Source organism: Dermacentor albipictus, chromosome 1, assembly GCF_038994185.2.
Source record: "Dermacentor albipictus isolate Rhodes 1998 colony chromosome 1, USDA_Dalb.pri_finalv2, whole genome shotgun sequence".
NCBI classification, from domain to species: Eukaryota; Metazoa; Arthropoda; class Arachnida; order Ixodida; family Ixodidae; genus Dermacentor; species Dermacentor albipictus.
The window spans coordinates 58,807,306-58,877,291 of NC_091821.1; the positions used below are offsets into that span (position 1 = coordinate 58,807,306).

At 44.8% G+C, this 69,986-nt stretch overlaps 1 protein-coding gene across 1 annotated transcript; it reads left to right on the forward strand.

Annotated features, from left to right (window-relative positions):
• Positions 1 to 19,055: 19,055 nt before the first annotated feature.
• On the forward strand, positions 19,056 to 37,411 carry LOC135899316 (uncharacterized). The gene is made up of 2 exons (XM_065428553.1): positions 19,056 to 19,489; positions 35,769 to 37,411. The coding sequence occupies exons 1-2, from the start codon at positions 19,223 to 19,225 to the stop codon at positions 37,173 to 37,175; spliced, it is 1,674 nt and encodes a 557-aa protein (XP_065284625.1). The 5' UTR covers positions 19,056 to 19,222; the 3' UTR covers positions 37,176 to 37,411.
• Positions 37,412 to 69,986: the final 32,575 nt, after the last annotated feature.

A 69,986-nucleotide genomic window follows, 5' to 3' on the forward strand; every position in this document is an offset into this window, starting at 1 on the left:
TCAAATTTTGACCACTTCGTACACACGATTGCACCCAGAAAACTTGAACAACGTAGAACACACGCCGGCCATTCTTCAGACCTGTTACTCAACTCTCCGCCCGCTCACTTCGTTTACTTATAGACAACCACAACCGTCGGGCTGCGCCGGCCATCTTTAAAGAGTATAAATCACGACTTCCACGACGGGCTTTCTGGCAATCAGACCTACCCTACAGGTACCCAAAATAAAAACGCATTTTGAAGGTATTGAAAGAAAAGATGATGGTTCGACATTATCGGGCAAACATCAGGCATTACATCAGTGGCTCTGTCAACACAGAAGGTGCGACAGCAGCTTACGTGATACCAGATTTACAAGTGAAGTACGCTTGTACGCTGAGACACACATCGTCGTCGACAGTGACATATTCATCCACATACACGAGAGACCAAGAAAGTTAAAAATCTGCACAGACTCCTCATCGGACTTGGAATGTGGATGGCTTGAGTCATCCACATGCACGAATAATGTACGCGATTCTAAAGGGTTTAACTCTGGCTGCTCAACAAAAACAAGAAACAATGTGTTTCGGGGCAAGCTGGCATGTATCAGACAATGAATTAGTGGACTCACTCACAAAATAGGCCTATAAAGATGCGGAGTCTCACAATATACCAATATCACTAAAAAGTACTAAACAGAAACAATTCCGTAAGTCCATCTGATCATCAAAAATGCTAAGGAATCGATCCCTAACGGAGGGGACCCTCTTCACAAATAACAGTTGGGTCCTTTCGAGAAGCACTGAGACACTAATTCATCGACTGCGCCTCGAAACAGCGCACGCACACCATTTCCCCATACTGCATACGATAGGCGTAATCTCCAGCTCTCTCCTGTGGCAACGACGGTGAGGACGTTCACCATGCAATTCTCGATTGCCTAAGACGTGATAGCCATAGACGACAACTATAGAAAAATAACTGCGTGCCACTGACCCTCACCGACCTTTCACACTAGTAAAATTGCTCGGCACCCGCTTTGATTGCTTAGTGGCTATGGTGTGGGCTGCTAAGCACGAGCTCGTGGGATCGAATCCCGGCCACGGCGTCCGCATTTCGATTGGGGCGAAATGCGAAAACACCTGTGTACTTAGACTTAGGTGCACGTTAAAGAACCCCAGGTGGTCCAAATTTCCGGAGTCTCCCACTATGGCGTGCCTCATAATCAGATCGTGGTTGTGGCACGTAAAACCGCATAATTTATTTTTTACAATTGCTCGGCCTTTGGCCATCGGAAACAGCACAGGGAAAATCCTTGAACGCACCTACACATTTCTTTGAAGCAACAGGAATCTTAAATGTGTAATATAGATATAGAGGCCACATTGGTTACAGTTAGGTACACGCAACCCACTTCCATCATGTGTATTTATGCGCGCTAGTGGTCGGACATGTATATCATACTCATATTTGGGCGCCTCGTGTGGCGAAGCTCGGCTTTGACTGTTTTATCTCTTTGCGTGTGTATTACTTCATCTGTACTGTGTTCTGTGCTTCATTCCTTGAGATTTGTGATGTTACTCATTCTTTCCTCTTTCGTTACCTGTTTTCTTCCCTTCTTCCTATATCTTGTATTTCTATGTTTCTGTCTCCTCCCCCTTTCTGAAGAGTAGGCCGGAGATGGGGCCCTTGCGGTGAGAGTTGCCAGCCTGCTCCTCACTTTCCCTTTTCTCTATAGTTCAAATAATAATAATAATAATAATAATAATAATAATAATAATAATAATAATAATAATAATAATAATAATAATAATAATAATAATAATAATAATAATAATAATAATAATCTTTATGTCTATATCTGTATACCTCTAACAGCATTGCTGCCTTGTATACACGTTCGGAGCTCATTATAAGCGTATGATGTGTATAAACTGTGTGGTGCACCTTGTCCTAACTTTTTTCCCTGTATGTTACAGTGTGCCTAGGGCTATATATATGAGGACTTCATTTCTCGTTTGAGCTAACTGAACTTTAAATTTTCCGTTTGACGTTACTTCTCATTTTACACTATTTTCATTATTATTCACACCTACAAAAATGCTCAAAAAGTTTTTTTTTCATTGGTTTTCCTAAGAACTAAAAAGGGCAATAAAACTGAAAGGAGGACAAGAGGAAATATAGACGGAAAGACAGGAAGGATAGCAAGTTCTCAGACCTTCTGGTTACCCTGTGCTGGGGAAAGGAGGTAAGGGGAATAAAAGAATAGAAAAGAAATATTACAAAAGCAATGAAATAAGGAAGGAAGAGCAAAAATATAAGAGAAAAAGGAAAGGAGGATACGGCACTGCTTAAAGTCTCTTTCTAAGACCAGTCCTCCGCAAGACGCACAATAACGCTTTCAAAGCCTTCTGTGCTGAGGATGGTCTCGGCCAGTGTCCCAAGACCTTTTCCTCCGACAAAGGGCGTTTGCAAAGACTATCTAGCACTCTTGAAATTTCTTTCCTGGGCGCACTGAAGCGGGGACACTCGCAGAGAAGGTGGGCGATTGTTTCCTCAAAGCTACAGTTATCGCACGTAGGACTGTTGGCTATTCTGATCCGAAATGAGCCCGTATTCGCGAAGGCCATGCCAAGCCACAAGCAGCACAGAAGCGTCTCCTCAGCTCTAGGTAGTCGTGACGGAAGACGGAGCTGTAGATTCGGATCCAAGTTGTCGAGACGAGCATTGGTAAATTCTCGTCGGGTTCCACTGTACAAGAGCCAGTTCACGTGAGAGCGAATAAAGCCATCTAGCTGCGTCTGTTCTCGATGACGGTATAGCTACACAGTGGGGATCATCATGAACAGATCGGGCGGCTTCATCTGCACGGTTGTTTCCGTAGATACCGCAAATGGCCTGGTACCCACTGATATTCTATGTTGTGTTTTTTCTCTATTGCATGGTTGGGAAGAAGTCTTATGTCAGTGCCTAATTGCTCATTCGTTTCATGACGAAATGGCGACATAATGCACTGGAGAGCGGCTTTGGAGTCGGAGAAGATTGACAATGCTTGTGGCGGTTCTTCAATTACGGACTCTAGATCAGTAGGGAGGGTGGCGAGTTATGCGGCTGTCGGTGATTTAAAATGTGATGTCTTGAAATTTATGGTGACGGACTTCGCGGGAATAACCACTGCTCCTGCTGAGCTTGCAGAAGAGACTGAATCATCCGCGTATATGTGAAGCTGTCCGCTGTGTTTCTCCTGCAGGAGCAGTAGTGCGGCCTGTTGTAGGACTAAAAATGATGACTGTGTTTTCTTTTGGATTCCACTTATAGTCAGGAGGGCTTCGAGGTGATGTAGGCACCACAACAGTAATGGTGGTCTTGCTGCAGGCGTGAAGTTCGAGGAAAGCACTGCAAGATGCGAAGCAATAATAGCATTGAATGCAGAGTGTGGCGTAGAAGCAGGAAACGAGGCGAGGTGATGTGATGTAATCCGGGCGAAATGCCTGATGTCCATTCTTAAGGCACCGATGCGAATATATGTAGCGATTTGATGATCACGCGCGATGACCACAGTGGTTGCGGAAGGTGCACATATCGGAAGGCCAAGGCATATTCTCAGTGCTTGAGCTTGAACCGACTGGAGGACATGTACAGTCGAGCGCGATTTGAAGGTTATCGCGCGAGCGTCAACCAGCCTAGCACTCCAGGCACCTGGCGGCCTGTTTCGGGACAGGAAAAATCATGATTTCGCACTCTTCTCTCCCTCGTTCGCTGTTTCATACAACAACCATCACCTCCGCGACAAACTCACCGCCCTTTCTCTCTATTCTAAGCTTTCCATTTGCTGCGATAAAGTGTGGACTTGGTTACCTCGTATCTTCGCGGGCGATAACAAAATTGGTGGGAAAGATCTGGTAAAGGCAGTGCTTGGAACTTCTTGATTTTAACGACTTTGAAGTTGGAAAAATATATTAACGCAGCATCGCCTCGTCATATCGCCTTTGTTAACCAATAAATTTCCGCAAAACATTTTTTTCATAAGGGTATATAACGGCTGCAATGATCGATGCGATCCTAGACCACATGTCACAAGAAAAATGCCACCACGACTTACGGCAGAGGAGCGCCAAGAAATTGTTTCATTGGGAAAGTTTATGTCCCAGCGAGAGATATCCCGGCAGGTGAACCGTCCTCAGAAGACAGTAAACCGCATTCTTCGAGCGTTTCACCGGGAGAACCGCTTGGAAGATGCCCCGCATCAAAGGAGGCCTAGAGGAACAACTGAGGAGGAAGACGCTCTGATAATAGCTGCCGCCGTCAACGATCCATTCATGACAGCGAAGAAAATCAAAGAAGAACTTGGCCTTCGCCTAAGTCTTTCGTCCATCCGAAAGAGACTTAACGCTGCGGGTCTTAAAAGCACGTGGCTGCGAGAAAGCCACTTTTGACCAGCGAACATCGCAGGAAGCGTCTGGAATTTGCGCATCGGCACGACACATGGAGCGCTGAGGACTGGCAACACGTCATGTTTAGTGACGAATCGACATTCACTACCTGCTGGAACCAGCGACTCCGTGTTTGGAGAGTCGATGGCTGCCGGTGAGATTTACTTTTCTTGCATATCATTTCACACCTAACTTTCCACCTAACTTTCTGCTGCCCCCTGCTACGCTTTCCTTCTCTTAAGATCCAGCGCGTCACCCATCCCTTAATGACCATTGGTTGTCTTGCCTTCTCATTACCTGCCTTGCTTATGCCCATTTTTTCTTGATTTCGACTGAAATGTCCTTAACTCGTGTTTGTTGCAGAATAAAGGAGATTTTGGAAAGTTGGTACGGTGTCGTTTTTGAATTTACCAGAGTGAAAGACAGGGACATGAAGTTTATTAAAGTAACCGCACAAGCATGCACCAAGCGTGGCTTTAGGACCGGCATACCATAGCGGAGTTTCAGTCGAAGTGCGAGTATGTGTGCACACCTAAAATCTGCGGTCTCTAGCTGGAAAATATGCACGTCGCTCTGAAATTCTTCACCTCAGTGTATCACGAGCTGCAAATACCTTAGCAGCTTTCGCTCAGTTTCTCAGTATATAGTGGTAACTGCCCTGTGAGTGTTTTGGTTACTAAATTCGATGCACCAATTTTATTGCAGCTATGATGATGAAAACGTCCGTGATGTCGCAGCAAGCGGGCGTGTCTCGGTGAACGTCTGGGGTGCTATAACCTACGCCTGTCTGGGTCCGCTCTTCCGCATCCCAGGGAGGCTCACGGCCGAAGTCTACAACGAGATCGTCGGCACTGTTCTCCTTCCTTTCGCCGTGAGTGGACCTTTCCCTGACGGATGTTTTTATCTCCAACACGACGGTTGCCCTGTTCACACTGCATTCTCAGTGCAGGAACATCTGAACAAGTCTGGAATTGCGCAGCTCCTCTGGCCGCCAAAGAGCCCCGACCTGAACATAATTGAAAATGTTTGGGGTTTAATGTAGGCACGGTTGGCTCGCTCCACCTTGACGAACACTGACGCAGACACTCTGTGGGCAGCCGTTGAGAGGGACTGGAATGTCCTCCGACAGGACCCAGAACTGGCAGAATCACTGTTCGCTTCTATCCCGAAAAGGATAAAGGACGTGAAAGAAAGAATGGGCGCCGCATTGAAGTATTAGGACCGAGGTCAAAGGGTTAAGCCTGGGATAATGCATAAGAAGCATTAGTCTCTTTTGGAAGCCAATTAATAAAGAACGATTGAAATGAATTTGCGCCTAATGAACATTAATGGGTAGGCATCGATGACACGGCCATTTTCAGAGGTAGTTCGTTGCTTAGCCCTCTCCCTATACGATGCCACTGACGTCGAAAATGAAATAATTCTTTACACAACCATCACTAAAATTCGCAGCACCATTTAGAGACCATAGCAGCCTGAACAGATATTGAAACGATTAGCGTTTGTCAAATTCAAACGCCTTAGTGACTCTGTCGTTCCTCGTTTGTCTCTTATTTGTGACCCGCTGCTCCGGCTTGGCGGCAGCACACATTCTAATCCCGACCGCATTGTCTGTTCTCGGCCTCAAGGACCAGCTTGCACATGTGGATGCTTTCATCGGTGATGATTTTCCTATGCTTCGCACGTGTGTAACTACAGAGCCTGGATGGGAACATCATAATTAGATCTATTTTTCTTATTATTGCAAAAAATCTATCCATATTTAGTGCAGTTATTCAAATTATTATACTGCCTCCTACACACACGCGCGCACACGCACACACACACACACACACACACACACACACACACACACACACGCACACACACACACACACACACACACACACACACACACACACACACACACACACACACGCACATATGCACGCACATGTATACATGGAGAATTTTAGGACTTTATAGAACTCTTCAATGTATTCGGATGCATTCGCGAAAAGCAAAATCATTGCGCTGTCGCTGATTCCGAACTTCCGAAGACGTGTTACAGCAACTGCAGGAAAAGTTGAAATTGAGAATATCAACCGTAAGGCTCATTCCCACGATGCTGTTTGTCGCTTTTAACCAACGGGAGCGCTCATCCTGTGGTCCCTCCTTGCAACAGTGATAATAAGATGGGTCGTGCTGTAGTCATAAACACAAGAAAATCGTGATGCGCCGGGACAATCAGACAGCTCTCGACGACCGCACATAAAACGTTCATTTTTTAAATGTTTAGAACATACCTGGTTACAATATTTCGTCATAGTACAATTGGCGGCGCGAAAGCTAGAAAAAATAATAGAGATATCGAGCATATTATCCAGACTGGCGTTTTTACTTTCCGCGTCCTTCGTCGTTTTCCTTGGTTGGAGCCTTCGAAAATAAAATAAAAAAACAGTGGAGGGAGGCCGCACATAACGGACACATCGCGGGCTTAAGCTAATGTGCTTGGTCACCCATTCTTCTTGGCTCAGCAGCAATGACGTAACATAGGCTAGATACAGCTTCGCAACGTCCAATTTCAGATAATATACCGAAGAATACGTCGTGCGCACTACGATCACTGCCTGTTCGCAGAACCAAAAAAAAAAAGAAACTGATAGCCCAGCAGGGAGTGACGGCTGCTGAAGGAACAGCAAAAAGAGTGAAGGAAGCAGGCCTGATACCTCCCCTCGCCTCGGCAGAGAATTCTGGGCCATGGCGCTGTTCGCGTTCCCGGTCGACGCTCGCGCGATAACCTTCAAATCGCGCTCGACTGTACATTTGTTCTTCGGGTCCTGCCCATCACAGGTAAGCTGTAGCGCATGAACCCGAAGAAGAGTACTGTATAAAGTTCAAGCATCGTTCGTACAGATGCACCCCACGATTTTCCCATAAGAAATCTCAGCACATGGGTGATCATGGTGAGTTACCTATTCATGTAGGCAATATGAGGGCTCCAGAACAGGTCGCAATCTATTATTACTTGCAGAAAGCGGTGGGTCTTCTCCTAGCTAATAGTCTGTCCATTGATTTTAATAACGTATGGGTCCATCGCCTTGCGCGTGAAGGCAACCAGGGAGCTCTTCTCAGATGTCAGCTCTAGTCCCCGCCCTTGAAGGTAGTTTGACGTGAGTATAGCCGCTCTTTGAAGCCTGGAGCGCATGTGTGGACGCGTAACCCCTGATGCCCAGATGGAGATGTCTGCGTACATTGACAGATGCACAGACAGTGGAAGTACACCAACAAGGCCGATGAACGCTAGGTTAAAGAGAGTGGGGCTCAGGACACCACCTTGAGGCACACCGAGACAAGCACAGTGGTGCGTTGTTGTACCGTCTTCTGTCTGTACAGAGAAGGTTCTGCCCTTCAATTAACTGTAAATCAATTGGTAGACACGGCCCCCCAATCCCATGTTCCCCAAGGCCATCCAGAATAGCTTCATGCGATACATTATCGTATGCACCTTTCACGTCCAAGAACATCGCCGCAGATATTCTCTTTAGACTTTTTTTGTTGCTGTACAGACGAGACACGGTCAATCACATTATCTATAGAAGTCCATCCACGCCGAAACCGGTCATATCATCAGGGTATATCTCGTTATGCTTCCTGTACCACTCTAGGCGAGTCAGTACCATGCTCTCCATCACCTTTCCAAAACAGCTGGCTAGTGCGATGGGACGATATGAGGCCAGGTTCAGGGGAGATTTGCCTGATTTGAGTAGAGGAACGAGGCGGCTGGACTTCCACGAAGGAGGAACCATCCGTTGCACCACGAGTCGTTGTATACGGTCAGAAGGACACGCCGTGCAGTTTGACCGAGGTTACACAGGGCCATGTAGGTGACACCACCAAGTCCACGTGATGAGGGACACCGGCATGCTGCCAAAGCTGCTTGAAGCTCCTCTACAGAGAACAGATTGTCCGTTCGAGAATCTCGCAACATTGGTGCGTTTCCTAGATTACTCGCGGTGAACGCGGACCCCTTACCGGCAACCCTCGCGCAGAAGTCTTCTGCTACTTCATTTTTGTGGTGACCTTGGTGGAGAGCAAGGTACTTGAAGGGGCGATGCTGCTGTGGCAATGTTCGTAGGCCGTAGACAATTCTCCACATTCGAGATAGAGGCTTGTGTCGATCAGGCGACTCGCATAAAGTTTCAATCTCAGAGACTGAAGTACATTGATTCGGCGCTGAATCTTTTTCTGCAGCCGTCTCGCCTCCCTCAAATCGTACATGGATTTTGTGCGTCTATACCGTCGTTAGGCACGACGACGGATTGCCTCGGAGTCGCTCCAATTCCGCTTCATACTCGCAAAAATCTGATAAAGGTGTAAAATTAGAGGCAGCGTTTTGAGTAGCAGTTTTGATTATGCCTTCTAGGTTTTATTTATTTAAAGATACCTTATAGGTCCAAATTATGGGGTTATACGTACCAAAACCACTTTCTGATTATGAGGAGCGCCGTAGTGGGGGACTCCGGAATGATTTCGACCACCTGGGGATCCTTAACTTACACCTAAATCTAAGTACACGGGTGTTTTCGCATTTCGCTTCCATCGAAATGCGGCCGCCACGGCCGGGATTCGATCCCACGACCTCGTGCTCAGCAGCCCAACACCATAGCCACTGAGCAACCACGGCGGGTCCCTTACAGGCCCCTAGAGGCATTGTGTAAGGGGGGAGAGTACACTCAAAGATTATAACGTACAATAACTAGAATACATATGTGAATACATATATAAAAATAGAGTACAAGAAATGAATTAACACACAGTAATGTGGTGTTACAATTGTACAATGGAGAAACCGAATGCTTTTGAACGCGAGAAGTCACTGAACAATAAACTTTCACACAGCAAAATGTAATCAATAAAATTACAGAGCGAGCGGGGCGTATTTGCCTATAACAAAACAGTATTTAACGGATAGTAGCACAATAATAACGGGAAAGGCAAGAAAAACTAAGACGTTAGGTTATGTAGAGTTGGAAAAATGCGTTGTTAAAAGACGCTGGAAATTTTCTTGGTCCCTCTCATAAGCAATGGCGTTATAAGGTCGTTCCAAAGGCAAATGGCTCTTGGAAGAGCGGAGTAGTTAAATCAATTAGTCTTCCCGTAGATGCGCATGGAATTGAACCAATTGTACAACCGTTCTGACCTGTAATGAGGAGTTTCAAGAGGCAGAACTGATGGCGCTGTATTCTGGACGTATTTATGAAATAATTATAGCAGGGCTATATCACGACGATCACGCAAGGGCTGTAGTGAGAGGTTGAGTTTAATTTGTATTATGCTATTGTTATAGTCATAACAGCGTGAAATAAAACAAGCAGCCCTTTCCTGAATAGATTGGAGTTTTTCGATCAAGTATTTCTGATGGGGAGACCAGACGGATGCGGCGTATTCAAGCTGAGGTCGAACAAATGTTAGATAATCTAGCTTACGAATGTCTTTAGTAGAATTATGCAACTTGTGTCTTATATACCCTAATGATCTCGCAGCATTGGCGCATATGTATGCAACGTGCGTTGACCGCGAAAAAGTTGAATTTAGATTAACATCAAGATATTTATGTTGAGTATCATGCAAAATAGTGATGTTATTTATGTGATAAAGAAACGTAGAATTAGTATGCTTGTGGCTGAAAGTAATAGTTTTACATTTAGAAACGTTAAGCTTCATTAGCCAAGTCTTACATCAAAGAGAAATAAGTTCTAGATCTCTGTGGAGGAATGTATGATATCGGCACACTTGATGGGCCGATAGAGAAAGCAGTCGTCCGCAAGAATGCGCACGTGTGAGTAAATGTTAGAGAACCTTCTTCGTTTTCCTGACACCGCAAACAGGCTTATATAAGGGGGCACTTGAATTGAGGCGTTATCGTTGACATTGCAAATTTTATTATAACAATATCACTAATACCACATTGAACGTGTTGAAACGAGCATGACACGTAATCCAAAATATTTTGCGAGCCACGTGTGCTCTCACTCGTTCAAAAGTGGGCTGATGATTTATATCTTGTTGAAGAAAATGGCGGTGTTGTCTCGAACACTGCTGATGCCTTTGCAGAACATTTATAGTCTATGTTTGGTGTAAAAGGTGCTTCTACTTCGAGTAACCTTCCTTCTCACTATGGTACGGTGTGTGCGCTATCAATCAATGAAGACCTTCTTTTTAAGTGTATAAAGCGCCGCAAACCTTCCCTTTCTTGTGGCGCTGATGTTATCCCTCCCGCACTGCTTAAGGTGTAGGGAAGCATACTTGTGCCTGTTTTCACAAGCCTCTTCAACAATTACCTAAAATCTAGTCCGTTTCCTAGCGCTTGGAAGGTAGCACGGGCTGTGGCCGTACACAAATCGGGTGCCAGAAGTGCAGTTGCTAACTACCGGCACGCACACGCACACACACACACACACACACACACACACACACACACACACACACACACACACACACACACACACACACATATATATATATATATATATATATATATATATATATATATATATATATATATATATATCCTGCGCGATAAGTCAAACGTGTTGGAATCTGTATTGCATTTCTTTTTTTCTGTCAGTGCTAAGAACATTTTGATAGATTAACAGCCTGACTTTTATTGGGGCGCTTCACAACAACCAACTTGGTCACATTTACGGTCCATGCTTCCAGCGTGGCATATAGTATAGGGGTGAATTAGAGGAGGAGGAGGAGAAACATTTATGAAAAAAAGAAAGGACAAGCAGGTGTCTTCCTGCTTGTGCGGGAGGCGTCCTTAGTCCAGGTCTCCTGCGGCTCTTGCTGTCTCCCGGGCCCGCCGCACCAGTTGCTGCTGGTTACGGGGGTGCGAACTAGTCAGCACGGCCTCCCACTGCTCGGGTGTGGGGTTGGGTATTTGTGGGGCCGCCTTCACGTTGGGGCACGCCCATGTGGTGTGATATAGGGAGGCGTAATCATTACAAAGGGGACATTCATATGAATATAGTGTAGGGTGGATTGCGTGTAGTATGCTTAAATGTTGGTATGTATTGGCTTGAAGTTGTCTCCATGTTACGGCGTCTTCACGTGAGAGGGTCTTGTGTGGAGGTGGGTATTGTCGTCTGTTCAATCTGTGGTGTTGTAGTATGGCGTTGTATTGTAAAGGTACGGGCTCCATGGATGCGTCCGTATCCCTCTCTTGTGGCGCCCGGGAGGCATGAGCTCGGGCTACAGCGTGTGCACGCTGATTTCCACGGAGGGACTCGTGTCCTGGAGTCCACAGTATTTCAACGTCCAGGGATTCGGAGGCTTGTTTGAGGAGCCGGTGGGCGATCGAAGATATTCGACCTCTCGCGTAGCTACGGCAAGCTGCCTGGGAGTCGGTAATATTGTGATGTACTCGTTGGTCAGACTAGAGGCGATGGCCAAGGCGATTGTTGTCTCCTCCGCTACGAGGGCGCTGGCAGTGCGGACCGTCATCGAGACCACCTCTTGTAGGTTATAGTCGACAACGCTGGCCGTCATGGCTGCTTTTTGGGGGTACTGCGCGGCATCTGTGTATAGTGTGGTGGGGAGACTGCCATATCTTGTCTGTAGAGTTTTTGCGCGAGCTTGGCGACGATCGGCATGATGTTGCGGGTGCATGCTTCTGGGGATAGGGGCTACCTTGATGTGCTCCCGGAAGTTGGGGGCCAGCAGAATTGCTTGTTCGTGGCCTTTGCTGTGTGTGGGGTAGCCTAGGCGCGCTAGGACTGTTCTTCCTGTTGGTGTGAGGGCTAGTCGTTCTCGTTGGCTTGTGAGGTGGGCGTCTATAATTTCTCTTATAGTATTATGGACTCCTAGGGCTTCAAGCTTGAGTGTCGCTGTTCCCGGGGGTAGGCCGAGCGCTTGCTTGTAGGCTTTCCGAAGAAGTACGTCTAATTGATCTATCTCCTTGGAAGTGAGGGCCAAGTACGGGGCTGCGTAGGCAATGCGGCTGATTATCAAGGCCTGGATGAGCTGTATTATGTCGTCTTCTTTCAGTCCGTATTGTTTGGTGGTGATACGGCTGACCATTCGCATGATCTGGAAGGTGGTCTGCTTGAGACGTTGGATGGTGTATGCGCCTCCGCCGTCCTGTTGTATGTGGAGTCCGAGAATGCGGACGCGGTTTACTGTGGGTATTTCTTTGTCGTCGAGGGTGAGTGTGATGTTTGGTAGTTCATTGAGTTTTCTTCGGGATTTCTGTCGAACGACTAATAGTTCTGACTTCTCGGGGGAGCACCGGAGACCACTTGTTTTTGCATATTGCTGGACGACGTCGGTCGCTTGTTGAAGGGCGTCTTGTCTCTCTCCTTCGGAACCAGCGATGGTCCAGATAGTGATGTCATCGACGTATATTGCATGCCTGATTCCTGGTATTGCGTTGAGTTTGTCAGGTAATTTCATCATAGCAATATTGAAAAGGGTGGGTGATAAAACAGCACCTTGTGGGGTTTCTGTGTTGCGGGTAGGTAACGTCGGGGTTCTGAGTGAGCCAATGCCTATTGTGGCCGTGCGGTTGCTTAGAAAGGCGCGTATATAATTGTAAGTATTACGACCACGGTTCGCGAGGCTTAGGTTTGTAAGGATGGTATGGTGAGCCACATTGTCGAAAGCGCCTTTGAGATCGAGTGCTAAAATCGTTCCGGTGTTGTGCGGTGAGATGTGTTCAAGGACTTGTTTCGTCAGCTTAAGAAGGATGTCGTGGGTAGAAAGGTGGGGCCAGAATCCGAACATTGTTTCGGGAAAGAGGTCACTGGATTTTAGATAAGGTTGAAGCTGGTTCAGAATGACATATTCCAGAAGCTTGCCTAGGCATTAAGTCAGTGAGATTGGTCTCCTATTTTCTAAGCTGGAGAGTTTGCCTGGCTTCGGAATGAGTATGATGTCCGCGTGCTTCCAGTCTGCTGGTAGTGTACCTGCTTCCCAGTGATGATTAAACAGGTCAGTAAGAGATTGCATGGTGCCATCATCCAGATTGCTCAGGAGCTTGTTATTTATTTTGTCCTTGCCTGGGGTGGTGTTTCGTGTGAGTGCATGGAGTGCTTGTTGCACCTCAGTGATAGTGATCGGCTCGTCGAGGTCGTAATTGTCGCTCCCGCTGTAGGTTGGAGGCAGTCCTTGTGCGGGTTCGAAATCGCCTATGTACCGCGTCCGCAACTCCTCCAGGATTTCGTCATCAGAACCCGGATGGTTGTGGAGGATACGTTGGATTGTTTGCTGGCTAATTCCTTGCTTTGTGTGGGGTCAAGAAGATGGCGTAGCAGCGACCATGTTTTGGCCGTGCTAAGATTACCCTGCAACTTGTTGCATAGTGGTCGCCAGTTGTGACGGGTGAGCTCCCCAACATACAGTTCCGCGGTTGCCGTGAGTTTTGTTATACGTAGTTTCAGTTGACGATTATGTTTTTGAAGCTCCGTCTCCTAACAAGGCCTCGACGTGCTTCCCAGAGGTGAAGAAGGTGCGGGTCTACGGCTGGTATGTCTGTGGTGAGTGATCTGTTTTGAATGTCTGGCTACTCCTTGATGGAGCTCTCGTACCCACTGCTCGAGATCCGTAATACCCGTTGAGGAGTCATCCGCTCGCTCTTTGCGAAAAGCTGTCCAAACTGTGAGTGTTTTCTTTTTTATCGGGTGGCGTGCATGCGTAACGTTCAATGTGGTGGCAAGTATGTAGTGGCCACTGCCCAGAGTTTCCTCCGTGTTGTGCCAGGCAGCTTGCTGTATCCCTTTAGTGAGGGTGAGGTCAGGGCATGTATGTCGGGCGACGCTGTTTCCTAGACGTGTGGGGTATGCGGGGTCTGTGAGGATGGTGAGACGGTGCTGCTGTATCGTGCACTGGAGTGCAGTGCCTTTTTATGTGGCTGTCGTGTAGCCCCATGCCTGGTGAGCAGCGTTGAAGTCACCTACAATCAGCAGGCTATTATTTTTGGCTATGCCAATCGCTTTAGTGATCAAGTAGTCGAACTTGGCCTGCTTCTGCTTGGGTGGGTTGTATATATTCAGTATGAAAAGGCTCTTTCGGCCTCGTTGGAGCGGCAGGATCTCAATTAGGTTATGATCGACGTCACTTCCGTCTATTGTGTGTTGTGTGGTTGTGAGCGTTTTAGCTGTAAGTGTGGCCACGCGGCTTTCAGGCGTGGTGGTATGTGTGTTGTAGCCAGCTTGAGTTGCGTGTGTGGCTGTTTCCTGTAGTGCGATTACGCTTGGTGTCGTTTCGGAGTTACTTATGTACTGTCTCAGTGATCCTTGCTTGCGTTTGTAGCTGCGGCAATTCCATTGCCAGATTATGAGTGGGTTTTCGTTCCTGTGGTTGGTTTTGCTATTCGTCCTGGCTGCCGGGTGGATCGGCAGGGTGTCCCTGCTCAACTTCCTGTTGTACTAGTGTTCTGACTTTTTTGCGTCGCTGATCTTTTGCGAGCCGTGTTTCTTTAATAACACTTGCCAGTTGCTGGATGCTTTGTTGCATTGCTAAAAGCTGCCGTTGCAGTACATGGACTTTCTCCTTGACTTGTGCGATTTCTGTCGGTTTTGCTGATTCCGCGAGAATCATGGGTTCAGAATGTTCTGAAGATGATGGCATTGAGGGTGCGGTTATTGGTGTGGAATGCTGAGTGGCAGTACGAGTCGCGTATAGTTCTGCAATCTGCGTGCGAAGTTTGTTGTTTTCTTCATGAAGGCGTTTGTTTTCTTCTCTGATGGCCTAGAATTTGCAGTTGAACATCAGTATTGTGTATGGGTGAAGAATTATGTGGGGTGGGTGCTGACGTGCGTAGACGTGATGAGAGGGCCGTGCTGACCAGCTCACCGCTTGTGATCCCTGTACAGGAGGTCCGCTGAGGTTCCGGGTCGCTCCTTGTTGGTTCCGCGAGCAGGAGCGAGACCTGGAGCGGGAACGCTTCCGTTGCTGGTCTGTACGTGACCGAGACTTCGACCGTGAGTAGTTCCGGCGGCTGGTCCTTTGGGATGCTGAGGATGCCTTCTTCAGTCGATCAGGACACTCCTTGGAAGCCGTAGCATGATGCCCGTGGCATAAGGCGCACCGGGGGTGACAGGGGTGGTCCTGCGTGGGGTTCTGTGTACCACACTGGGGGCATACGTTTGTTTCTGGAGTTGGGCATACATCGGTCCGGTGGCCGACTTGGTGGCAGATGCGGCAGAAATGCGTGGTTGGTCGGTATGGTTTGCACCGTACTTCACCGCTGTAGCATCGCACGTAGAAGGGTACAGCCTTGCCAGTGAATGTGATCACTGCCGCAGTGGTTTATCTGAGCATACGGGCATGTAAGATTTCTCGGCCAGGTGCATAGAGCCCGTTAAGGAGGACTTCTGTGGGAGTTCCTGCGGGAATGCCGTGAATGACCCCTTTGACGGACCTGTCGGGTGCCGCCACGTATGCCGTGACTGCAAATTCTCGACCACCCAGGTGAATTATAGTGATGTGGCGGATGCTCATAGCTAGCTCTTCGTTTGGTGTGCTAGCAATAGCGATGTTTTGTACTGGGTCAATTCTTACAGTAAGGGTCCGTACGTGCTCAGTAGTGGGGTGCTGACATGCCAGCTTGATGCCTTCAGCAACCTGTGGCGTGGTCCAGGTGGCAAGGTTGAGTCCCTCTCGGGGACGGATGATTACCTTGAGGTCGTTTCGAGAAAGCGGTGGGAGTCGGGGTTGTCGGGGAACCGATGGGTGTCGGGGTTGGAGGGGTGGATTTGTGGGAGTCGATGTTTTCTTCCGACCGTACTTAACAGTGAGCCAGTCTCCTGCGGCAGGTTCATCAGGAAGTGGGATTTGTGCGTGCTCGAGATTCATCTCGGTGCCATCACTCGTGGCCATTGGTGCGCCGAACTGGGTCAAGGTCTTCGGCTAGACCGTACCCGTCGTTAGGCTTAGCTGGGCGGGCGCGTCTTGCGAAGTTCAGAGTCCGGTAATTCGTGGATCTTTTCTTTGACCCAAAGTAAAGCATTTTATGTAGTTTGCCGTGAGCGTTCCGTTACAAAGCTCACACCGATGGACATACGTTCTTCTATCCCTTCCCTGGTATCTAATTACCTGAGCAATAGATCGTGCTTCGTTGACATCAATGGACAAAGCTCTGTTAGCTATGGGGTCAAAAGCGGAGTTCCTCAAGGATTCGTTCTTGTCCCTCTTCTGCTCCTACTATTCATAAATGACATGTTGTCAACCATTAAACACCCTTCATTGGTTCTATATGTAGGCAACCTAAAGCTATTTGAGACTGCCAACAGTGTTCACAACTGCATTGACCTCCAAAAAGTAATTTTTTCGCTCTTAAACGAGTGCAGAGACAAGAAGCTATTCTTAAATGCTTCAAAAACTATGGTATTAAATTATACGCGGAAAACACACTACGTGGAGCTTTTATACACCTTTAGGGACGCTCCATTGCCCAGTGTCGATGAAACGGAAGATCTTGGTATGTACTTCGACAAAGTATTGCTCTTCTCTTAACATGATAAACATGCGAAACAACGTGCTCTTCGCGATCTTGGAATTGTATGTCCCATGACTTCTACTACACTGTTGCCTTTCTGGAATAGTGTTGTACAGTGCGCCTTCGACTACTAGAGTAGGCTTCTATAGTCTCTGGTATAAAGGGCAAATATAATTCTGACCTCATTGAACGCGTCAAAAATAAATTGAAATCTATTTTAAAGCACTGGTTTTACCATTACGGCGACCATTGTCCAGCCCTCTCAAATATACTGTAGCAAGGTAGATATTTGGGTGAATTGGTAAGGTTCCATGGTGAAGTAGGCGTGCGCAAATGACATAGGCAAAGCCGAAGAAATATACCTCAAATCACACTTCGAAGCTCAAGACGTTTTAAATCAGGTCTTCTGTTCTTGTGTAAGGTTATTCATGGCATTACATATTGTGCAAAGCTTCTTGATAATGTACGATTTTCCGTGCCGCAAAAGTATACCACGCAGCATTTCGCATTTTCTGCGCGGCCTTGTTGTATTAGAGACTGTCCTATGGCTCGAATGCAAAATACATGTAACAGGTATACTACCTGTATTGACAGACTTAAAAATTCATTTCCTGTGTTTTTTATATATGCCGATAATCATGTTGTATGATTAGCTCTACGTTACCTCCGTCTCCTCGTATTTTGTTTTCCTATTTGTTTCCCCGTCTCACATTGTCGTGTCTACCACATTTGTCTTCTCTGTACATTTTGTCCCGCGTATTACTTTTTACGTGCACCAATACGAAGGCTCCGTAGCTGTTCCTAGGCACTTTAATAAACATTTGATTGGTTGGTTGATTGATTGAGTGATTGATTGGTTGGGTGAAAAGAAGTAGCCGTCACCGATATAGGTGAGAGAATCTCGCCCTTGCATTTTTATTATAAAGTTGACTTTAACATGGGCTGGCCGAAGATCCGAATACGAATGGAATACTGCACGCTAACTAGTCGTATTCATATTCGAAAAATAACTATTCGGTATTTTCAAATAATAAAGACTACTTAAATATATCGCAACAACGGAATGGTAATGTTATAGCCTTCGCCTGCTAAATAAAGTATCGCAATTTAGCAGAAGTGAGTGAACAACAAAGTTTTCGAACCAATGCAGAAACAAAATAGGTAATGCAAGCTTTGTTTTCGGTTTTTCAACGTAAGCCTACGTGACAACTCGCGATTTTCGCTTGTAGTTTGTCGTTCAGTGTGCCCGTCTGGTCACTGCAATTGGCCGTTTCACAAGTGTCAACGGCGTGAAAATCCTTCAGCAGCTCCCCCCCCCCCCCAGAACTTCTAGCTTCTTCAGCAACCTATCATTTAATGTTTTTTAGAAAGCTAACCATGGAGCAGCCATTCTTTTTTGGTAATCTTGTTTGCAACCAAGCTCTAAACTTGTGGAGAGGCTATTTGTGCGTTTTTTTTTACATGACAATTAGTGATCTTGTGTTTAAAACTGTTCCTTTGTCCCTGATAGTAAGCTTTCTCTTTTACACTATGTCAGTACAGGCTCAATATACCTAAATATAGCAAAATAAGTGTTACTGCTCTAAAAAATATGCGCCTGCCGTTTGACTTTTCTATATTTGAAAAGTTAGTATTCGCCCACCTCTAATTTTAACGTACTGATTTCATTGCCAAGTTTGTCGAACTTATTTGTTGGCGCTTACTGGATTCTGTTATCTTGAGTTGCCCGTTTGGATCTGGTGACGCGTACGAGGGTGGAATAACCCTTGCCATTCTCGATAACATCAAGCTGCAACGGCCGCGGATTGAATCATGGACAGTCGGACCTGAATGAGTCACTAGCGTCCTTCGCAATATTATTGTGATAAAAGATAAAGCCGGATAACAGTAGAAATAAACTAATTGGGAGACTCGTCCAATGGGATAAGTATAATATACAACAAAACCAGAGGTGACCGTCTGTGATGGTCTGGGGATATGATATATTGTAAATGAAGCAAGTACAATATTCGCGGCGTTGAAATGAACCTAGAAACAATAAGCGTCCGCCCTGTCAACTGTAGGCAAACACGACAAGTGATAACACTCCCCGGAGAAGGGCACACATAGCACTATATGAAGCGCGCAAATTTGGCCTCGTCCCTTTCCAACGGCGTAGTCGGACCTAACGTCCCGAAAGTGGGTTATCGAAGCGACGATTTCAATAGCGAATATATGTTTCGCCTTTTTGCGGTCGGCCGGACCGTTCACACAAACGGCTAGTGAGCTCACAGGCTTACATATACGCTTCGTGAGAAGGTGCGTTAGTTTCGGCCGCAAGCAGTATGGCGGCCAGAAACGTCTACACGGTGTGCGGGTTCTGCCCTGAGCTGGACTGGAAGCCAACGGCTTTCGTGGGGCCCATCCCGCCCTGCAAGGTGTGCGCCTGGTGCGGAGTGGTTCCCATGAGCGGCTGGCTACTTCCATGCGGCGAGCTGGTGTGTCCGCCCTGTCGCGAGAAGAGAGGAAGCTGTCCTGTGCACGGAACCAAGTTTGCGCAAGACGAGCTCGTAATGACGACGTTCTTGCACCGGCACATGATGCAGCGAAAGGCAAGTGCACAGAATCACCTTTAAACTGGATTTTTTTTTTTCACACTTTATCGCTGAAATGTGGGCGTCTGATCAACGAGAAAAGTTACGTTGACTCTTTGAGTCATTGAAGGTCAACCTTGACTGTAAATGACTGAAAGGCCAACCTTGGCGCTTTGAAGGTCATGAAGTGGCATTTATGAAAAAACAGCTTTAGCGGCTGTATGAGGCACCAGTGCGGGATTCAAACAGTGAAAAAAAAATTACAATTGCGCGCCTGAGGTTGGAAATTGTGGACCATGGTAACGGCAGAAAAACAAATTCCTAGCGCACTGTGGATCTATTTTAGATTTTCTGACAGCATTTCGATGTTCACGCTCTTTAGTGAACGTTGCTCGTAGCTCCTCCAGGCTGCAGCAAAAAAGCTCAATTTTGGCCCCCGGCGACATTGTATTGAGTAAATATTAGTATTTAGGAAAAGTGACTATTTCATTCGAGGACTGAATCGAATGGGACAGTATTGTGTTCCTTTAGAAGGAAGGGTTCAAGTTGCACAATGAAAGAAATAAAGTGGCACAAATTTGGCATGCGTTTCTATAAAAAAAGAAGAAAGAAGAGAAAAAAAAAGACGGCGCGTCTTGCCGTCGAGGCAGTCGTGTGTTTCTATAAACGTCTTCCTTTATGTATGCGTGTTCTGGCAAAAAAAAAAGCATCAAGCTTTCTCAGTTGACTGTTTACAGTCGGCATTGATGTTACTATTTGTGGTAAGCGAGGGAGAGAGAGAGAGAAAGCAAGGACAGGAAAGGCAGGGAGGTCAACCAGAAGAACATCCGGTTTGCTATGCTACACTGGGGGTGGGGGAAAGGGGAATAGAAAGAGCAAAAGGGAGAGAGTGAGTACTGAGTGCGTGTGGGAGGAACATTATGCACAGGGACACTATAAACGGTCTCTTAAGCCGGTGCACTTCAAGTATTGCACTAGTGCACGATTCGCTTTTCGTGACAGTGACGGGTGTGGCCACGGTCCGAGTATCTGACTCGGTGAACAGTCTTAAGTCCAGTCGGTGTAAAGTTTCCCGCAGAGAGAGGCGTTGTACATCGTAGCGGGGGCAGGTACACAATAGGTGCTCGATTGTCTCCTCGCACCCACAGGAATCGCACATCGGGCTCTCAGCCGTTCCCAAACGATAGGAGTATGAGTTCGTGAACGCTACTCCCAGCCACAAGCGTTACATGTTCAATTCAATAGGCGGATCAGTTTACAATGTTTTACGCGACGACTATTATTGCTATATTTAGCTGTACATTTTTTGTACCACTGTTTTCATTGGACCTGTTTGCACATTTTCTTTGTTATACTTTTCTTATAACGTTTCTCTCGGTGCCTTCAAATGAGCCGCTTCTGATCCCGGCTTTTGCACACGTTCTGCTTTTCTTTCCCTTTTATTATTTACGATACGACTTAAGCACCTTTGCTTGCAATCTCCCTTTTTTATTTTGACATTTCTTGTGCAATCACCTCGCACGACAACCTACGGTGTTCATTCCCGTGCACCTGCATTGCATCATATCAGATATATGCGATACATGGCTTGGCACGATAATAACTAAGCACGTGTCTTCGGGCCCCCTGTCATACCTGTTTAACTTATGAAGGGAGGTATTTTCGTAAGCCATGCATTTCCCGACTAAAGCCAGGCCCCAGCCACAAGGTCAAAATAAATGACGTTTGCTTCATAGCCTGTTGGCTTTACATACAGGTTGTCCCACATAATATGAGCCAACGTTTTAAAAATGAAAGGCACTCCGGACGCGAGTTGCACCGAACGCGTAATGTTGGCACTGGCCTAGAGGTACTCAGGCTATTTTTTATTTTCCCCTTAGCTAACGGATTAGTTATGTTTAATGAATTAACTTTTTAAGTATTGGCTACTGACTCCAAGTGTGGTACGCAAATATGTAGAGCACCTTGAGAAACCTCGCAATAAATTGTTTACAACACGATATATCTCACCTGGTCCTTTTTTCCGCGTCCAAAAAAAAAAGCCCGCGAAATATGAAAAAAAAATACCACGTGACGGAGCACTTGCGCACTGTTATTATGCTACTCTCAAGGGTGCGATGGATGAACAAGGTCGGCTGCAGCGACACGTACTGGCCTGCGACAGGGCGTATATGCCCGGTGTAGATATTAGGGGCATGCGGCTCTTATCGCACGACGGTGCGTATGCGTGCGGCTGGCCGAGCGTTGCCGACATTGTTCATCCATCGCACGCTTGAGAGCAGCGCAGTAATAGTGCGCAAGCGCCCCGTCGCCTGGTATATTTTCATATTTCGCGGGGCTTTGGAACGCGGAAAAAAGAACCACGTGAGATATATCGTGTTGGGAACAATTTATTGAGAGGTTTCCCAAGGCGCTCTACAGCTTGGCGGATCACACTTGGGGTCTGCAGCCAATACTTAAAAAGTTGATTCATCAAACATAACTAATCCATTAGTTAAGGGGAAAATAAAAAAAAAATTGCCCGAGTAACTCTAGGCCAGTGCCAACATTATGCATTCGGCTCAACTCGCGTCCGGAGTGCCTTTCAATTTTAAAACTTTGGCTCAAGTTATGTGGGACAACCTGTATATTGTTACGCTGCGCGGCGGAGCCGTGGCAGACCGCTGTATCTCTTCGACGACATCCGCGTGAACGTGTATCCCGGCGCGAGTCTCCAGCTTCCGACAGCAGTCTTCCTCCACCTCCGATCGGCTATCGCCGCTCGCCATCGCCCTACCGTCTCTCACTTTCACCACCATCCCAGCTGGGAAACTAGCTGGTGCGACCGATGGAGGCGAGGTCGTGGGTCGGTCACGTAGTTCTCCGCCTGTCGCCATCCTCAAAAACAAAGTGTGCGTTCGTGTTGATACTTTAAATAGTGATGCCTTAGTGGATGCCGGTGCTGCAGTTTCAGTAATTAGTTTTTTGTTTAAAAGTCGCCTTGGACACAAAGTTATGTTCGCGTGGGACCAAAAGAGTACTTTTCGTGGAGTTGGCGGCGAACCCCGGCGGCCCGTTGGTGTTTGCTCTGCTATAGTGGGTGCTGGTGGACAAGGCTTTCGAAACAAAATTTGTTGTTTTGGAACACACCACTCACAATATTATCCTTGGGATTGACTTTCTTGGTGAATGTGGTGAGATTTTAGATTGTGGGGCTGGTGAAATTTCTCTTCGAAGTCACGTGATGACCCCCATACTAGCAGTATCTGACGGGGACAGGCAGGGAGTATTTTCTCTGTCCCATGATGTCCTTTTACTGGCACAGACTTGCCCTCCGCATCGCTGTCATGGTTTATTCAGCAGCACTCCCTAACATGTTGAAGAAAAATATACTGCTTCATCGATACAATATAGAATGTGTAGATGGTCATGCTTACGTGTGGGCGGTGAACACGTCTTTGGAGCAAGTTTTACTGCCGACAGGGCTCAAGCTGGTCACCTTTGACTCAGAAGCGACTGTCAGTATTGATGCCCTTGACGCTTCTACCGACGCGAGGGCAGCAAATCGCGACTACTTCAAGGAATTCTGCCGCATGACGAACAAGTCGCTATCCTCTTCAGAGCAGAAAGAATTGCAAAAGGTGCTTGTCCGCTATGCGCCACTATTCGATTTCATGCAAGACGGGCATCCAATTTCGCTTCCTGACTCGCGCTCGTAACACGGCATAAACACGGGCCAAGCAATGCCTCTTCGACAGAAGACGTACCACGTGTCTCATGCAGAACGAAAAGTAATCGATAAGGAAGTTCAAGAGATGCTGCGGAAAGGCGTTGTCCAGGAGTCTTGCAGTCTCTGAGCAGCTTCAGCGATACTAGTTACGAAAAGGACAATCCTTGGAGATTCTGTGTTGATTATCGAAGACTTAACGCAGCCACAAAGAACGACGTATACCCTCTGCCACGCATCGACGACGCTATCAATTGTTTTCATGCAGCGTCCGATTTTTTCTACGTTGGCTTACGATCGGAATATTGGCATATACCGATGTACCCAACAGATAAGGAGAAAACTGCCTTTATGACCCCAAATTGACTCTTCGAGTTCAATGTCATGCCTTTCGGTTTATGCAGCGCACGAGCAACCTTTGAAAGGTTTATGGACACCGTACTACGTGTATTGAAATTGGAGATCCGCATGTGCTATCTCGATGACGTAATCATTTTTGGCAAAAGGCAAAACACTCGAATACAATAAGCGACTTGGCGTCGTACTGGGCAACGTACAAAACGCTGGACTGGTTTTAAATTCGAAGAAGTGTCACTTCGGTGAACGTCAGACTCTCGTGTTTGGTTTTCTCGTCGACAAAGATGGCATGCGACCTGGTACTGAAAAGACTGCAGCAGTGCGCGATTTTAGACAACCGCAGACAGCGAAAGACCTCAGAAATTTTCTTGGCCTGTGTTCGTATTTCCGCCGGTTTATAAAGAACTTCGCCCAACTTGCTCACCCGCTTACTTGCCTCCTTCACAAGTAAAATCCGTACGTATGGACCATAGAATGCGAGGACGCGTTCCGTAAGCTGAAGTATTTTCTAACTTCTTGGCCAGTCGTCCGCCATTTCGATCCAGAGGCCATGACTGAGCTACCCACTGATGCTAGCGGTGTGGGACTGGGCGCCGTCCTTTCAACTTCATCATGGGCGCCAGCACTTTGTTGCGTACGCAAGTCGGACACTGACGAGAGAGGAGCGAAATTAGACTGTCGCTGAATTGGAATGCCTCGCAGTAGTCGTCGCCATCGAGAAGTTTCTGCCATATCTCTAGGGTCGCCATTTCAAGCTAGTGACGGATCATCATTCGCTTTGCTGGCTTTTATTGCGGTATCCTTCTGGACGACTGGCACGTTGGGCGTTACGCCTTCAAGAACACAACTTTTCTGTTGGTTACAAGAGCGGTCGGTGACATACCAATGCCGACTGCTTGTCTCGTATCCCGTCGCCACGCTCCACCGCTATAACGACGACGACTTCGACGACTACCTTGCCAGCATTGCATTACCGAGTTTCCTGACGTCAGTACCTTTAAATGAGAACAACGTCGCGATCCTACGCTGATACCCCTATTGGAGGCTGCCCGCACTTCAGGTCAGGCCACGGCATTTACACTATGTGACGGCCTGCATTACAAAAAGAACTCCTCTGTTGAAGGCGCTTCGTTGCTCCAAGTCATTTCCGAACGGCTGCGTACTGCGATCCTTCGCGCCACGCATGATGACATCACATCGGGTCATCTCGGTTTTGCTCGCGCGCTTCATCGCACGCTTTTACTGGCCGGATCTATGGAAAAGCACAAGACAGCACATTGCCAGTTGTCCAGGTTGCCAATGTCATAAGAAGCCGGCGACGCCTCCTGCAGGCTTTATGCGACCAGTGAAACCACCTACTTGGCCATTTGAAAAAGTTGGTATAGACTTGTTTGGCCCCTTTCGCAAGAGCTCTACCAGCCATCGCTGGATTATTGTGTGCCTCGACTACTTGACGCGCTATACTGAGACTGCGGCACTTACCTGTGCTACCACCGCTTATGTGTCACCGCTTTCTGCTTCATTCGGTCATCCTGCGTCGCAGCGTTCCACGTGTTGTTATAATTGACCGTGGACGGCAATTCACCGCCGACGTCGTTGAAGATCTGCTGCGCCCTTTGTGGTTCTACTTATCACCATTAAACGCCATACCACCCACAAGGAAATGGCCTCACCGAACGCACGAATCGTACGCTTACCAACATGTTGTTACTGTGCGTCTCAGCTGATCACAAGAATTGGGATGACGTGCCTACCCTTCATTATTATGATTTGTTTTGAACACATATGCACATATATACAGTTTACAGGAAAGGGAAAGCGAGGAGCAGGCTGCAACTGCCACCGGAAGGGGCACAACGCCTGCCTACTCTTCTGAAGGGAGGTGACAGCAACACCCTTCATCACGTACCCATACAATACAGCCAGCACGAAGTAACCGGGTATGCGCCTTTCTATCTGTTGAATGCCGGCAGTCCCCAAACTTTCTTGGACACAATTCTGCCATTCACACTGAACGAAGACACATCCATTACACAGATATTGTGTCGTGCCGAAGAAGCGCATCGGCTTGCTCGCCTAAGAATACTCTCTTCGCAAGCTTCAACCAAGGCACGCTATGACGCCTCGCATATACCTGTCAGTTTTGTTCCAGCTAGGCGATCACGTTCTACTGTGGACACCTCTACGGAAGAAAGGCCTGTATCGTAAGTTTATCTCAACATCTCAACCTACAGCGGACCATTTGTGATAATCAACTGATTAAGTGACGTCAACTACGTCATAGCAAAACTAACCTCCAATAATCGCCGGTCGCTGAAAACGCAAGTGGTTCATGTCGCCCGCCTGAAGCGCTACCGTGATAGGGTTCCCGAATCAAGCGCTACCAATCATGTGGTTTCCTAACTCGCTCGGCGAGTTAGGAAACAGCAGTATAGATGCGTGTTTAAATATGGACATGCAGACAGAAATAACTGGCCCATCAAATTGTTTTTATAATTTACCTGACTATACGGACGCGGCACATGAAGCGCACCTCACTGTGTAGTTCCTCTATGAGGTAGTAGGGTTCCTCAAAATAAATCTTCGCAATACCGCGTGACAAAGAGGTCTGTCTCGTACATGCCGCTGAAGTGACTATGCATCGAATGGGGAGCTGCGCAAACCTTCAATCGAAGTCAGTTCGTGGAGAGAAGGAAGTTCGACGGCAGAGTTATTTTACGCCACAGTTTTGCGTGTTTTAAAGCATGGCGTAACATGTGGAATTTCTATGTACGGGGTGATCACACTTAAGTTTTATAAAATTCTTTAAAGTCACTCGTGGCAGATAGCACAGTTTCATTCCTTGAATTGGATTATTGAAAGAGGCCGACTTTACTTGCATGGGAAATCGAAATGCATAATCAACGAATTTACGAAAATTCACTAATTGACTTTTTAATTAGTTACTTGAAGGAATACATGATAATTTACGAGTTTTATCTAGTTAGCTTGCAAAGCACATCCACTAGGAACAAATTTCGACGATGGCACGGGTTTCGAGATGTGTGCCATCGAACTCGTCGTAAAAATGCACTGTTGTTCCACTTACTTTTTTTCAACAAAAGCCTCTTTCATGCATTGAAGCTAAAAAGTAACTGGAACGCCCACGTATCTCGTCGCACAATTTGGCAATGAATATCTGGAAACTGGGGTCCTCCTGAAGATTAACTTTAAGTGGATACACCTTGCAATCTCACCTGCTACAATTCGTTACTTGCAAGAAGTGCCGTAATGTAATTAATTAGGAAGGTAATTAGTGGAGTTTTGCTAATTAGCATTATCATCATCATCATCAGCCTGGTTACGCCCACTGCAGGGCAAAGGCCTCTCCCATACTTCTTCAACAACCCCGGTCATGTACTAATTGTGGCCATGCCGTCCCTGCAAGCTTCTTAATCTCATCCGCCCACCTAACTTTCTGCCACTCCCTGCTACGCTTCCCTTCCCTTGGGATCCAGTCCGTAACCCTTAATGACCATCGGTTATCCTCCCTCCTCATTACATGTCCAGCCCATGCCCATTTCTTTTTAATTAGCCTTATATGCGTTTTTATTTCTCGTGCAAGTAACGTCCGTCACATCGAATATTCCAGCTCAAGGATTGGAATTATGTTATTAGTAACAGGTGATTTTTCAAAAATTATGTAAAGCTTACAAACGATTCCATGGTGTATTACCAAATGAATGCACCTCCGGATCCAGTTGATTAAAGGCGCTCAGAAGGAACAGGCGAATGTTGATTTCGACATTTCGGCCGGGGTCTGGCTTTCGTCAGGGAATGCAGGGCTTGCGAAAATGCGCGCTTCCTAAATAAATAGGTGCGACAGGGGGCCTGCGTACACCTGCGTAAGTATTATCACGTGAGGTCAGGTATAGAAAATATTGGTTTATTGATTACAATTTACGCACAATAATATGGAAGAGGTAGAGGAAACAGCCACACAGGTGTGTCTTGAGGTACCCTCAACCCACTTGGTTGCATAAAGCTGCAGAAATTCACGCGCTTTGCAAAATATATAGAACACAGAATACAAGGAAAATTTTGCATATAATTGAAAGACTCAGACCTGAAAGACGGAAAATGACTCTTTTGTACAATAAAGAAAAATGAACTACCAATAAAAGCACTAAAAAGCAAGAGCATTAGAGAACTAAATCAAGACAAAGTCAGGTCGTGCAAATTACAGCTTGCTATGTGGGGGGAATTCAATAGTCTATAGGCAGGCTGTTGCTTAGCATCTGAGAGCAACAGTTTGTTCTAAGACGCGGAACCTCCCATGCTTCTGCTGTGCGTGTATGATAATGGGACTTCACTCAATTGGGCATTTTTACGTTTAACCCTAAAATAATATTCACGCAAGAGTCTGCGGTTATAGACGATATGGGCTTTAGGTGTGCGGTATTTCTCAAACAGGTTTTCAGTATGAGTCAAGTGACTACGCGTGTTATTTTCTTCTGCATTTGTTATAACTTATTCAAGTTGCCCTGAGTTGTGGTACTCCGTACAAGATGTGCATACTTAATATGAGACGTGAACAAAGCATTGTAAATTATTAATTTCACACAGACAGGTAAAGGATGTCTGTTTCGACTTAATACACCCGTTGTACGGCTAGTTTTTGGAGCACCGAGTGTGTATGTTGACCTCAGTGCATAGTGCTTGTAAAATGTGCCCCTGAAACTTCTACCTTGTCTACAATTTCAGTATCTTCGGGCTTAAACGCAAGGGTATGATTCGAAAGCAAAGTAGTAGCTTCGGTGCGAAACATATAACAAATACAACATATATATCTAGTATCATGCAACGAGCACGCAGGGGATTGAACACCATAGGCACCCGTACGATGCGATTGCAAAAGAATTTTGCAAAAAAAAGAGGGGTGCATTGCAAGCTATGGGGCTTAAGCAGTATCAGAAATAATAAAAGGCCAGTAAAGGTAGAAAGTATGCAAAGCCGTGACCGTAAACGATTTTAACTTGAAGTCACTTAGACAAACATAATAAGAAAAGCATAACAAAGAAAATGTGCAAGAGGTTCAGTAAAAACAGTGGTATTAAAAGGTACAACCGTGAGTAAAAGTATACGGACCATAGAGTCTAAAAAAAAAACTAAATTTCTTTGCAATTAGCAAGCATAAACTGAAATTGACGAGTAGTGTGGAAAATTCGGAATGCCAAGTATGGTCTGCAGTCCTCAATTTCAAGTTGCATTCACAGGCTGAGAAAAAAAATCGCCTTGTCACGCATTCCCTCGTCCGTATACTTTTGCTCACGGGCGTACATCTGAACAAAGAACAAAACAATGGTCTCGTAAAACATTTTAAATTGATCCGCTTATTGAATTGAACATTCACTTAGCATAAATAGAAGCGTAAAAACACTTATTCATCTATAAGTGTTTGCTGTAGGCACTGCCTACAGCAAACACTTTTCGCATATAATTGGACGCGCCGCACGTACACGATGTGACCGCTATCATAAGAATACGAAGACGCATATCATCGGCTTTTAGAATTCTCCCATTATGATACGCCAAGGTACCGACAAAAATCGACACTATTGGCATTACAGCGAAGGCCACTAACTGTGGCCAACAGAGGGCATGCAAAAGTGCAGTGTAATAATTATGAAAAAAAAATTAAGAACAGTGGAACAACTAAGCGTTAGTATATATATATATATATATATCTATCTATCTCTCTCTCTCTCTCTATATATATATATATATATACATATATATATATATATATATATATATATATATATATATATATATATATATACAATCTTTTCGCGAGAATGTCTTGTTTCTGTGAGTGTTTCATTTCAACTGACATTCTGTAGATTGTATCGTAAGTGCTAATGGTGTTTCGTTCACCCTGTTTTTTGAGAATTTCCTCTTTATGTTGCGTGTACTGCTATATAGTAGGCTGTGTGTTACACTATATGGTAGAGCACGATGCACGTGGGTTATACAAGAACATTATGTTTAAAGCGTATGTTAGTTGGACAATAGTTGCCACTGACTCGGCAGGTGTAGATTTACTTTATATGAGTCCCTTTTGGGAGCCATATGGAGTAACTCTAGGTGGGTGGCGAGTTCGGCGTCACCAGTGACGCTCGTCGCCCGGGTTGACCTCCCTCGATTGAGGGCTGCAGGTGTAGAATTCTGGGGTTTCACTCGCAAGAACCACGGTCTGATTATTAGGCACGCCGTAGTGGGGGACTCCAGATTAATTTTTACCACCAGGGAATCCTTGACGCACCCCACTGCACGGGACCCGGACGTTTTGGCATTTTGCTTCCCTCAAAATGCGGCCGCCGCGGCCGGAATTTGCAATTCTGCGACCCCGTGCTTAGCAGCGCAATACTGTAGCCGCTAAGCCACCAAGGCAGGTTATAAAAGGGCATAAGTGCATAGGAGCATATATGTAAAGCACTAACTATGCTTGAGACAAGGAACAGTTGGCTACACGTTCATGCACCAACATTTCCGTGTTAATAGGCTACTAAAGAAATAAAGGAAATCTTGAGATTTGTGCTGAAACATAAAAGGCTGCCACTAAGTGCCCGCACCAAAAATTTTCTTTGCTTCAGCTCGAGAAGCGGCATCCAGAGAGACCACCCGCCACTCCGCGAGTCAACTTTTCATGTGTTTGCTTTTCCCGAAACTATCAAAGCGGCGTCCACCGAGCTAGGCCTACTGAGGCTCCCCAAGCTTCGTTCCCTGAGGCCACGCGCCTCGTGCCCGAGCTTCGGAATGGAGCTTCGTACTTCGCGACCCACGTGCTCGCCCTCGCCGCGCTAGGATGGCTAAGCAAACATACAATAACCGAATCAAATGCACATGAAGGGAACGAGCAGTCGAGGGAAGAAATGAATTTGGAAACAGCCTTTGACTCAAGCACTGGAAGAACGATCGAGACTCAGAACATATGGCAGCAAGTAGGGAGGAGGACAAAACCGGCTAACAAGGAAAGCCCTGGAACGGCCGCAAGTGAGACAAGCAATCAACAACCTGGAAGCCAAGCAGAAAGGAGCAACGCGCAAGCCTCAAAGAAACACATTATCGACGCAGCGAACAAGAATAAGTACAGGCCGCCACCACTGCCGGAAGAAGACCAAAAAGTCATATATCCACCCCAAACCGGACTGCAACTATCCAGGTGACCAACAGTAGCAATAACCTATGCCGTAGCCAGGGCAAGCAAGATGAACCCCCAACACTACGGGCAAAAGTTACAACACAAGTGCAATGGAGCCAAAATATCATCACAGCGAACACTCCGGACAGCGACGTCGCTTTCGAAATCCTACCGAACATTAAAACCATCCAGTTGGACGGAACCAACTACAGTCAACAGGGTTGCCAGGTCCAAAATGTGAAAAGTAGCCAAAAAATCTCGGAAAGTAGCCAGAAAAGTAGCCAACTTTGGCCAGATACAGAAATGTAGCCAATAAAGTAGCCACGTTTTGGAAGATGTTGCATTTTTATTTATTGTGTAACTCTGAAGACATTGTCAAAGCCAACGCTGAAAGCTGCTTTTAGTAAATGCAGGAACATACAAAAATATTATGAAACGCGAATAAATGACTACAGCTAACAGCGCTTTGGTCAGCATGTAATATGACTAGAACATTATCACAAATCAGAATCACAGCTGCAGTTCGGGTGTAAATGTTTGAGTCAATCGTGGCAATAATTCGTGGAGGAATGTCAAAGCTCGAGGCATCCTCGAGCGATCGCTTTCGTGATTATTTACGTGCGAGTTGGCGTCTTGGCATCGGACGCGTCGCAGGCCGTTTGTTACGCTGCGCAAAGTGAGATGCCCAGTCGCGTGAAATCTCGCAAAAGTGATCGTATTCCCGAATGCAGCGGTATATTTTCAAGCTGGCAACGCATAAGTGGACCGACTACGCCGAGCGCGCCGGCCGTTGCCATGCGGGTGGCATGTTTACGTTTATACCGCGGCCAGCTGTCCGAGTGTTCGATTTTGGAAACTTCGGACAGCTTCGGGTTGTCTTGGGATCCCAGCTTACGCGACTTCCTGTCAGGACCGGAACTAGCTGGCAGCCCGATGGCAGTCAGAACTCTGAAATCGAAGAAGCCCAAAGCAGGCCTGACGCGGAACATCAATGCGAAGATGGAACACGTTGTGACGTTATTAGTGCGAAATCCTTTGCATGAAATGAAAGTGCGCGAGTAAGATTGACGATGATGATGGTCCATTTGAAAAGATTTCAAGTGCCGTGGTCATGCGTTGGTGTAAATATTTGCTAATGTTGCTGCATAATATGAGCTACACAAGTTTCTACCGAATTTTTACAGTAGTCAAGCTATTTCAATAGTAGCCAAAAAAGTAGCCAAGTAGCCAAGGCAGTTTTTTTCTCGCCAACAGCCTCAAAAAGTAGCCGATTTGGCGCAAAGTAGCCATATCTCAGACTCCATACATCAGACCCCAAACATCAAAACCCTGGCAGAACCGTCAATGGGAGTCATACATGGCCTAATATGAGGAATGACAGCGGAACAACTGATGGAAATGCCGCGAGCAGACGGATACGAAATACTGAGTGCCATAATGCTGGGAAGATCGACTTGAGCCATTATTTATTTTCACGGCCCGCATGTCCCATTCTATGTAAAAGTAGAGGGAGCCCAAACCCGGATCTAACCTTCACAGTGGGAATACCAGGTGGAGTAGATGATACTCGAAGAAACACTGAGAAGCGACCGCCACCTGATACAGATGGAAGTCGCGTACAGGAGAGCGCCCCTCAAATATGCAAGGCAAGAACCATGGACTGGACCACTTTCCGAAAAGAAGGCCCCACACCAACTGCCGAAGTCCTCGAAGAATGGTCCAAATTCATCATGGCAAAGGTAGCGAAGTACACTAAGGAAATTCAGTTGAGCACGGAAATCCCAGCAGTGGACCCCAACCTGCTCCAGCTGTGGAAAGCTCGTAGAAGCCTTATCCGTAGATGAAAAAAAAAAACAGAAACGGAATAGAGCTTTGAAAAAACGCATTGTGCAGCTGACCAAGCAAGCCGAAGAATACGCCGACCAATTAGAAAGGCAAAACTGGAACCAAATATGTGAAAGACTTCAGGCAAGTCTAAGCAACCGCAAGACATGGAATATCCTCAAGTCACTGTTAAACACTATGGAATCAAAAAACAAGTCAAGAAAGAACCTAACGAAGCTCTTCCATAATTACGGACACTCAAAAGACGAAATGTTGGAAGAACTAAAGAAGAAGCTGACAGGAGGCACACAAGCCACATCAACTTCTGAAAAGCATCTAGATTACACAGTAAGCATAAATAAGTAACTCGATCGCCCATTCACACAGGCAGAAATGGACGCGGCACTGGGAAAGCTCATTCGAAACACATCCCCACTCGAAACACATCCCCAGGTAGAAACCGCAGAAACAACAAAATACTTCGAAACCTAAGCAAGAACGTGGCATAACACCTCCTAAATACAATAAACAAAAACTGGGAAAGTGGAACAATTCCAGCAATCTGGAAACACGCGGAGATTATCGTGGTCCCGAAGCCAAACAAGCCACTGGGCACAGGAAAGATGTGACCCATATCCCTAACATCATGCGCAGGCAAGCTGTACGAGCGTATGGTCCTTAACAGACTAACTCCATACATGGAAGAAAATGGGTACATGCCCGACACCATGTATTGATTTTGCCCCCACTTATCGTCTCAAAACATCTTGATGCAACTAAACAAGGACGTCATTTATCATCTAGGTAAGCACATCAAAAGCGCAATCCTGGCCATGGACGTGAAAGGAGCCTTTGACAATGTCTCTCACGAGGCAGTGCTGAAGAATCTCCAGGACACGCACTGTGGTGAAAGAACATACCGCTACATACAAAACTTCCTCACCAGTAGAACAGCGACAGTTGCCCTGGGCAGCCTGAAATCGGACAAGCTTGAAATGGCGAGAAAAGGATCTTCGCAAGGCTCTGTCACCTCTCATCTCCTTTTTAATATAGGCATGCTGAAATTACCGAATATATTGAAAGGAATACAGGGCATAAGACACGTCCTCTATGCAGATGCCATTACCATCTGGACGACAGGCGGATCCCCAGGAACTTAACAGGATGCACTTCAAGAAGCGGATCGTGCGGAGACCTACCTCAAGGCTTGTGGGCGTGCCTGCGCGCCAGAAAAATCCGAGCTTCTCATACTAAAAGCGAGCACCAGAGGAAGGTCGCCATAAGGTGAAATCCGAGAACAAGAACTGTACCTGAATAGGATGCAAATGCCTAAAGTGGAGTCGCTCAGAATCCCCGGCCTACTTATACACAAGGACGGATCTGGCGTTGCCACCCTACCCAAACTGAAGGAAACTGTCCCGCAAGTAGCACACCTGGTACGACGGGTAGCAAACAGAAGACACGGTGTGAAAGAACAAGACGCACTCAGAATCATCCAAGCCCTCGTCATCAGCAGAATCCTCTACGGCACCCCTTATTTAGAACTCAAGAATGCGGAAATCCCAAAAGTGAACGCGCTCATCCGGAAGACCATCAAGATTGCCATAGAAATCTCCGAACGCGCCTCTACAGGGCGACTACTCCGCTTAGGTCTCCAGAACACTTGGGAGGAGTTAGTCGAAGCACACAAAGTCAACCAACTTGAACGTCTCGCACTCACTGAAACAGGTATATAGGGCAACACTCAGAAGAATAGGATATACTGAAGGTATGCAATGGGCGACGGGAAAAGGATGATTCCAGAGACAATTCGAGAGTACATTTCTGTAGCCCCTTTTCCAAGAAATATGAATCCAACCCACTATGAAGGAACAAGAAAAGCTAGAATAGAGACTCTGTGAAAACCTACGGCCCAAATCCTGACACACGATATACCGATGCAGCGAAATATTCGGAAGCTCCAGCGCATGCTGTCAGCGTTGTTGACAGCAAGGACAAAGAGAGAATGGCAGCTAGCATCTTAACAAGAGCAACAGATAGGACAGAAGAAACAGCAATAGCCCTGGCCATCTCAACCTGCGGGGATGGAGCAATACTACTCACTAATTCAGAAGTGGCTTGCCGAAATTTTCAGAAAGGTAGAATCATCAGGAAAGCCCTACAAATCCTCACAACCACAGCAAAGAAGCACCTAACAACATATATATATATATGTTGTTAGAAATATATATATATATATATATATATATATATATATATATATATATATATATATATATATATATATATATATATATATATATATATATATATATATATATATATATATATATATATATATATATATATAGATTGCTTAGACTCCTGGCCACGAGTCTGCTGGGGAATGAGGCAGCCGACACCTCTGCCCGAGTTCACGCTCCCCGAGCTATTTCACAGGACGCGCTAAGTAGGTAAAATGAAGTCCGGAACAAATACACCAATATTTTGCAACACTACAAGCTAGACTGAAGAACTTACCCGCCACCTCAACCCAGTCTAACTAGGGAAGAAGCAGCAACACTTTGGAAATTGCAAAGCAATACCTTCATCCACGGTATCTTACTGCACCGAATTTCTCCCTCTGAGCACTCATACATCAGCAAGTACTCTGATGTCCCAGACACCCTATGTCATATGGTATGGGGATGTGCAGGAAAATATGGCACAGTAGATATCAAACCCCTAAAGGAGGAGCAGTGGGAGGCCAAGCTAACAGACCCGGACCCGAAGAAACAGCGCAGCCTGATAGAACGGGCACGGGAGATGCCCATAGCCGGCGGCTACCTGGAATAAGAAGGCCGCCCACTTAGGGCGCACACTGCGCTTGCTCAGAGTTTACTCTCTCTCTCTCTCTCTCTCTCTCCCAAAAAGGGTAATTGCAGCAGGGATCAAAACGTTACCCGAGCCCCTAAGGCTGCAAAATGCTTGTATATTTGTGCAATACAATTAAATATGAACAGCCAGTTTATTCCAATAAGTATGGGTGCTTCATTTAACGCATAATTTTCTCTTTTTAATGGATGTGTGCGCATCTCAATGTGTATATACATAAAGCAACATCACTTGTAGGAGTAAGTCCGGCAAGTATGAAGACTATAATTTTCACTTTTCATTTTGCTTCTTCGTCTTCATTGAAACATTTACAGAATATATATTAATACTGAGTTTTCGTAAATTATTTGCAGGTCTACTGCTGGAGTACGTGCTGCAACAAAGCGGGGCCGTTGTCTGCTATGCTTGAGCATTATGAAAAAGACTGCCCTTACCGCAGTGGACCGCCACGCTACCAGAAAGGGAATGTAGAGTGTGTTAGACGCCACACGGAACTGAAACACGCTTCAGAGGCAGCACATGAACAAAACGCCCAGGTTGCGCCGGAACTGAGCGGTAACTCCGCGGGTGCGATGGCAAGAAAGGGCGAACCGTTAAAAGACGGCGATGCGGAGCACGGGGATGGCCCTGTCGAAGACAACAGCGCTGTTGGCAGCATCAAGGTATCTCATTCGATCGAGCTTTCCACAACTCACAGTGAACCAGGGGAAGGGATGTACACTTCAATCCATGTCAGCGTGAATACAAGCGCCCTTCATGAGACCGCCACTTCGGGATTCGCGGTTAACGATTCGTGTAGCACGCAATCGAGAAATGCAGTGGAAGAAGGAGCACACGTACGTACGCAGCGAATTTTCAAAAATGAGCATGAGCATGACGACCTCAAAGGTATTCAGCAGTCGAACACCAAGCGAGGAACTGACGGTAAAGCCACTGACGCCGACAACGGTGGCCACGTAGACGAAACTGCCACTTTTTGGGCCCATCCGCGAGTACAGAGTAGCGCTGGTTGCACGAGCGTCGAACGCTGCGAACAAGACACGCACGGTAAAGAAAAGGAAGCGTCGGGCGAGCTTTCAACGAACGCAGTGCCACTGCTTTTGCGTGATGTGCCCGAAACAAAGACCGGACACATAGGTACCTTGCATTCTTTGAAACTTGACTTAGAGACCGCTCTAGCAGCTACGAAAGAATGTATTGAGAAACACCCAGAAGATGTTGCTTCTCTGCGTAAACACGAGGAAATAATCAGAGAGTGCATCTATGAAGTTGGTAACGCCTGCAAGGCAATATTGCAAGCATCTCTTAAAGCATCCGAGTCATGCGAATGGTACGTTGAGAACTACGATCAAGTCAAGAAGAAGACATTGCAGCACGAGTGTTGTTCAGTGGGAAGTTCCTCACCGCTTTATCTCCGTGGATACAACATCAAGCCGAGCGTCCTTCTCCTCAAGAGGAAGGGCATCATTGAGTTTCACGCCGAATTGACTTTGTATAAGGGACTGTACGATGACTTTGTAAGGTGGCCTTTCCAAGAGAGCTGCAAGCTTACCCTACTGCACCCTTCTGATGTCACTAAAAACATCGTCTTCTGTATGACTGGTGCCAATGAGCCGGGGTACATAGCGTACTTGAAACCAAGAGGCATGAAGAATGTGAGCGTTCATGCCAACGAGCACCGCTCACTTAAGGAAATCGAAGAGGAAGGCTTTGCGTCCGATAACAAGCTCCGCTTTAGGTTCGAGGTTTCGAGAGTGTAACACGACAGAGCGTTTCCACCAGCCAACACCTTAGGCCACTCCCTGCTCAAAGTGTACGTGAAGTGAAACTCAAGTTTCGGTGCGGCCTGATTCAAGTGCTTTGCGCGAGAGCTTATGCAAGAATCGAAGACAAATGTTTGTTAACCGAGAAATAAAGTTTCTGGATATGTTTACGCTGATTGACGCGTAACCAAAATAGGGATGCTTAATAAAAAGATGTATTTTTTAGGCTTACATTATTTTTCATTGTTTTACAGAGATACGGCATTCGTTTTTGAGCACGGTGCCGTGGGTTTAATTTCCGGCTACGATGACGAGGATTCCAATAGGGGCGGAATAGGAATAGAACTCATTTGTTACTGATGTATCAGGCGTAGTCGTTTTGACTGAAGGCATGTTTTGCAATTGTGGCAGATAACGCAATTCTATTCCTTGAGTTGGATTACTCAGAGAGGAGGACATAATTTGCACCAGAAATGAAAATGCATAATAGAATAGTTAATAAAAGTTTACATTTTAAGTTTAGGACTAATTTATGACACAAATTGCAATTGGTATTGGTGGTCCACTTATTTTTGTGCTGCAATGCATTCAATATAATTTTGTTTAAATGTAAGCGGTACAACAGCGCATTTAGCGCACTTTGACGGTGCGTATCTCGAACTTTCGTGTCACCCTTAGAACTGATTCCAACTGGGTACGCTTTGCAAATTCACCGGCTACGATTAGTAAATTGCAAAACGTCCCGTAAAATAATTGTTTACAAGTTTTACCAGCGAAATTTTGTTAATTAGTCAATTATGCATTACAACTTATTCTACAAGTAATGTCCGCTTCTTCGAGCAATTCAGCTTTAAGATTACATTAGGCCGTCTTCCACAATCAACTTTTAAAAATTCTGTTCAGCTAAAAAAATAAATATAAGAAACACCTGATACATAATGTGTTCGACAAAAGTCGTTAGCAAATGCATTTACTTTTGTCCAGTGCGATCCATACTTCTGAACTTGCTATCAGCAGAAAGTTTACAGTGCTTAGCGTACAAATAGTGTCATACCAAAAGCTCCAACTCTTATAAAGACAATCTGCAGATTTCAGTGAAAAACACCAACAAAATGGTATAGAATGCGCTAATGAATTTTTGTGAGAACAATGCCACCAGCGACACTTGCAAGTCATTTGCGAATTACATCTGCATCCGGTGTGGCTGCAATCGTTTCGTTATCCGGAAAACGGTGTCTTCACCACAGAGGTAATTGCACGTACTGTCGTTATCAGCATGAAAGGGAACACCGGATTTTTTAAAAAGACCAGTAGGGGCTAAACACAGATATACTTCTGTAAAAGTGGTAAATGAGACTAAAGGTTGAACAAATAATATTGTTGTATATGTGTGTGTGTGTGTCAGAGAGAGAGAGAGAGAGAGAGAGAGAGAGAGAGAGAGAGGGAGGGAGGGAGGGAGGGAGGGAGAGCTCTTTATTGAAAATGCAGATTGTTTAGCCAGCGTATTTTCGCCTACATTATACTCTGCAAGGAATGGGACGACGGAGAGGAAAGGCCCTAGAAGGAGATGGGCAGAAGAAAAAAGGGGAAAAAAATGCAGGTCGTGTGATGTTATCAGCAGTAGGGTAAGTGTCCACTGCGACGAATGTAGACGGTAAATGCAAAAGAATATAAAATCACAGCCTTGATGAGAAGGCATACGTGAGTCATAGTTTAGACAGCAAACCAATTGACTCAATATATAAAAACAAGAAGTCCAGGGCTTTGCGCTGGACTTCTTGAATTATTGTTTTGTAGCAAGTTCCTAGATTTGAACCCGTGCATAACGACTTACGGCGGTTAACAACAACAACAACAACATCAACAACAACAACAACAACAACAACAACAACAACAACAACAACAACAACAACAACAACAACAACAACAACAACAACAACAACAACAACACTGTTCCATTTCGTATTGACGACGACTGTACCTGTTGGACGCTAGCGAAAACTCTCTCCAAAAGTGGTCAAGCCCAAATGTGCATCGTGATACACAAATTAATTATTGTTATATTTTCGTGGGTGCTCTTAACAAGAAGGGTCTAGCATTGACATAATCATGTGGTACTTCTTTTTTTTTGTACAATAGTGCCTTGATGTTTCCTGTACATGCTCCCTTACGCAATATCTCTTGAAGCCTGTAAGGTATATTAAAATAAATAAATAAATAAATAAATAAATAAATAAATAAATAAATAAATAAATAAATAAATAAACATGTTCATCTTTGGGAGACTTGGATCTTGACGTGACTTGAATCTTCGCGAGTCGATCGACTTGCATTTGGAATTCATCAGTGCTAGAGCGACCGCGATGTACGCATTTCTGAACTAAAGGGCGGACTTACATTTAATGTGTCTGTCCAAGCAAAGGGCTCAATAATGTGCTAGATACAACGAAGCGCTTCGTTGTGTCTTCTTCTTGCTCTCTGAGTGCTGTCTTCCTCGTTTAGCCACAGGTGGTCGCATAGGCCGATATATTTCAATACACGCACCATCGATGGCTTTGTGCTTCGTAGTCGTGTGAAGTCACGATCACAGGATGTTCTTTTCTGAAAGCCCTGTCCCCTAACTACTCCAAGGCGGTGCGACTGGCGAGCATTTGACCGTCTGAAGAAGTGCTGGTATACAACAGGTGCTTCGATATTGCTCCGGAACCACAGATATTGCAGTTAGCATAAGAACTGAATAAGTATTCGGGGAAGCCGCGCCTTCTCGCATGTGACAGCTAAAAGTTGTCATTGCATGTGTGTGTACATAGCGTGCAGGTGCCCGTTAGCGAAATCCGGTGAATCACACTAACTTAATGTGACGGTATACTGGTAAGAACACTAAGAGATAGATAGATAGATAGATAGATAGATAGATAGATAGATAGATAGATAGATAGATAGATAGATAGATAGATAGATAGATAGATAGACAGACAGACAGATAGATAGATAGATAGATAGATAGATAGATAGATAGATAGATGGATAGATAGATAGATAGATAGATAGATAGATAGATAGAGAGAGAGAGAGAGAGAGAGAGAGAGAGAGAGAGAGAGAGAGAGAGAACCATTTAATAAAAGGCAGACATTTTAGCCGCCGTATAGACATCTGTGACATGCTCTTCTGCATGGGGAAGGGAATTTGGGGAGATAAAAAGAGAAGGAGAGAGGCGCAGAAAAATGAATAAGTTAAAAAAAAAATTGGGCACTGAGCTTGGGCAATGGTAAAGTCCTTCAGTATATGCACCGTCCTACAATGAGGCGACAAAATTCGCTGCGTGAAAGGTACATAAGGGTGACAGAGCAGAACTAAAATTTATGCCGCGCTGCGACTGTGCTGAACCGCGGAATCAAAGTGCATTTGGCTTCCCCATGTGCTGCACGGGGTCGTCAGCACTTTCATTGGTGGTGCTATCAGAATGGCCCGTGTTGTGGCCTTTGTGACCAGGCCCGTGGGCGGTGATGGATCTCCGACAGCAGTCGTTCACATACTATGGGCCCTGAGGGCCAGGAGCCTACCCGAGAAGCGCGCAACACGCGGAGACACTCCCTGAACGGCTGCTTTCTGCAGTTGCCGACAGGCGGTGACACAAGTCTGCTCTAGCTGTGCAGGGTGATATGGATTGTACAAGTTTTGAAGGGAGGGAAGCTCAGAGCGAAATTGATTTTGAAGGGCTGAGGAATAAGAAAGAAAGTAAATGATTTGCGAGAGTCTGCAGGTATTTGTACAGAAAAAAAAATCATTTATTCAAAGTTGAGGAAAAGAGCTAGGAAGCTTACCAGCAAATCTGCGGCCGGTATGCTGAGCAACATGGCCACAAAGAACGTCAAACTCAAACTCAGAGAGGCTGAGACAATCTCATGGGTGGCGGCAATGGAAAAGAAACCTGCTATGAGTAACTACATAAGAGGAAAAGACGAAATCGGGAAAGAAACAATTTATGATAACTCATGCTCATTACTTTTCGAAGCGAGATCAGGATGCTTTAGAACGCGTAGCTATAAAGCGAGGTACACCAATGAAGAAGCATGTGCTTGCTGCAGTAAAGCTAGGGAAACGATGGAACATGTTTTGTTAGAATGTGAAGACACCTACTCAGCAGTCGGTTTAGGCTCCTCTGGCCTCCTTGAAGCGCTTGGGTTCAGGGATAGCAGGGGGAAAGTAAACATGTCCGCGACGGAGATTAGTAAGATGCGATTGGAGGTTTGGTGACAGAAAAGTAGGGAGACCGCAAACAACGGAGGCATACCGAAACAGTCTCCAGTAGTGTTTCAGAAAGTTTGATGCTGGGAATTGTTTTTTTTTTCGAAAAGGTAGGCAGGACATTACACAACATAAGAACAAGAGCATGGTGGCGCAACCCAACACCCCCTTTCAAAGGGGATGCTCATAGCATCCATCCATCCATTCAGCACCGTCTTCGCTGCAGCCATTTTTCTCACAGATTAAAGGAGTTTAGTATTCGTATACTAAAAAAAAACAGGTAAGTATCTGTGCCAAGTGTTACACTAAATGACGCAGATTCCAAAATGTGACTTTTCTGCGAAATTTAACAAGAACAGCGCAACGGTAAGCACAAAATCTTTTTTCGAACACATTAAGCGAAATATGCACATCCCTTTAATGTCAAAGTTGTCTCCATTTAAATTATTTCGCAAGGACGGTTAGGTGCAACATACAAACTGTTTATGTGAAGACACCTACTCAGCAGTCGGTTTAGGCTCCTCTGGCCTCCTTGAAGCGCTTGGGTTCAGGGATAGCAGGGGGAAAGTTTATGGTAATTGGTTCGCGGTGTCGGAACAACAAAATTTTATTTGTGCCTTCTTTGTCTCGTGTGCGTGATTTCCTGAGTTCTAGGTAGCGAAATAATTACATTGTGGTGAATTTTTAAGAATTATTTGTAACTTAAGAGCAACCTATAGTTCTACATTGAAATGATGGGCAAGATATTGGACTTCATAAGAAGGCTGCCACTGGGGCAGAGATACGGTGTAATCGCAATACAGCGAACAGCCTTTTTCTAGAGTAAGTGCACTTACGACAGGTTAGAGACGCCAGTTGTACGCCAGATGGTGCTGCAATACTGAAAAATTGACTTACGATCGAGTTATAAAGAAATTTTACTTTGACCTCAAGCCTCTGTGTCGTACGCGAGATGATATCAACGGAAGAAACTTTAGATGTAATGCATTCCACATACTCATTCCATGAAAATACAAATATTATATAAGGTCATCCAAATTTAACCACCCTCTACAATTATTAGCACAAAGGTATAAAAGAACCAAATAGATAGATTTAGCTAGAGGAAAGGTTGGAAGCACATGCCTTCTGTGACTTCATTACACTTATTGTTGTTGTTGTTGTTGTTGTTGTCCTGAGTGGCCGTGGTACATACCCACAGTGGAGGATTGGCCAAAAATCGGGTAGTTCAATTAGGTGCATAAAAGTAATAATAATAACAGGGGAGTTAGCAATTTGAGCATTGGAGTTTAAAAGTAAACGTTTTGCGTTTGGAGAAAAAAGGAAATAATCAGATAAAAACCGAGTATAATAATAATAATAATAATAATAATAATAATAATAATAATAATAATAATAATAATAATAATAATAATAATAATAATAATAATAATAATAATAATTATGTTCTTTGCCACACAATATACAAAACAACACAAGCAGGCCGGTCTAAGCCTTAGTTGGCTTGTAGGACCGTGCCAATGAATATGATAGACAAGGCAAAAAGATGCACAAAAATTGATGAGAGATGAATAAAAAGAAATAAAAAAATGAAAGGCAAAAAATTAAGAAGAACCAGATAACATTTGGTTATCTACATATAACAAAAGTTGAAAAGGTAAATATTGCGATGCAAAAAAAAAAACCAATGTACAAGAGGGTAACTTTACTCTAGCTGCTTTAAGATGTGTTTGAGCGTTCTTTTTGATGTCGCGGTAAGTATCTCTTCTAATATATATATATATATATATATATATATATATATATATATATATATATATATATATATATATATATATATATATATATATATATATATATATATATATATATATATATATATATATATATATATATATATATATATATATATATATATTATCTCTTCTTATATAATATATATATATATTTATAATAATAATAATAATAATAATAATAATTACAGATAATAAATAAAAGAAAGCTATGGTTGGGGAGGGAGAACGATCAGTCTAACATGGAAATCGATTGGTTTCAATGAGGTAATTTTATATTGCCAAGCAAACATTTCTGTGGCTGAACCCAATAATGGAGGCTCCAAAAGATAGGATCCCAGGTACTGATAAAGTTAGGCCAATAGAGCAAAGCGGGACTTCAAGTAGTTGTTTTCTTGTAATAGAAAAAAGTCTGCAAGCCAACACGAAATGGTCTGTTGTCTCCGCTTCACCACAGAATGAGCATAATATATGGGATAACGCGCTGTAATGGGCGATGAAAATCACTGAAAAAAAAATTGCGGCTCGGTACCGCGTACACAAAACACTTTCTACAAAAAATTTCAAAAGCTGATAGTCCGCAATGCACTTGTGGCCACGAGGATGAGGAAGTGCAGCATTTTCTGTTAGAATGTCCGTCACACGACACACACAGACAACGCTTAGCACGTGATTTAGTGGCATTAGACCGCAGATCCTTTAGCCTCAGGAAGATGTTAGGTCATTGGCCGGCATATTCATTGCAAGGACGAGCGTTACTGGACCCCCAAAGGGTTCTAGACGCAAGCAGTATTCTCGGAAACTATTAATAGAATGTTTACCTGTGGCAAGCTCACTGCATGGGATTTTTTTGCTACCCGGCTTTGGCCAATTAAATGCGTGGATTCATGTACCTTCATTTGAATGTAATCTGTGTTTTCTTATGTGCCCTGATTTTAGTGTAGTAATGTGATCGGACTTTGTGTTTACTTTAGTGCACCCATGGCTGGACTTTGTGTTGTTGTGTTTTGGATTTGACTAAGCTATGTGTGACATTAGTGTATCTATGGGATTGGGCTTTCTGTTATTGAGATTTTGCATTGACCTTTAGTTTTAATACGTTTAATTTTTTTCCTATCTATATGTGAAATACAGTAGCCAGCGCCAATTAGCGGTGACATCTCCTAAGTACCACATAATGCAAAAAGTGAAAAAAAATCTGATTAACATAGAAAAATTATAAAGAACCATGCACTGCCTGTACTTCGAAGCAAGGTTGCATAAAAAAAAAAGAAAGTATCGAACAACGCATAATGCCCTCTTTGCAATGCCTGGAGAATTTCATAGCGGAAGAATGGTCGATAAATAGAGGGCGAGATTCCACATTGTGCTGAACTTTAAACACAGTTCTCGCCTTCACTGGTCATAAAGCGGACAAGTTAACAGCACATGCGCGATGTCTTCATGTGATTCCCCCCACAAGCACGTGAAGCTGACACAGCACGCCCGATTAGTCTGTTGAACTTATGTCGTTATTGTCTAAATATTCTGTTTCTCAGTTCTGGTCATTTTCATTGACGTCACAGCGTCTTTGAAGCAAAGCGTGCACACATACATGTGCAAGCGTGGCGCGATTGTGGCAACTATTTTTTATCGCCAGTGCACTTCTGCATCGCCAAATGCGGCGACACACGGATGCGACGGTGTTTAGGCCGTGAGCGAGTGAGTGCCTCGGTAAACGGACTTCTCCATGTAAGTGGCACGTGGTTTCCATTTCGCCGACCGTTCCCGAAAAGTTATCCCATCTTTCATCAACTGGCAGTTTTCTACCAAATTTATACTATACGGTTGTGTGTATCTTCCATGGGAATTTCAACCCCCCGAGGTGGCTTAGCGGCTAAATGCAAGAACGCCCGTGGTCCCGTGCATTGGGGGCACGTTAAATATCCACTGTTGCTCAAAGTTAATCCGGCGTGGTTTAGGCACGTAAAACCTCTGAATTCCATTCAATTCACTGGACATTTTTTTTGTAGGTACGATGAAAGGCAGGGAGTTCCTCAAACACGTGAAAAATTCATTTGGGTGGACTGCGGTCAACAGTGACAGCGCTACACGCAATGCGACTTTATCCACGGGTCAACTGCCCTGATAATCACAGTATATTTCAGGCAGTGCGAGCCCCTGCTTAGTGTAACTGAAACGATGTTTCCGATGATAACGATATGGAGGGGAAAAATCTTAAGACAATATGAAGACAAGAGGCAAGGAGGCCTTGTAAAGTTCGGGATTCGTACACACGTCCACTCGTATCTAATCACATTTCTGGAATGTGTATGCGTTAACAGCTATGGGTTATAACTGCGAAGATGTGTGCCGGTGACACATTTATGGAAGTCCTCTGCTTGGTGCAGTCTCATTTAACATGGATTTTGAATTTTGAACGGATGCTAAAGGTAGTGGAATACAATCGGATGTTTTCCTTATTGGATGTAAGAGTGCGTCAACTGTAGGACGTTTTCTGTCATTGTGATATAACTATGCATGAATGAAAGCATACGTACGCTGAAAAAAGAAACTGTTAATTGAAAGAAATTTTACAGAAATTTTCTGTACCGCATGTTAAGAACGGCCCAGCTGAGGTGCAAGTGTTGCCAGCCACTTGCGACAACGGGCGTCAACGCTTCCTGTAGCACCGCCGCATACCTCTAGCCACGGCGTCACTAAGTCGCCATTGTGACTGAATGCATTCGGTGGGCCAACTATTGTTACCGAACCCACCAACGCCTCCCTGTTCTGCTATGAGTGGGGGAGTTGCCGCGGGAATGTCGACGAAGGCCCCTTCCCACGCGCCGACCAAGACGCAGGACAATGGCTACCCGGACGCGCTACCCGGGTCAGCTCCGAGTTCTACGAAGCCCCTCTGACGTCGGCTCCAGACCGTGCACCTGTGTGTGTGTGTGTGCGTGCGTGTGCGCGTGTGTGTGTGCGTGTGTGTATGTGTGTGTGTGTGCGTGTGCGGGCGCGCGTGTGTGTGTGTGTTTGTGTCTGCGTGCGGGTGTGTGTGTAAGTCGTCCCGAGGAGAGACGGCGTGTTTACAATGACGCAGGACAAGACGCAGGACCAAGACGCAGGACAATGGCTACCCGGACGCGCTACCCGGGTCAGCTCCGAGTTCTACGAAGCCCCTCTGACGTCGGCTCCAGACCGTGCACCTGTGTGTGTGTGTGTGTGCGTGCGTGCGCGCGTGTGTGTGTGCGTGTGTGTATGTGTGTGTGTGTGCGTGTGCGGGCGCGTGTGTGTGTGTGTGTTTGTGTCTGCGTGCGGGTGTGTGTGTAAGCCGTCCCGAGGAGAGGCGGCGTGTTTACAATGACTGGACGAACGTTTCGGTCCCCTTGGAATCAAGGGGGGACCGAGTCGATATAAACCGCTGTTGTGCGGATGCTCGAGACACTTTCTTAAGCAGTCATGTTAGACTGAGACACTCTCTCAAGCAGTCGTGTTAGACTGACGTACTTTCTCTCGCAGTCATGCTAGACTGATGAACTGCATGTAAATACTGTAAATAAACCCATATTCCTCGTTCTCGATGAGAAGCAGTCCTTCCCTTCATCAACGTCCTCAGCGTGGATAAGTTAAACAACGGCATGGGCCAGCTACCTTCTAATTCATGCCGGACTCCAATCTTGACCATGGGTTGCGAACGGTGGGATTGAGCCCCCAATCCTAACACGCAAAAGAAATTTTCTGTGAATGCTCTATCACAGAAACCTGTTGAAAGAAAAAAAAACAAATTTTCAGTTCTTCTTGATCTCTAGCCTATCAATCGAGTCAAAACTACAATATGACCATTATAATTATCGCAACTGCATAAAAAAACTACAAAATAATATTTTTTCTTTTCATACACGCCGTTTTTTGCATATATTACGCACGACGCGCTGTTTGCGGTACTGCTTCGATGCCCCGCGCCATAATCAAGATGGCTGCTGTCCGAGTCAACGCATGCCAGCACTGCGTTTCTGTATTTGAAAGTCGTAAGAGGTGAGTGGTTTTCTTTTCATGTACATTACAAACAGTGCACGAGGTATTATTTTACCCAATATTTTCCGCGTGTTCATGATACAGAACAGGACTACAATGTAGCCCGCAAAGAAAATTCAGGCCGACAGTGCCAAAATTTAGCAACTACGTGTTCGGACATTTCAGCGTACGTTGTGCTTTGCGAGGTAACGTGGGATTTTGGTATTGAATTGAGCTTTAGTTTTTTTTATAGCACACGTAAGGGCTGGCGAGTGGGCTTGACAAATCTATTATTGTCTATTCTTGCCTTTTCAGGATGTACTTGTTTTTGCAGTGGCTGCGAAAAAAAAAAGCACGCGTGAACTCTCAACAAAGCTCACTCAGCGACGTTAGCTCTTAGCTACGATCAAGTGTTTAGTTTATTGAAGTGAGCACAAAGTGCGATTTATTTTCTGTTGCGTAACATTTTATTCGCTCTGGTGCTGGCATATGAACCCGCCGCATATGAGGGCACATGGTATCCAGCATTGATTTTGTTGCTTCGTTACCTGCGGTTCGAGTGCTTTATAGTGCGTTACCATCGGGAAATGATTTTGCCTGGCCACTGACTAAGTCGCTTCATTTTGAAAATAGCAGGAACACTGGACTGCGAGGCTTTGTGTACTATGTGCGCATCTTAAAGGTACATCGCGGAAGGTGCTAGTACCCGAGCCACGAAGATATGCTGTCGTCACGCTCGTGGCCACGAGGAATCGCTCGCATGTTGTCTGCTAGCCTCACTTTCCGACTCTGACAAAGAATAACTAAATTGACGAATGGTAGACTGCGAAAATGAGAAACAAATGGCGAAAACTTGCATAAATTGAACTGCAGCAACACATTTATTTAAAAAAGGAATAAAGCAATATGTGTCATTCCTTGACGTAACTTATACTATACAGTTAACGTAGTTTGTCGAACGCTTTGAATTATCAGGACTGTTTTCTACCTCGACCCATTCTGCTAGACATTGTTACGAAAATAGCTGACGTGTAATTTGTTTGCGACTGCGCATTTCGCGACCGGGCGCAAGGGGAACTGACGGAGGCAGCGCGGGAGGCAGGGGGGGGGGGGAGGCGTCGATTCCGCCAACAAGTGCGTACTTCGCGCGCGCGACTGCGCGCCGTATCTTGAAATTGATCTGCGGATGGCTCGTGCCTTTGTGCGCGCTGTGTTCTCGCCGCTCTTGCGTTTAACCGATAGATCGCGTGAAGGTCGCTTCGCTCGCTGCTGCTGCCCCACTTGCTCACACCAGCGTTTTGACAGCGAGTGTCCGCGCTCAATCGAGTGTGATGTGTTCGTAATTGCTTGCGCGCGCTGACACCATGCTTGTTAATTCAGTCGGTAAGCGAATGTTTTCAAGTTTATACTGCCGATAAAACTAGTATCCTTACTTCGTATAGCTGTCTACTCATTTGCTATCGCAATGCATGCTTCGCACATCTCTTCACAATGTGCACATCTCTTCAATGTGCACTTCACCATATCTGGACGCTATGACATAATGCACGCCTACCATGATGCCTCATACACACTGCACGCCCATCTTGACGCTATTGTGTGTCACAAATTTGTGCTTGAATGCATGCCATGACTAATTGAAAAGAAATTTACTGACAGGGTCGGAGGAGTTCCGTAACATGGCCATCAGTGCCTGTTATACACGAAGATGTGCGTATTTATTTTCTTCGCTTGCCTTGCTTTGGAAGGGCATGTACTTTTTCCGGTTCTTCTCTACGTACGCGTCCAACGCATGGCAAGAGGAAGTTCATCTATAGCCTGGAAAATTGACTTTTAAGCTAACACCTGAAGGAAAAGCGATGCTGCTTGTTTTATGAAGCTAGTGTGCATAAGCAGTCTTATATACCTGTTTTCATATTTACTTGTACTGTATTTTTTGATCTAGAATAGAACAAAAAATAATTTTATTCTATTATGTCCTAAATTACAAATTATTTATTACAGCCACTGAGGGAAAAAAGTGCTGACCATATTTAACAGCAGCGCAAGAAAACCGAGTAAAGTAAAAACGGAGACACACACAAGCGCTATGTGTCACCTTTGTGTTTTTGCGCTGCAGTTGTATATTTTCAGCTTTGACCTCACAGCCTAATTTTCGTTTTTAGACCAGCAGCATATTTACGTGATATCTTTTATTTTATAATGATTATGTGACGCGAGATAGTAATACTCAAACACGAGAGAAGTTCACATCAAAATGGAGGCCAGGAGTGGTAAACAGTGGTCGAACAAGGAATAACGGCTGCAGTCAAGGTTTCTACAAAAATTCTCTTCGTGAGTGTGGCAACTGCCGTCACGAAGAGAAATTCCCTTTCAAAGCGTTGGCTTCAGCGACATTCCTGGTTTCCCCGTTATTCATCACGACAGAAAATTGTCTTTACACATCACACTTCTGTACAGTGGAACATTGAAAAAATGTGAAGTACCAGAAAAATCACAACAGAAAACAGAAAATTTTCTGTGCCTCAGAATGGATAATTGCTTTACACATACATTTTTTGTAAAATAAAACAAAATATTAATAAACAACAAAATTTTTTAAACAGTAAACAGAACTTTTCCTGTGATGCAAAACAGATAACTGTATTTAAACACAAAATTTATCTTAATGTAAAAGAGAAAGAACTTGCTAAAAACAGAAACAAGAAACATAGAAAACAGAGCTTTACAGAAGTTTTCTGGCAAAGCAGCTGCGAGAAAATTTCTGCTTTTGTAAGGAAGAATTTTTTACACTGTATGACAGTAGCCTGCGCTGCTGGCGTGTCGTAGAACCCTACCATTTATGCCATATCTTTTGTTGTATTCATAACCTGCGTTTGTCTTGCTTTAGCCTACGGACTGCAAACAACCGATATTCTGCCCTTAGAATCACACCTTGGCAGACTTCAATAAGTCCGCGATTGGTGGTTTTGTCTCTCACTAACGGACTGATTTCTCGTTTAATGCTTCAGGAGACTTGTTAGCCCACCTTTCTTTTTCTATGCTGTTTTTTTGTTTAGGTGATTAATAACAATGAGGCGACTTGTTGCCATCAAACAAGAATCTGGAAAATAATTCAAAGTTTATTACAGTGACAACCACGTAAGGTCGGATGTGTGTGTAAAAAAATCCGAAGGGCTTGACCAAGCTCTCAATTATTACGAATTATCCTTAATAAATTGAAAAAATAAAGCACGAAACTGACGACTGTACTTATTACTGTAAGAAAATAAGGAGTGACTAGGTACGGAAATTCCAGAATTTTACACACGCGCACACGCAGAGCTTGGGGCATAACTATAGTATCAAAAGGTGACGATAATATACGGCCGGGGGCGGACAGGTATTGGATTTGGGCATGCAAGGGCGAGCTGGTGCCTTCTATTAACCTAGCGTAATTATCAGGCGCTATCACCCCGAGCTTGTCGAAATGTACCATCTCGGTCCGTTTGCTATGCGTCACGCGTCTACCGTGGTGAGTAGCAGCTCGTCGCTGGATGAAGAATCACAAATACTGACATCCGGCATTAAGCGATCTTGTACTCGTGTCGAGAATCCTGATAAAGTGGCTTTGCTTGGAGCATTGTCTAATGAAATATGCGCTTAAAAGGCTAGTGAAAAAAAATAAGTACAATTATCTCCTTGCAATGTTTAAGCTCTAAAATTACGTCATCCGGGTGAAGTGTAGTACACGCTTGCTAATGTATTTGACGAAAGGGCTGTGCATTGTTTTAGAAGATTTTTAGAAGTATAGATTTTAAGCGCCCCATAGATTATTGCAAAGTTCGCCACTGACAGTAAATTAGGAGTGTTTAAGCGTCTAGGTCCCAGACCTAGAAAGAGAAAGCCAGAAGCCAGGTTAGGGTTTGTGCTGATAAAAAAAAAAAGAAAGAGAATACTTTGCAAAGTTAGTGGCATCGCCAGCCTTCCGTTATCTATCGCCGTTTCACTGGTGGCAGGTCATATAAGAGCCATTCTTCCGCGCAAGCCCGGTTTGTTATGACGCCGAATAGCCCCGCGATGACCAGACAAAAAAGTAAAAAAAGAAAGACGGAGAAAAATAAATTGCGACGTTTGACGTCACGCAAAACCTTCACACTCGGTTATGGGAGACGCCGTAGAGGAACAAGGCTCAGGATAAAGCTTCGCCACCATCTGTTCTTTTCAAAACCTAAATAACGCATTTCGTCATCACCGAAATGCGGCCTCCGCGACCTGCGCTCGCCCCCGCGACCTCGTGCTCACCAGCAGAGCGCCACAGCCGCTGACGGTGGCTGCAAGGACAGATGCGACGACCGTCACTTGATTTTCATTCGACGCGGTACAGCATACTGCATACTTATACCGGGCGCTTTCATTTGAACAATTATTAGAATTCAAAAAAAAAATCCCCTGCAGCATATGCACCAATCCTACTTATTGAGCTGGATTATTCAATGAGGCAGACATTCCTCGCACTGGAAATCAAATACATATGTGACTAATTAAGAAAATCTCACCAATCAACTTCCTAACAACTCACGTAAGCGCAAATATTACAGCACACGATTTGTAGCCAGTGATTTCCCAAGGCACTTCCATTTGGAATGAATTTTGAGACCGACACCAGTTTTTTTAATATTCGCAGTCAAACATGCGGTAAAAATGCACCGTTGTTCCACTTTTTTCATTACCATAGAGTTTTTCTTTATGCAGTGAAGCTAGCAAATTTCTGGCACACCAATGCATTTCGCGGCAAACTTTGGGAACGCATATCCTGACATTGGTTTCAGCCTCAGAATTCGATCCAAATGGATGAGACATCCCATCAGACATCATGGATCAGACATCACATGTGACGCAAAGGGATCAGTTTGAAAAGTAATGAGCAAGATTTTGTTAATTACTCAAAGTTTTGTTTTGTTTTGCCGGGCAAAAAGAACATATACCTCCAAGAGTATAATCTAGCTCAAAAAGTAGAATTGTGCTACTTGCCACGGGTGATAAAGAAAAAAAAATCTGTTAATGGCAAAGAAAACAAAAACAAAAAGTGAGTGACATATCCGATCGAGAAAAAAAAGATAAGAAAGAAAGAAACAAAAGAAAACGCAGTGATAACCTAAGTGTTAAAGCAATGCAAACAACACAAGGGGAACAAGAAAAAAGCGAACCAGATGAAAAAGGGAAGAAAAATAGCCATAACTAGAGATATACAAGGCTCAAAAAAGGAATAAAGAAAAAGATTTGTAAATACGCGAGAACGGGAAAGACAACCAAAAAGACCGAGCTTTCAATTTACGGCGCAAACCATGCCCGATAATTATCTCAGTATCCCGGCCACGGCAGTGGCATTTCTATGGGGGCGAAATGCGAAAACACCCGTGTACGTAGATTTAGGTGCACGTTAAGGAAGCCCAAGTGGTCAAAATTTACGAAGTCCTCCACTACAGCGTGCCTCGTAATCAGAAAGTGGTTTTGGCGCGTAAAACCCTTTGCCTTGACTCCTACCGACCCGTCAGTCTCACAAGCTGTTTTTCCAAACTAATGGAGAAGATGATAGACAGTCGACTGCAATGGTGGTGTGAACACACAAATGTGTTTTCCAACTACATGACCGGTTTTTGACAAAATCGGTGTACAATGGATTCAGTATTAGACATTGCTACATGCGTCGAACATGAACGATTTCGTGGAAATGTGACAGTAGCAGTATTAGACATTCACAGAGCATTCGACACTCTAAGTCACAGACACGTCTTTGCTGGTGTGTTAGAGCTTGGCCTACACTGTCGAACATTGAGGTGGGTATCAAATTTCTTGAAAGATAGAAAAATATTTATGGAAACAATCGACTGAGAGAGTAATTATCTCAACATCACGCAAGCCGCTCCGCAGGGCAGTGTTCTCAGTCCGTTTTTCTTCAACTGTGTTATGACAGCCTTGCCACAAAAACTCCCGTCTGGTCTACAGTATTCTCTGTACGCAGATGACATCTGGATATGGGCCTCTGGATCTCATATACAGGACATTCAAGGAACGCTGCGAAAGGGTCTTGATAGTATCAACGCCTTTTTAAAAGAAAGAGGCACGAGTCGTTCATACGCAATGACAGCCGTACTTCCTTTCACTAGTCGCCAGCTGAATAATTTCCTACTTACGCTTAATGGGCAAGCTTTAGTGCTTGTGAAAGCGCATAAATTTCTTGGAGTTATTCTTGACCGTCAGCTAACATGGGCATCACACATCAGCGCAATTGAAAAGCAGATCAATGCAGTAATAAACGTACTTCAGCGATTCGCTGGCACAACGTGGGAGGGATCAGTCGCTTAACTACTACAAGTTCATAGAGCACTCATAAAAAAATGCTTACTCAGCACCTATTATCCATGGTTTATCGCAAACTTCTGAGGAACGTCTTCAACGTTTACTAGCAAGGGGGCTACGAGTGTGTCTTGGGGTTCCGCAGGTTACCTCGAGTTCTTTAGTGATTGCTGAATATCGTCACCCACCATTTTCAGTCATACGAATGGTTGAAACATGCCGACATATTTTTCGCATCTTAACCCAACACGAGAAGCATCCATTAAACCTCGTGCTTACCGAAAGAAGCAAAAGCAAAATTCACGATGTTGTTCGAGAACATAAAGCATTATTACCAAAATTTCAATTATGCAAAGTGGATGTTAGTCACTCTCCCTGGATGTTAACATGTCCTAAAATAGAATTATTGGTTGACGGGATTATATCTAAGAGAGACATGTTCATAGTAGCCGCACCACAAGTGGCACTCTTACAAATTTACTCATTATATCCCCAGTACATCCACGTTTATACAGATGGTTCGTGTCATAAAAATTCCTCGACTTCAGCATTCGTCATTCCACATTTAGCGTTAGAGCAAACATTTAAATTATCCCGAGAGGCATCTTCCACCGTGGCAGAACTTTTTGCAATCCTGTGTGCTTTGAGTTTCATAACATCAGAAAAGCATTCTCAAAAATGGATTATCTTGGCGATTCGCAAGCCGCTATCGCATTACTTCAGAACAGTAAGAAAAATTATTTTCACACTTTGCTATTGTATGAGACGCTCAGAGAACTTACAAAAGCAAGTGCAATGAACCACGTAATTGCGTTTCAGTAGATACCTGGGCACTGTCATATCCCTGGTAATACTGCAGCGGACGCAGCTGCGAATGGGGCGCACAATAACGCAGAGACAACCAATCTTCCCCTGTTGCGTAGTGAAGTCCATCTGATCCTGAGACAGCTGTCTCAGGATCAGACAGTCTAGTTTTGCTGAGGGGACAGGAAATCTAGATTTCCTGTCGCCTCAGCAAAACTACCTGGTTTGATCAGCAAACTAAAAATTCGGAGTTATACTTTATAGACCTACGTATAAACTTATTGATGCCGGAAAATCTAAGGGACAACAGAAAGTTTGAAACATTGGTACACCGCCTGCGTCTTGGTACTGCATTTACGAAACACATCTTGTACAGGATAAAACGTGTCTCTAGTCCTCAGTGTTCTTGTGGCCATCCAGACAAAGATGTGCATCATCTTCTCCTCGAGTGCACGAAATACGATCCACAAAGAAGGGTGCTGCAAGCCAATTTGTAGATATTAGACAGAAGACCATTCACTCTACAAAAGATACTTGGCCCATGGCCAACTGAGGGTCTTCAGGAAAGAGCACTTCTTGCTTTGAAAGAGTTTTTAGAGGACTCCAACATTTTGGGAAAATATTAAGTTTTAGATGACCCGGCCGAATATGCTAAATGAGTAACATAAATGTTCTTCGTGGTTCATAACTGGTTTATGTGGTGATCGCAACTTTTACGCAATATGTATAATTTTGTTCTGTACTTGCAGTGTATTACATGTGTCGTGTGTTTTGGCTGTTCAGAATATCTGACTTTATAATGCGTACGTGTACTGAACTTATGCACAAAAGTTTGCGATTCATGTACTGTTGGACTGTTTATTTTTTATGCATCCAGTGTTCTACTGAGTGTAATATTTTGTGTCGCTATTCTCCCTTTTTACGCAAATTTGTTTTCTTTGCCAAGTGAGAAAGAGTAACTGGTGCCACCATAAAGGCGCCAACCTTTCCTAATATTAATTTCAATAAAAAAAAAAAGCATAGAGGAAATTACGTGTAGCTTTATTGAAATGAATAAGTTTAAGATAAAACGGAATGAAAGTGTACGAACAAAGAGCGTGCCGCCTGCGGTATGCCAACCTACGCCTTCCCAATGAAGCATGTGATGCTCCATCCATTCAAGCACCAATTAAACTGTATATGTGTACAGGATCTGACTCGTGGGATTGTTCTGGCTATCACTTTCAGGGTTGGATTGATCAACCCAGCTCGCGTTACTAACACAAAAGGAAATAATATTGCGAAATTTTGAAAAGAAGGTGCTCACGCCCAGGGTTTTTATCGACTTCAGTAAAGCGTTTGATTCTATTAACCATGAACTTTTGTTAAAGAAGCTAGAGTACTACGGTATTCGTGGTATTGCTTTGGATATAGTGAAATCTTATTTAAATCAGCGGAATCAACTTGTTGAAATTAATGGCATCTGCTCCCAGTTCAAGCAAGTGACAGTTGTTGTTCCCCAAGGAAGCATACTGGACCCCCTGCTTTTCAATATATGCGTAAATGACCTTCTTCTTGTCGATAGTGAACCTAAATACATCATCTATGCAGATGATACTACGGTGATTTTTTTCATCGAACAACATTGAAAGGCTGGTTTCAACTGCAAACTCCGTTCTTGAAGAAATACAGAGATGGTCACAGGATAATGGCTTAAACATTAACACTGACAAAACAAAAGCTATTTTACTTCAACCAAAAAATAAAGGGTTGAAATTAGAGACGGACATTAAAATATGTTCTTCAAGAATTGAGCTTGTTCAGTCTGCGAAGACGCTAGGTGTCTTTTTTGACAGCCATATGTTATGGACTGATCACATCGACTTCCTTGGAGGCAAACTGGCGCAAGTCGCTGGGGCGCTCTTCAGTTTAAGACCGCTGCCACGCAAGGTCAAACTTCTTTTGCGCAACGCTCTCTTCCTGAGTCACGTACACTACTGCTGCCTCGTGTGGAGTACGACGTCTGCTACAAACATAAACCGGTTATACTTGCTTCAAAAAAGGCAATACGTAGCATCTGTAATGCTCCACTAGACGCTCACACTGCATCTCTATTCAAACAGTTGAATTTACTTACACTGCATTCTCTGTTGGAGTTGAGGCTGTTACTAGCCTATCGTAAAGAAGCAAAACAAAGCCAGTCATACATCACGTCGTTAGCACAATTAATTAGAAACAGAACAGAATACAGTACACGGTTACCTGAACACTGGTATGTGCCGCACCCTCGCACTAGCTTTTTTTTTGATTGAAGTGAATGTTAGGAGAGGTTGGCGCCTTTATGTGGTGGCACCGGCTACTCCTTGTCACTTGGCTGACGAAACAAATTTGCACAAAAAGGGAGAATAGCGACACTAAATATAACACTCAGTAGAACACCGGATCAGTAAAAAATATACAGTCCAACAGTACATGAGTCGCAAAGGTCTGTGCATGAGTTCAGTCCAGGTACGCATATATGAAGTCCGATGTTTTGAACAGCCAAAGCACACAACAACACTTGTAATACACTCCAAGTACAGGACAGAATTATACGCATTGCGTAAAAGTTGCGATCACCAAATAAACCAACTATACACCACGAACAACGTTTATGTAACTCATTTAGCGTATTCGGATTGTCCAATACTTAATATTTTCCCAGAATGTTGGTGTCCTCTAAAAACGTTTTCAGAGCAAGAAGCGCTCTTTTTTGAAGGCCCGCAGTTGGCCATGGGCCAAGTATCTTTTTTAGAGTGAATGGTCTTCTGTCTAATATAAACAAATTAGCTTGCAGTACCGTTCTTTGTGTATCGTATTTCGAGCACTCGAGAAGAAGATGATGCACATCTTCGTCTGGATGGCCACAAGAACACTGCGGACTAGAGACACGTTTTATTCTGTACAAGAAGTGTCTCGTAAATGCAGTACCAAGACGCAGCCGGTGTACCAAAGTTTCAAATTTTCTGTTGTTTCTTAGAGTTTCCGGCATTGATAAGTTTATACCTGGGTCTATTGAGTATAACTCCGAGTTTTTAGTTTGCTGGTCAAACCAGGTAGTTTTGCTGAGACGACAAGAAATCTGTCTCAGGATCAGACGGACTTCACTACGCAATAGGGGAAGATTGGTGGTCTCTGCATTATTGTGCGCTCGATTCGCAGCTGCGTCCGCTGCAGTATTGCCAGGAATATTGCAGTGCCCAGGTACCCATTGTAATGCAATTACGTGGTCCATTGCGCTTGCTTTGGTAAGTTCTTTGAGCGTCTCATACAACAGCGAAGTGTTCAAAGAATTTTTCTTATTGCTCTGTAGTAATGTGAGAGCGGCTTGCGAATCGCTAAAGATAACCCATTTTTGCGAATGTCTTTCTGATGTTATGAAACGCAAAGCACACAGGATTGCAAATAGTTCTGCCATGGTGGAAGATGTGTCCCGGGATAATTTGAATGTTTGATCTAGCGCTAAATGTGGAATGACGAATGCTGAAGTCGAGGAATTTTTATGACACGAACCATCTGTATAAACGTGGATGTACTGGGGATATAATGAGTAAATTTGAAAGAGTGCCAGTTGCTGTGCGGCTACTATGAACATGTCTCTGATATAATCCCGTCAACCAATAATTCTATTTTAGGGCATGTTAACATCCAGGGAGGGTAACTTACATCCACTTTGAATAATTCAAACCTTGGTAATAATGCTTTATGTTCTCGAACAACATCGTGAATTTTGCTTTTGTTTCTTTCGGTGAGCGCGAGGTTTAATGGATGCTTCTCGTGTTGGGTTGAGATGCGATAAATATGTCGGCATGTTTCAACCATTCGTATGACTGGAAATGGGGGGTGACGAGCTTCAGCAATTACTAAAGAACTCGAGGTAGCCTGCGGAACCCCAGGACACACACGCAGCCCCCTTGCTAGTAAACGCTGAAGACGTTCCTCAGAAGTCTGCGACAAACCATGGAGAATAGGTGCCGAGTAAGCAATTTTTTGTTTTATGAGTGCGTTATGAACTTGTAGTAGCGAAGAGACTGATCCCCCCCACGTTGTGCCTGCGAGTCGCCGAAGTACGTTTATTACTGCATTGGTCTGTTTTTCAATTGCGCGGATGTGTGAAGCCCATGTAAGTTGGCGATCAAGAATAACTCCAAGAAATTTATGCTCTTTCACAAACATCAAAGCTTGCCCGCTAAGCCTAAGTTGGAAATTAATCAACTGTTGTCTAGTGAAAGGAAGTACGGCTGTCTTTGCGTATGAGAGACTCATGCCTCTTTCTTTTAAAAAGGTGTCGATACTATCAAGGCCCTCTTGCAGCGTTGTTTGAATGTCTTGTATATTAGCACCAGAGGCTCATATGCAGATGTCATCTGCGTACAGAGAATACCGTAGACCAGACGGGAGCTTTTGTGGCAAGGCTGCCATGACACAATTGAATAAGAACGGACTGAGAACACTGCCCTGCGGAACGCCCTGCGTGATGCTGTGATAATTACTTTCTCCTTCTATTGTTTCCATAAATAATTTTCTATCTTTCAAGAAGTTGGACACCCATCGCAGCGTTCGACCGTGTAGGCCAAGCTCTAACATACCAGCAAGGACGTGTATGTGACTTACAGTGTCGAATGCTCTTTGAATGTCTAAGAATACTGCTACTGTCACATTTCCGCAGCTTCGTTCCTGTTCGACGTATGTGGGAATATCTAATACTGCATCCATTGTACATCGATTTTGTCGAAAACCGGTCATGTGGTCGGAAAACACATGTGTGTGTTCACACCACCATTGCAGTCGACTGTCTATCATCTTCTCCATTAGTTTGGAGAAACAGCTTGTGAGACTGACGGGTCGGTAGGAGTCAAGACAAAGTGGAGTCTTTCCTGGTTTTAGCACTGGAATTACCCGAGCTAATTTCCATGAATCCGGTAGAGTCTCTCTTATCCAGATATCATTAAATATCTCCAAATGAGTCATTCTTCCTACTGGACCTAGGTTCTTCAACATCACATACGTAACACCATCTGGGCCTGCGGTTGTCTTTGTACGGCATGACGAAAGAGCACTTTTCAATTCATTTAATCTAAACTCACAATCAAGTTGTGGATGTTGTGACATAAAGCACGCACGAAGCTTCTGTTCTGCTAGTGTTGTCGAACTTGCACATTCTTGGCAAGTAACCGGAATTCCTGGTCTGGATATAAGTTGACAAAATTCGTCAGCAACAGATGTTTCCGAAGTGCTTCGAGCCACGGCAAGGGCTCGAAAGGGATGGCTCTGGGTAACTGGACCACTAAAAGATCGGACTACGGACCATATTCTGGGAACTGGAGTAAACGGAGACAACGACGCGCAGTATTCTCGCCATTTTCTTGTACCTAATTTTTTTAAGCGTCTGCGCGAAGTTGACTGAACTTTCTGTGCCATTTTGTAGTCATCCAGCTTTCCACTGCGGCGGTAAGCCCATTCCGCGCGCCTTCTAATTGCTCTTAGGCATTCATATTCGCCGTCGACTGCAGCGTATTCATTTGGAATAATGACCTTCTTTGTGCAGTTCTTGTAGGACTCACACAATGTATTTGCAAAACTTTGAAAGTTCGGATTTTCACCTAATGAATTACTTAAATGGTGCCGAAAACTTTGCCAATTAGTATGCTTTGAGTAGCGGCGGGTCCCTTCACTCCGTATGAGGCGACGTTTGACCAGGATCGGAAAATGATCACTACCGTGCGTTTTTATGTCCGTTGACCATTCAACACCATCAAGAAGGTCTTGGGAGCAGAGCGTAACATCTATACAGCTTGAGTAACGAAACCCCCGCAAGAACGTTGGAGAGCTGTCATTTAACACAATCATATTACCTTTTTCTGCGGCAGACTCTATAATGCTTCCACGGGAGTAATTATATTCACTGCCCCAGATGACGTTATGTGCGTTGAAATCCCCACAAACCAGCACATGTGAGTTTGCGATACCAAACACATTCACCAAGCTTTCTACTGATATTTTGCTAGAACATTGTAGATAAAGACTGATCACTGTGACGCTTGTATTTCTAAAAGATATCTTGCATGTTACGAACTCCGGTATGTTTGAATCGCTCGACTGTATTAAATAGGACGGCAGGTCTTTTCTGACGCATAACATCGCTCTACTACTTCCAGCAATGCGCGATGATTTATATATAACATAGTTGGAAAGACGAAAGTCATCTCGTACGCCTGCTTCCTGTATGCATAAAACAGGAGAGTTATGTTGAGCTAGTAGTTTGCGAAAATCAGCTGACTTATTTCGAAGGCTATTAGCATTCCACTGAAATATGAAAACATTGTTATAACGATTATTCATTGTAAGCCTGCAGTGGAGCTGTTGGTGGTTGTGGAAGCACCAACGATTCCATAGAAAGCAGTGCTTTTACCTCTGGAAGGTTGTTTGCGTGTGGAATGGCACTGAGAATTGCACGCAGAGCTGTGAATAGCACGGGCAGGATCATCTGTGCCACGGGTAAAGACGCGTAGTCACCAAACGATGCTGAAGCTCCATGTGTGCTCGAAGCAGGTCGCTGAAGAGCTGACTGAGATGGTCGCTGGGATGACAGATGTGGTTGAGGCGAATGTTGAGGTAGTCGCTCAGATGTTAGGTGAGGCTGCTGTGTCAATGGCACAGGGCGTTGTTTAGAAAGTCGCCGAAGTTCACTCGAAGCCTGGGCAAGATGAGTAGTGTTCTCTGGAGGTGGATCGTGTCACTCGCTGTCAGAATGTTGTCGACCTGAGTGCTTTAGAGCTGCAGAATAGTTCATATTGACCACTTGCTCTTTCTCTTTGTTGGTAGTTGGGGGCGCGCATCTTACAGCATCAAGGTTGGGTGGGGGCGCATTACGAGGAGGCAGCCTTCCGTATTTCAACTCATGAATGCGCAACCTTGAGGCAGCTCTGCACTGAGGGCACCCGGAGAAGGAAGCTGTATGGTTTCCGCCACAGTTGGCACTCTGTGGCTGACACACAGACTTGCACTCTGAATGGTCGTGGTCTTCTGAGCATATCTTGCAGCGACGTGGACTGCGGCAGTTCTTCGATAAATGTCCAAATCTCTGGCAGTTGTAGCATCTCAGAGCAGGGCCGTGATATGCTTCTACGGGATGACTTGTGAAACCTAGATGCACTCGTTGCGGCATTGGTTTGTCTTCTCTGAAATGGAGAATGACAGTTCTCAGAGGGCTTGATTCTACCGCTCCATCTTCTTGGCGATTGTAGCGTACCTGACGACGGGCAGATGTCACGCCAAAGTCCTTCAGGAAGTCAACCAGTTGTTCTTCTGTATACTCAACTGGCACATGGCGTATCTTGCCGACATTCTTGGTATAAGATGCCGGAATGAACGAACGGTTTGACTCCCAAACCAGCCACTTCGCTCATCAACAGAAGATGTCGTGCAGATGAGACTGAAGTAACGTTGACAGCGAAACTTCCATCTCTGTTCACGCGGAATGGCTGTACTTTTTCCTTTGCCGTGGAGACAATTTCCGACGCAGCGCGGTTTGGATTCACTTGCCAGAAGCTGCGCCCTTCCTGTGAGGGTCGAAAAACAACTGGAATTCCCTCAGGCCGCTTCTTTTTATACGATACCAAGGAGAACGGCGTGTCATCGCAGTCTATGTCTTCATCGTCACTTAGCTCATAGGTAGATGTCTTGTCGTCGTCAACCCGTGGTTTCTTGGCGTCACTTTCGCTTGTCTCAGCCATATTCACTGAAGGTGCGCTGGAAGGTAGGGCAGCGTTGAAAACTAGCGTCGCCGGCTTGATGACATTAGGCGTGTGGTGTGGCACTTCCGAGTGCGGCGCCGATTCTGCGGCGCTCATGCGCCTAGGAATGCGCTGTCGGACGTATGGCTCGTGCCGGTGTTCTTTGCCACCCACCGCCGTGGCAGGCGTAGATGGGCTGCGGAGCGCAGCAAAACCACGAGATACTGTGCGCGATCTCCAGCACACAGGTATCCCACGGGATGTCCGTTCTCTCTAGACAACAGCGAAGTCTCAACACAGCACTCAACACGCTTAAATGTAATAACATAGATGTCAATTTCTTGTCCTGTATCGCATTTATATGAGCATTTCAGTGATATTTGAAGACGAATTAATTTGTTGTTTGCGACTGTTTTCTGAAGTAGACTGTCGTCACACATCTCCGTTTGATATTAGCCGCTGTCAACGGCTCAATCATGTCTTATTCTTTCCTACAATGATTACTTTGTTAATGATTCTATCGCTGCTTTTGTTGTTCTAGTGTACACTGTAGATTGCGTAGTTTTTTATGGTTTGTAATGTTTTTTATTGCATTTCTGTTTGCTAGCACATTGTCTAAGTCAACTTGTCATTGTTTTTTCGCTTATGTATTGTTGTGTCGGTTCTAAATCAGTGCCTGTGCCTTCTGCTGCTGCCCTTAGACCGGGTTTAAGGCCCGTCAAGTTGCTGCGAGCAACTTTTTCCTTACATCCCCATAAACTGTACGTTTAGGGAAATAAAGGCATATATGTATTTGTATTTGTAGAATAAGATAGTCTGGGGTCGGATCGACCAAAGTTATATCGAGAAGAGTCAGTAAGATTGACCAAGGATACAAGATTTGACCCTGGGAATGATACACATTCACAAATATCCAAGAACGTTCACGGGAGAAATAATCGCGCCGTAGCGGAACATCACACACGTATCGAAGATATGGGTCCGGCTCCCACTGGTGCCGAACGTTCAAATCTCTTTATCTCGTAATTTCTTCGCATTACACATTCGGCATTACGCGTGCGATGCTCCTCCAATTGAGGTACCACGATGGCTTTTCTCTATCCTCCACTTCGTTGGTATATCTGTGTATGTGTACGGAGAACTCTCTCTGGTAGTGTTGCCAGCGAGACTCATGGTCATGGCGGCGGATGTAGAACACAAATTTAACTCTATCCGTAGCGTACGTAGTGCGTTAACTTACGCTTGCAGTCAATCGCACTACAGCATGATTGACTGCCACGACGCAGAATAAAATTTTACCACTTCGCACACATGATTGCACCAAGAAAATTTGAACAACGTAGAACACACGCTGGCCATTTTTCAGACCTGTAACTCAACTTTCCACTCACCACTTTTTAAACTTATCGACAACCATAACCGTCGGTATGCGCAGGCCATCTTTAAAGAGTATAAATCTTGACTTCCACGACGGGCTTTCTGGCAATCAGACCTACCCTCCATGGCTTCTACAGGTACCCAAAATAAAAACGCATTTTGAAGGTATTGAAAGAAAAGATGATGGTTCGACATTATCGGGCAAACATCTGGCATTACATCAGCGGCTCTGTCAACAGAGAAGGTGCGACAGCAGCTTACGTGATACTAGATTTACAAGAGAAGTAGGCATGTCCACTGAGACAGGCTTCGTTGTCGATAGTCACATATTCATCCACATGCACGAGAGACCAAGAAAGCTAAAAATCTGTACGGACTCTTCATCGGACTTAGCATATGGATGGCTTGAGTCATCCACATACACGAATAATATACGATATTCTAAAGGGTTTAACTCAGGCTGCTCAACAAAAAACAAGAGGTGGTATTGCAATGGGTTTCGGGGCAAGCTGGCATGCATCAGACAATGAATTAGTGGACTCGCTCACAAAATAGGCCCATATACATGAGGAATGTTGCAATGTACCAATATCACTAAATAGTACTAAAAAGAAACGACTCTGTACGTCCGTCTGACCATTAAAAATGCTAAGGAATCGATCCTTTATGGAGGGCACCCTCTTCTCATATACCACTTCGGTCTTTTCGAGAAGAACTGAGGCACTAATTCATCGACTGCGCCTTGAAACAGCGCACGCAAGACATTTCCCCATACTGCATACGACAGACGTAATCTCCAGCTCGCTCTTGTGGCAACGACGGTGAGGACGTTCACCATGTAATCCTCGAATGCTTAAGACATGCTATTCATAGACGACAATTAAAAAAAATGAGTGTATTTATTTATTCATTTATTTTATTGTTTAATTATTTATTTGAATAGGCTCAAGGCCACAGGGTATTACAGAGGGGGTAGATTACATTGCAATGAAATAGTATAACAAACAAAACAGAAAAAAAGATCGCATCGTAATATACGTCATAATATACATGACATAGTAGAACAAATAGTGAGACAGTAGAATAAAAAAAACCAACACAGCCAAGAAAGACAAAAATATCTGATTACATCTACGCATTATACAGAAGTAGTGGAAGAAAAACAAAGCTTAGGTCTTATTAGAAAAGATAAGTGTGATTGCAGTCTTCAAAGATTTACCATCCTCTGCAGCAGCAACGGAGACAGGAAGGTGATTCCAGCCTTTGGTGGTTTTTGGTTAGAATGACTGTAAAAAAAAGTTAGTGCGGCAAAAAGGAAGGGCTACTTCGTAAGGATGGGCCACACGCGATGACAAGTAGTATGGCGCTGAGAGGAATTCAGCCCGAATAATTGTATTGTGAAAATAAATCTTATGAGAGAGAGACGAAAAACTCCTCGTCGTATTATCAGGTCAGGAAAGCCAAGGGAATATTTCATTGAGATGACGTTGGAGGTTCGGTTATAATCCGATAATATAAATCTTGCCGCTCAGCTTTGGATCGATTCTAATGAGCCAACTAGGGTGTTTTGATGGGAATCCATATCGCTGCTGCATATTCTAGCTTAGGTCGAATTATTGTCTGATATAATAGTCGTTTAACGTTTGCAGGGGCATTGATTTAGGTTTTTAAGAAGGTATCCCAGTGAACAATTATCCTTGTTAGTAATGTAGGTTAAGTGAGGACACTACGAAAGAATACTGGCTATTTGTACTCCGAGGTACTTGTAAGATGACATACGATCTAATTTAGTTCCGTTAATAAGGTAGTTCAAAGAACTGGAAGGAACAGAGAAGCGAGAAATAGTCATAATTTTACATTTACTTTCGTTGAGTGTGATTAGCCATTTGTTACATCACTCAGATACGGTGTTAGGATCAGATTGAAGAACAGCAAAATTGTTTTTTTTTCGTTATCGGGCGAAAGGTGACGCAGTCATTAGCGAACAACTTTATGGAGGAGTTGAGGCTGTTATAAAGGTCGTTCATATGAATTAGAAACAGCAGAGGGCCGTGCACAAAACCCTGGGAAACTCCAGATTTAACAGCGTAAGGGGAACAGGAATTAATATTAGCCGTCACATATTGAGTTCGATTAGTCAGAAAACACTCACAGCATTTTAATATGTCAGGGTCAATATTTAGTATGCTAATTTTAATGAGTAGTAAATGATGAGATACCTCGTCAAACGCTTTGGCGAAATATGCTATCAACCTCCAAACCGTGATCTAAAGAAGAAATTACTTTATGGGTGAAATAGAGAAGCTGTGTTTCACACGAGTATTTCTTGCGAAAGCCATGCTGAAAGTCACTAAAAATAAATTGATTCCAAAAATTTGATTACATTAGTGAAAATTACATGTTCTAACAATTTACAGGGAATACAGGTTATAGATATTGGCCTGCAATTTAGGGGAGAATGTGTGTTACCGTATTTAGGAATAACCTTCCACACCTTGCAGTCGTTAGGTAGGGTGGAACGCTGGAGGGACTGCGTGAAAATTTGAGATAATATTATTCAAGAGTACACTGTAGTTTCTGGATTGAACTTACAATAACTGCAGAATGGATAGCAGTAGGGTCCATCAGCCAAAAGTATGTGTTTTGTTGCTGCGGCACTGAAGCTGCATAAGAAGAAAGAGACATTGCAAAAGCGTCGTTTAGCGCACAACATTCTTTGAAGCGCAAAACGTGGTCACTGGAATTGGTAAGAGGGATAACGTCTTGTTTTACGGGTTTCACTATATTAAAAAAATTGAACGCCTTTGTAGTTAGCAGTGAGGTGGGGGGCAGCTTACTAATATTGTTAAGATAATTGTGCTTGGCCTCTCGGATAGCTGTGTGGTACTCGCTAAGGGAATTATGGCAAGCGCATATGCGAACATTATCGGTCGAATTTTTAGCTTGCCGAAAGAATCGCTTTTTCGTTCGTTTGTTAAGAAGCCTTTTCAATTCTGCTATAAATACCGGTGAGCGTCTCTTCTTTGATATAATTTGAAGAGGGATGTACTTCTCAATCAAGCATGCCATTTTTTATAAAAAGAAGGCTCCAGTTCTGTTCGACTGTTCTATTAAAAAAGCCAGGCATATACTCATCTATAAACGCTTCAACTTCCCTACTAATTCCTATATAGTTAGCTTTCCTGTAGTTCCTTACTGCGTTTCGTGTAGCAGTCTGACGTAGGACGTAACATGTTAAGATGGAGATGGATCAAGCAATGGTGAAAATAAATAGGGGGGTTTGCGGGTATTGTCTGACTGGTGAATAAAGAGTATCATGCAGTTCATGGCAAAAGTCAAGACTTCTTGTCAATGTATAGTCTGTTATAGCAAACACAGTAATGCTCACTCTAGGGTTGCCGTATTCAACAAGCCTTTACGTACGCTTCTACGTACTGGGGAGGGGAGGGAAGGGAATGTTGTACTTCGGCCGCATGCGGTCACGCGGGTTTTATTTTGAACGCGATCTGCTTTGGTGCCACAGTCTAGGTGGGCCGATGGCTTGTAAGTTTGCGTGCGCTGTGTTATCGCCGCTCAGTTAGCGCTGAAGGGACAGGCAGTGCGAAGGTTACTTCGCTCGCGGCTATAGCCGTGATTCCTCTCGCCAGCGTTTTGACAGCGAGTGTACGCGGTCACCGAGTGTGATGTGTTCATGTTTGCCTGTGCGCGCTGACACCATGCTTGTTCAGTTAGTTAGTAAGCGAATGTTTACAAGGGGGCATTCTACTCCCATGACTGCTACGTATGGTGCGGCCGCTCGAGCCGTGACTTGAATTGGATCGGCGTGGCGGACAGTCTAGGCCTATCGAGGGCCGATAGCTTCGTATGCGTTATAGCACCCATACGCTTGCGCGTCAACCGCGTTCACGAAGTGGAACGTCACTGTCTCTGTTCAGGCGAAGCTTGTATTTGCCCCACTCGTGTCGGCGTGCCGTACGAAGAAGCTCAAGCCGCGCGAAAATGAAAATTGTTTCTCGGGCGGCGGGTTGCCCGCATATGTTCGTTATAAGCGAGAATTCGGCTTAACCGAGTTGTCTTAACGAGCGTTCATTGTATAAATAGCCTCTGCATTACAAGAGGTATGAGGCATTGAATTTTGAAGGTGAAAGCCTAAGATCTCTCTCTATGATTCAACGTCGCGTTGTGAGTACAGAAAATATCACGTGACCCAAGGAAGGCCAGAAGCGAACCAAAGCATATATAAGGGATGCCGTATATAAAAAGCCGTGAATAAGGGATGATTAATGATTAGCAAAGTGAATTAATTATCGTTTCGTGATTGCATTAAGGTCGATTAAGGTGGATAAAGGAGTATTAAGGAGGATTATAGTGGGCTAAGGTCGACAAAGGTGGACGAAGGAGGATTAAAGTGGATTGGGGTGGATGAAGGTTGATTAAGGTGGATTAAGGATGATTAGGGAGAATTACAGTAGGCTTTACAAAGCTTTCGCCTTCGTGTCTCTTAGGCGATAGCTAAGGGCACCTGGTAATTTTTTTGCTTGCTTAGGAGGGTATGAGCCCTTGCTGATGATGATAGTTTTTGATCGCACACATGAAAACTGGCCGCGGGATCGAATCCCGGCCACGGCCGCCGCATTTTGATGGGGACTAAATGTGAAAACACTCGTGTACTTAGATTTAGGCGAACGTTAAAGAACCCCAGGTGGTCGAAATTTTCGGAGACCTCCACTACGGCATGCCTCATAATCAGAAAGGGGTTTTGACACGTAAAACCCTACAATTTTTTTTTTCACATGAAAACTTCGCGCTACCCTAGCCATGAACAGCTTCGCTGTAAAAACAGTCACCAGATATTTTCTCTACCGTGCGTAGCCGGTATTTGCGTCTGCCCAATATTTCAGAGGGCGGATTTTTCAATGATCCCTTCTTGGTCTCTTATCGTATACATTGAACCAAGTGGCTTGTCCCAGCGATGACGACAGTGTCCCAAGCAACGACAACGCGCAACGTAGTGGGAATTGCATTGGATAATTGCAAAACACAGCCCAATTTATATGGATCCATGGATCCGAAGCTATGTCCTAAAAGTACCTAAATATCGCCACAGGGACGTCAAATCCTAATTTAGTACCGAAAACTCTAGATCTAGGGATGAGTCCCTGAGTTGGAATCACTGCTGCTGGCGAAAGCAGTGAGTTTCGCCACGCGTGATGCGCGGAGGGCAAGACCATCTGGTGGTGTTACAGGGAACCGAGGCTTGGCGTCCCGTCACCGCACACTCCTCTTTCATAGGAAGCGCACGCGGCGTCGCCTGCATTTACGCCAATGACAGCTTCTTTTGGCACCTTTCATGCCTCTATTTCTGCAGCCGGGGCCAGGGGTGCGAAGCTGAACAGCTAGATAAGTAAAGCTAATGCTTTAAACACAGACAGACTCTGTGAGAGATGTGGGCTCTTAGTCGAAATATTTTAACGCGATAGCGTTGAGGGCTCCATGTCGCAGAAAACTCGGTGTTGGTGTCGGCAGAGTTGTTCGTGAGCGAAAATTGCCGTATATATTTGGGTATATGCATTTGACATGACTTGCTACATGACATGCGGTATATGCGCGTTATATTGCCACACAATTCTATCACTTAAGTTGCTCGTACCTTGTCTGACATGCTTGACCAAGGTATTCCTCGAAATTTTGAGAATGAAAGCCCACAAACAAATGTAATGAAACAAAACACATACAGCGCATGCCATTCACGTTAAATCTTCTCAGACTTAGAAAATAAAAGTGTGTAACTATAACAGAAACCTGAAAATGATGTAATTTTTGGGGGGGCGCGGCTGTGCACTGCCTCCGGGTTCGGCCCACGCAAGAGGCCGCATTTGTTGTAGAAACCTCACCTTCGCCGCCAGCGTTTCCTGGTAAGTATTACGGGTACATAAGCTGCAGTTACCCGCCGTGGTTGCTCAGTGGCTATGGTGTTGGGCTGCTGAGCACGAGGTCGCGGGATCGAATCCCGGCCATGGCGGCCGCATTTCGATGGGGGCGAAATGCGAAATCACCCGTGTGCTTAGATTTAGGTGCACGTTAAAGAACCCCAGGTGGTCAAAATGTCCGGAGTCCCCCACTACGGCGTGCCTCATAATCAGAAACACTGTGGTATAAACTTTTTTAAAACAGGGTTGAAGTGCCTCAGACAGGCTGGCCAACGTTTCGATAGGTGGACCTATCTTCGTCAAAGGCGGCCTCGTCATCCTCGGCGTGTTAGTTTTAAAGGGTTAGTGCAGTGACGTCACGTGCGGGTGTTGTTGCTGGCGGCTGGTTTTAAAGAGAGAGATTACAAGAGGGAACAGGCGCTGTCGTCCGACGTCTGTGAGCCTCATTCTCAAGACGAAGGGACAAGAGCGTGAGAGTGGGCACGCGGGGAGGAAAGAAAAGAAATAGAAGCAGAAAAAAGGGGAAAAAAAAAAGCAGGGGGGTGCCAGGGCCGTACCAAGACA

Excerpts from the sequence above, each read along its gene's own strand:
- LOC135899316 (XM_065428553.1), top strand. The coding sequence starts at position 19,223 with ATGGCGGCCAGAAACGTCTACACGGTGTGCGGGTTCTGCCCTGAGCTG. Across the intron at positions 19,490-35,768 it reads GGCACATGATGCAGCGAAAG|GTCTACTGCTGGAGTACGTG; the intron begins GCAAGTGCACAG and ends AATTATTTGCAG.